General features: G+C 50.0%; 1 protein-coding gene and 1 pseudogene across 5 annotated transcripts in view; both read right to left on the reverse strand.

Moving 5' to 3' along the window:
* Positions 1-466: 466 nt before the first annotated feature.
* TPM4 (tropomyosin 4) lies at positions 467-35,998 on the reverse strand. Of its 4 annotated transcripts, none has more exons than XM_017952274.3 (9): positions 35,772-35,998; positions 27,059-27,184; positions 20,812-20,945; positions 16,973-17,090; positions 15,414-15,484; positions 14,385-14,460; positions 10,536-10,598; positions 10,381-10,450; positions 467-2,205 (listed from the first exon to the last, which is right to left on the reverse strand). In XM_017952274.3, the coding sequence occupies exons 1-9, from the start codon at positions 35,883-35,885 to the stop codon at positions 2,123-2,125; spliced, it is 855 nt and encodes a 284-aa protein (XP_017807763.1). In that variant the 5' UTR covers positions 35,886-35,998; the 3' UTR covers positions 467-2,122. The 4 variants fall into 4 exon arrangements, with proteins under 4 accessions (XP_017807763.1, XP_017807764.1, XP_003915143.1 ...); XM_003915094.5 differs by lacking the exon at positions 467-2,205 and adding an exon at positions 7,980-8,551; XM_017952275.3 differs by lacking the exons at positions 27,059-27,184; positions 35,772-35,998 and adding an exon at positions 26,534-26,924 and having other exon boundaries at positions 1,100-2,205.
* Positions 35,999-64,855: 28,857 nt separating this feature from the next.
* Positions 64,856-70,950, reverse strand: part of LOC101013195 — a 13,515-nt pseudogene continuing 7,420 nt past the window's right edge. The window contains exons 2-3 of the transcript XR_004180214.1: positions 70,348-70,685; positions 64,856-69,889 (exon numbers count right to left, since the gene is read on the reverse strand). The product of XR_004180214.1 is annotated as an uncharacterized LOC101013195 (transcript). The remainder of the gene's footprint in view (positions 69,890-70,347; positions 70,686-70,950) is intronic.

Consider the following 70,950-nt stretch of genomic DNA (forward strand, 5'->3'; position numbering starts at 1 on the left):
TCCGCCTGCCTCAGCCTCCCAAAGTGCTGGGATTACAGGTGTAATTTGGCCACCACACCCGGCCAAATTTTTGTTATTTTTTGTAAACGGGGTCTCACTATGGTGCCCACGCTGGTCTGCTTTTCTTTATATGTGCAACTCAGAAAGCCTTAGCCAGGCAGTCCTTCTTAACTCAGGCAACAGAGATTATCTTCCCTGCTCTTATCTCTTAAACTCCTACTCATTCTTCACAGCCTGGCTCAGGCAGGGTAGGGGATAAGGAAGGCCAGGAGTTTTTGAGTGACCGAGGCTGAGTGCTCTCACCTGCAATGAGATTGTAATATCCCTGTATCATGAAGTCACGGTATAAAGCAAACAGATAACCTTGTCTACATTCTTGGCTCAGTTATTTTCCCTTTCCATCCCTTTAACATCTGTTGAACCAAAATCCTCTGTGTACCCCCACACATTCTAAAATTCACACCAATTGTAGTTTATGTAAAAATTTATTTGACCAAAATGTAGAAAAGGTGATACTATTACATATGATACAGTTGCAAGAATCTAAAGAAAAGTGTGGATTTGATTCCATTGCACAATTTGCTAGTGTATTTCCTGGGTAGTGTGGTGCTGAATAAATAGGAGTGGGGTGGTGGGGTGGGTAAGGGATTCAGATAAGCCAGACACAGGGTGATTTTTAGTCGGAATTGTAAACTTTACTCGGCCCCCACACGCTGCTGGGGAATGTGGAATGTTCCAGCTCTGAGATGTTAACTGAGAAAAGAGAAGTCAAACAAAGCCGATACGTGCAGCCCTGTCTACAGAATCCTTCATTATCCAGTTTAATCAGGAGTTTCTTGGTGTTTTATTAACTTGGTCCCAAAGAAGGAATTCAAGTCCTAGATAAGTAAATCTTCAATTTGCTATTCCCTGAAGTATGGAAATGAAGTTGGGCCAATTTTTAACCTCTGCTGCCAGAGAGGCCCTTTCTGCTAATAGATAGAAACACTTTTGCTCAACTTATGAATGACTTGTAGTCTTTTGGATATGGCTGACCTGAATTGGACTGAACTCCACCATATTCCGGCTGAGTGGGTCATTACTGGAATGAGACATTTGCTCTTCAGAGAACAACTTTATTTTTATTTTATTTTTTTTCTTGAGATGGAGTCTCACTCTGTTGACCAGGCTGGAGTGCAGTGGTGCGATCTCGGCTCACTGCAACCTCCATTTCCTGGGTTCAAGTGATCCTCCTGCCTCAGCCTCCCGAGTAGATGAGACTACAGGCAGGTGTCACCATAATTTTTGTATTTTTAGTAGAGACAGGGTTTCGCCATGTTGGCTGGGCTGGTCTCGAACTCCTGACCTCAAGTGATCTGGCCTCCCAAAGTGTTGGGATTACAGGCAGAAGCCACCGCGCCCGGCCAGAGAACAACTTTAGAATGAAGGCAATACGCAAAAGAACATCACATCAAGGATCTATTAATTACCATCTATTAATTACTATATGTGGGTAATTATGACTATTACCCAAGCATTCTACGTTGATTGCTTGAGAGGATGTTTGTTCTGCATGGTGGAGTGTGGAGAAGGGCCAGGATTCTTAGGTTAATCTATCTGTGGTTTATGACTTCCCACAATAGCCACCCCCGGCCCCCACCAGCCCTTTTATTGGCTCTGGATGGAAAATCCCTACCCGTGTGATGGTCCCTATAGTTTGACCAACCGTTGACCCAAAAGGTTATGCTCTTCAGTGTTTTAAGTATATCCACGACTAGATATTGGGGTCTGTGGTCTTCAAAGTGTGGGGCTGCCTATTCTCCCAGGAACCAAGTGGCCTCTGTCTTAAGAAAGTATGCTTACTAGGAAATACCCTGCCTACCTTAGGAATAAATGCAACTCAAGGAAGAAATAAGAGAGCTGAAAAAGCTGGTGCCATTTGAAAAAAAGAAAAAGGGAAGGAATGAGATTTAACTGGTGCTCAAAGCTTCTCCGATACAAAATATTTGGTCATGTAATTCATAATCTGCTTGACATTTCCAGCAAAGCGAAGATGGCAATAACAAAAGGAACTTCATACAAGAGAAAAGAAAGACCCACGGAGCTCCGGAGTTTCTGATGGAACAAGACTCTTCTGTTTTGCTTATATACAGTTAAGTTCGTTTAGTGTCTGATCCAGTGTCTGATGTAGGCCCACGTTCTCTTCTTTGGCCTGGGCAAGTTTCTCTGGTGAGGGTTAAGAGCAGGGGGAAAGATAAATTAATAAGCATCTTTGTTAAATGAAAGAAAAAAAAATTCTTTTTTTTTTTTTCTTCTTGAGACAGGGTCTCACTCTGTCACCCAGGCTGGAGTGCAGTGGCATGTTCTTGGCTCACTGCAACCTCTGCCTCCCAGGCTCAAGCAATTCTCCTGCCTCAGCCTCCCGAGTAGCTGGGATTACACGCGCGCGCCACCACCACCTGGTTAATTTTTGTGTTTTTAGTAGAGATGGGGTTTCACCATGTTAGCCAGGCTGGTCTCGAACTCCTGACCTCAAAGTGATCCACCCACCTCAGCCTCCTAAAGGGCTGGGATTACAGGTATGAGCCACCATGCCCAGCACCCCCCCAAAAATTTCTAAACCTGAAACTGCCAGGGTGAAAGTCGCAACAGAGAAAGTACTTTTTTTTTTTTTTTTTTTTGAGACAGGGTCTCACTCTGTTGGCCAGGCTGAAGTGCAGTGGCGTAATCATGAATCACTGCAGCCTTGACCTCCCTGGGCTCAGGTGATCCTTCCACCTCAGTCTCCCGTGTAGCTGGGACTGCAGGTGCGTGCCACCACCTGGCCAATTTTTGCATTTTTTTCTAGAGACAGGGTCTCACCATGTTATCCAGGCTGGTCTCGAGGTCCTGGGCTCAAGGAATCCATCTGCTCAGCCTCCCAAAGTGCTGGGATTACAGGTGGGTTATAGCCACCATGCCTGTCCAGTACTTTGTATTTTTAATTACAGCAGAACATCACAGAATATGAAGGAACAAGCACTAAATTTGGAAGTCACAGTTGTAAGAGAAAATGCAGGGTGCCCAGTTAAATTGAATTTCAGATAAACCACAAATAATATTTTAGTGTAAGTATATCCCAAATGTTGCATGAGATATACTTATGCATGAGATATGATTAAAAAATTATTCATTGCTGGTCGGGCGCAGTGGCTCACGCCTGTAATCCTAGCACTTTGGGAGGCTGAGGCGGGTGGATCACGAGGTCAGGAGATCAAGACCATCCTGGCTAACATGGTGAAATCCCATCTGTACTAAAAATACAAAAAAAATTAGCCAGGCGTGGTGGTGGGCACCTGTAGTCCCAGCTACTCGGGAGGCTGAAGCAGGAGAATGGCGTGAACCCGGGAGGCAGAGCTTGCAGTGAGCCGAGATCATGCCACTGAACTCCAGCCTGGGAGACAGAGTGAGACTCCGTCCCAATTAAAAAAAAAAAAAAAAAAAAAAAAGATTATTCATTGCTTTTCTGAAATTCAGATTTAAGTTGGTGTCCCGTATTTTTCCTTGTGAACTCTGGTAACCCTAGAGTCAGAATACCTGGACTTAAGCCCCAGTTGTATCACTGAAGTAAGCATCTAACCCTCCTATATCTGTTTTCCCCATCTGTCAAATGGGGGTAACGATATCAATGTGTGGTGTGGGGGTAATGATGAGGAATAAACGAGGAATACTTCAGAACCTATGACGTGCTACATGAAGAAAAGATTTCAGTCCTAGATATGCATGACTTAATATAAATTTCCACCCAAGTGCTAATTAAGTAGCCCCTGAGCCTTTGGTAGTTACATCTAATCCTGTAACCCATCTTTCCTTGGGAGCTGCTGGGAATGGCTGTTTAAATTACACGTGTAATTGTGTAACTGTCTATGTATCCAGAGGAATGGAGACAAACCCCAGGTAAATGCGGTATGATTGAAATTTAAGCCATTCTACAGGCATGTTATTAAGTGTGTGAGCTGATTAAACAATTTAAAAAAGAAAGGGAGAGGGAAAAAAGATGGCATTTAGAGTTATGCGTGACAGAGCACGAGAGAGAACTTAGTTTGCAATAAGTGATGGCTGATAAGGGACAAGGTCAAGACTCATTAAAATGCTGGGGGAAAGCAAAATGCCTCACAAAATGTGATATGATCAGCCTGGAAATTTACAGAAAGAAAAAATGACTGCAGAAGATGGCAGCCTTTCTTATTTATTTATTTATAAACAGGGTCTTGCTCTGTTGCCCAGGCTGGAGTACAGTGGCATGATCATAGCTCACTGAAGCCTTGACCTCCTGGGCTCAAGTGATCCTACCTTAACCTCCCAAGTAGCTGGGACTACAAGGGCGTGCCACTACACCCAGTCAATTCTTGTATTTTTAGTAGAGATGGGCCCAAGTCGTTTTTGCATGTTGCCCAAGCTGGTCTCACGCAATCCACCCACCTCGGCCTCCCAAAGTGCTGGGATTACTGGCATAAGCCACCATGGATTACCTGATGCAAGGAGTTTGAGACCAGCCTGGCCAACATGGCAAAACTCCATCTCTACTAAAAACACAAAAAATTAGTTGGGTGTGGTGGTGCACACCTGTAATCCCAGCTACTTGGGAGGCTGAGGCAGGAGAATCACTTGAACCCGGGAGGTGGAGGTTGCAGTGAGCCAAGATTGCACCACTGCACTCCAGCCTGGGCGACAGAGTGGGACTCCATCTCTCACACACACACACACACACACACACACACACACACACACACACAGTCAAGTGACTATGACCTGGGATGATTCCATCAGACAGATCAGTGACTTGGGTCTATCCAGTCTGGGTGAGTAGAAGTTAATTGAATGCTGACTATGTTGTCATGAGCCAGTTTCTCTATTATCTCATTTAATCCTCGTAACAGAGATATCACCTTTATTTTGTGGAAAAGCTAAGCAGCTTGTTCACGTTGGCATGGTTAAAGCAGCAGAGCTGTGACAAACCTGGTCTCTTTATTTTCTTTTTTTAATTCAAAAAATTTTACCGGGCGCCGTGGCTCAAGCCTGTAATCCAGCACTTTGGGAGGCCGACGGGCGGATTCGGCGAGGTCAGGAGATCGTGACCATCCGGCACACGGTGAAACCCCCGCCTCCATCAAAAAGTACAAAACTAGCCGGGCTGGCGGGCTGGTGCCTGTAGTCCCAGCTACTGGGGAGGCTTGCGGAGACCGGCGCGGAACCCGGGAAAGAGGAGGAGCCGCAGTGAGCTGAGATCCGCCACTGCACTCCAGCCTGGGTGACAGGAGAAAGCACCCAAAAATTTTAAATAAAATATTATTATGAATAATTTCAGAGACAGGGTCTTGCCATGTTGCCCAGGTTGGTCTCAAACTCCCGAGCTCAAGTGATCCGTCTGCCTTGGCCTCCCAAAGTGCTGGGATTACAGGTGTGAGCCACTGCACCGGGCCTTAAACCCTGGTCTCTTGACTACAAATCCTGACTTTGCTTCATCTTGTCACTTGGATGCTCTAGCATCTATTTTGTTATTAGGTCTGAGATAAAATGACTTTCCCTGAAAGTGTTAACTGCCCTTGAGAATCATTGACAAGGCTCACAGACTATCAACAGATAGTGTAGACCTCCATAGCACTAATCTCTTTTTTTGTTTGTTTGTTTGAGGCGGAGTCTCACTCTGTCGCCCAGGCTGGAGTACAATAATACAATCTCGGCTCACTGAAACCTCCGCCTCCCAGGTTCAAGCGATTGATTCTCCTACCTCGGCCTCCCGAGTAGCTGGGATTTCAGGCCCCCACAACCACGCCCGGCTAATTTTTGCATTTTTAGTAGACACAGGGTTTTACCATGTTGACCAGGTTGGTCCCGAACTCCTGACCTCAAGTGACCTGCCCGCCTTGGCCTCCCAAAGCGTTGGGATTATAGGCGTGAGCCACCGCGCCTGGCCATAGCATTAATCTCTGAAATTCCACTTATGTGCTTAGTTAGGTAGACTAACTGGATAGACAGGCTGCATAGTTACTTTAAAGGGTGGAGTTCAGAAATGTCTGGAAAAATTCCAGGGACAAATACACAGACTCCAAACAAAAACCAGCCCCCTACACAGTCTGTAATCTTTCCAAGGGCATATATATGGCAGTGTGTGAGGGGAATGGTTTTTGCAGAAGTTCAGGATGGATGGCAGTCAGGAGCAGTGAGAGGCTGAGGGTGGAAAGGTGTAGGTAGTTTAGGGGAGGTGCATTTTGGAGGAATGAATGAATAGAGAGAGTAATGGGGTCAGAGCTTCCCGCCTGTACGAAAAAAAAAAAAAAAAAAAAGGATGAGGAATAACAATGGATACTGAGAATTCAGGGTCTAGTTGGAGATTTTCATGCTATTTCCAGGTTCAAGGGGTAGTCTGGAAGATGTGGCTTGGACATCTAAATGTCAATTATCTGTGATAATTTGAGGTGGTAGGATGCAGGGGAGAACTGGATGGACTCTTTGAAATTTGGATCATCTTTGATAAATTGCTGTGTTTTCGATCATTAGAAAAGCATAGCCTGGGCTGGGCGCAGTAGCTCAAGCCTGTAATCCCAGCACTTTGGGAGGCCGAGGTGGGTGGATCACCTGAGGTCAGGGATTCGAAACCAGCCTGGCCAACATGGTGAAACCCCATCTCTACTGAAAATACAAAATTAGCCAGGCGTGGTGGCGCATGCCTGTAATCCCAGCTACTTGGGAGGCTGAGGAAGGAGAGAATCACTTGAACCCAGGAGGCGGAGGTTGCAGTGAGCAGAGATGGTGCCACTACACTCTAGCCTGGGCAACAAGGGTGAAACCCCCGTCTCAAAAAAAAAAAAAAAAAAAAGAAAAAAAAAAAGCAAAGCATAGCCTGGGCCAGGCACAGTGGCTCACACCTGTAATCCTAGCACTTTGGGAAGCTGAGGTGGGTGGATCAGCTGAGGCCAGGAGTTTGAGACCAGCCTAGCCAACATGGTGAAACACCATCTCTACTGAAAGTACAAAACTTAGCTGAGTGTGGTGGTGTGCGACTGTAATCCCAGCTACTCGGGAGGCTGAGACATGAGAATCACTTGAACCCAGGAGGCGGAGGTTGCAGTGAGCCAAGATGGCACCACTGCACTCCAGCATGGGCAACAGAGTAAGACACTGTCTCAAAAAAAAAAAAAAAGCGTGACCTTGTTTTCTCCATAACCCTCACGTAGGAAAAAGTATGACCTTTTAATACCCACAGGTCAACCTTAAGAGCTATTCTAAACTAAAGCAAGGTTCCTGTTATAACTCACTCAAATATGAAGGAAGATTGATGTTAGTGTCTCAGGCAGTTTTGGAATTCGGGAAATAATTCTAAATTCACTTATTCTGATGTCACAACACTTTCCCTGTTCATGGGAGGCCCGTTCCCTCCTTGTACAGTCAGTTTTCTAAGGGCAGGGCGTGGGGGTGAACTTCCTCCCAGGACTGGGAGCTAGATGAACAGTGAAGAACAAAGCTACGGGAAGCTCCAGTAACTACCCTCACAGTGTAACACAGAGAAAAGACACAAGAAAAGGAGGAAATGGAGATCAAAATGTCATTGCCGCTATTTGAATCTGTAGCTCAAGCCCCATTCAAGGGAAGCCTCATTTTCAACACAGGATTGTTCGTTTTTCCAAATCCCTTTTGACTCTTAAGCTGCCTAAGCGGTTTATAAGGATGAGTCTCCATTCACAACAATTTCTATTTAAGGAAAAGTCACTGGGGCTGGGCGCGGTGGCTCATGCCTGTAATTGCAGCACACTGGGAGGGGGAGGTGGGCAGATTGCCTGAGCCCAGGAGTTCGAGACCAGCCTGGGCAACATAGCGAGACCTTCCCGCTTCTACAAAAAAGTACAAAAATTAGCCTTGTGTGGTGGTGCACACCTGTAGTCCCAGCTACTTGGGAGGTCGAGGTGGGAGGATAGCTTTAGCCCTATAGGTGGAGGTTGCAGTGAACTATGGTGGTGCCACTGCACTCCAGCCAGGGTGACAAAGCGAGACCCTGTCTCGAAACAAAAAAAAACAAAACCAAACAAAAAAACTACTGGCATGCAGATACTGTTAGCTAACAGCGATATCTGAGAACACATGCCTAGCTCGCTTTTGTTTTCACACGTCTTCAGAAAAGCATCCTGTAGGCATAATTTTCTTTTTGTAATAAGCTTTTCATTTGTGAGTGAGAGAGGCTGACCACCCACTTTTTGTTTCAGGCTATGGTTAAGGGCACACAGCTACAGCTCAAAGGCGGCAAGTGGAGAAAATGAGAATGAGGGGGTGTGAAGAGGAGGACTGCCCGTCTTTATTTCGGTCGTAGAGTCACAGACACATCAGAAGAAGGCTCTGACGTTTAAACCAGGAGGCAGGCCACCGGAGCTCCTAGCCACCGGAGCTCCTAGAAGCCCACAGGGCCATAGGAGGCACCACGTCAGAAGAACAGAGGGCAGCGACCTGGCTGCCTCTCAGAGAGAGGTCATGTCGTTGAGAGCGTGGTCCAGTTCCTCGCTGATAGCTTTGTACTTGAGCTTCTGAGCGTATAACTCATCTAGAGGGCGGAGGTCCCCGGGGAGACAGTTCAGAAGAAGAAGTACAGGGGACAGAAGGCAAGGGTCGGAATGGAGTGCCACAGATGAACCGCAGGAGGAAGAAAAAAAAAATGTGAGCGAACAAAGCACAGACTAGGAGAAAGTCGTGTTCCATGTGAAACAGATGAAGAAAACCAAAGATGTATGGAGTGAGTTCTAAGTGGTTTGAGGTTCTGCAGGGGGATCAGCCACAATGAAGCTTCAAAAAAGTGGTAACCAGAAGTGATGGAGTTTCCCCCCACCAGTCCCCACCCCCCAGTTTATTTCAGATTTCCAATGACGTCACCCTGTCCAAAGGTCGTATTTTGGAATGGGGCATTTTCCCTTATATGGGAACCTCACTTCCCCAAAAAAACATTGGAACACATGGTCTGAAGAATGTGTCCTTTCTGGGTGGGATGAGCAGTTTGGAAGATTCCATTTGAACCCTGAGAATCTGGAATTTCTGTGACTGAATGTTAAACATTGGAACTCTTTTTTTTTTTTTTTTTTTTTTGAGACGGAGTCTCGCTCTGTCGCCCAGGCTGGAGTGCAGTGGCCAGATCTCTGCTCACTGCAAGCTCCGCCTCCCGGGTTCCCGCAATTCTCCTGCCTCAGCCTCCCGAGCAGCTGGGACTACAGGCGCCCGCCACGTCGCCCGGCTTATTTTTTTGTATTTTTAGTAGAGACGGGGTTTCACCGTGTTAGCCAGGATGGTCTCGATCTCCTGACCTCGTGATCCGCCCGTCTCGGCCTCCCAAAGTGCTGGGATTACAGGCTTGAGCCACCGCGCCCGGCCTAACATTGGAACTGTTGAAGAAATTCTGGGAGATGTAGGCCCCAGACTTGCATTAGAGTCTTTATTGCAGTTCCTATATTTCCCATATTTCTGTTGTTTTTTTTTTTTCTTTTTAAATACTGTGACAAGCTTTGAGCTCCTTGGGACAGAGCTGCAAAAATGCAAGGCATGTAAAAAAAAAAAAAAAAATGCAAGGCATCTATCAGAAATGAGCAAACAGAAGGAAATTGTGAAGATTTTTCTTTTTTTTTTTGAGACGGAGTCTGGCTCTGTCGCCCAGGCTGGAGTGCAGTGGCGCGATCTTGACTCAGTGCAACCTCCGCCTCCCGGGTTCAAGTGATTCTCCCTGCCTCAGCCTCCCGAGTAGCTGGGATTACAGGCGCCTGCCACCACGCCCAGCTAATATTTTATATTTTTGATAGAATGTTGGCCAGGTTAGTCTCAAACTCCTGATCTCAAGTGATCCGTCCACCTCGGCCTCCCAAAGTGCTGGGATTACAGACTTGAGCCACTGCGCCCGGCCTGAGAGTTTTTATTGATTATTAATCTTTTTTTAATCAGAGAGAGCCATACTTGTTTCTCTGTACTTGCTCATGGGACTAAGCAGACATATTTTACCTCCTGAAAGTGGCAATTCAATGAGCCGGGCGTGGCGGCACGTGCCTGTAGTCCCAGCTACCCGGGAGGCTGAGGCAGGGGAATTGCTTGAACCCAGGAGGCAGAGGTTGCAGTGAGCCGAGATGGCGCCACTGCACTCCATCCAGCCTGGGCGACAGAGCCAGACTCCGTCTCAAGAAAAAAAAAAAAAAAGTGGCAATTCAAGCCTTGAATGATTTGCATTATCCTATTCCAGAGTTCCAAGACATCCAGATATGACATCACTACACGCTTTACTTTCCTAAGGCAAACAAGGCCCAACCCAACCCCTCCACAAACATTCCCCAACTGTCTGTGGATGTGTCCCAGAGTGGGAGGCAGGGCAGGGCAAACATTTAGATGGTAACCTCATACCTTCCAGGTCATCAATTGTCTTTTCCAGTTTTGCAACCGTTCTCTCTGCAAATTCAGCACGGGTCTCAGCCTAGGTAAGAAGAAAGGAGTTACTATCATGGCTTCATGACCAGCCGCAGGAGAAACCAGAGCTCGCGGGAAGCAACCACACTCACCTCTTTCAGTTTGTCAGACAGAAGTTTAATTTCTTCTTCATATTTGTCCTCCTTTTCAGAATACTGTGGGAAAAACCAAAACACCGCTTTAAGAAAAGGAGGGCCCGGCCGGGCATGGTGGCTTATGCCTGGATTCCCAGCACTTTGGGAGCCTGAGGCTGGTGGATCACAAGGTCAGGAGTTCAAGACCAGCCTGGCCAACATGGCGAAGCCCTGTCTTTACTAAAAATACAAAAATTAGCTGGGTGTGGTGGTGGACGCCTGTCATCCCAGCTACTCGGGAGGCTAAGGCATGAGAATTGCTTAAACCTAGGGGGTGGAGGCTGTAGTGAGCCCATATGGTGCCACTGCACTCCAGCCTGGACGACAGAGCGAGATTCCATCTCAAAAAGAAAAAAAAAAAAAGAGGTAGGCAGAGTAGAGGCAGGCACCTTTCCCCAGCAGAAGTATGTATGAAATGCGGAGAATGTGGGGGAGAGTCCTCTAGGATGGTATTGATCAGAGGGACTGAACTGATAACTCGAGATAAAAAGTATGGCGAAAAAAGGGAGATAACTGGAAATCTGTGTTACTCAAAGCCCCCTCTGTATTTCTAACCCCGTTCTCCACCACCTTCCCTAGGGTGACAGGCACTCTCTGATCATCATCTGTGGACTCCTGAGTCCCAGTCCCTGTCCATGAATGTGCCTCTTAGCACGGAATGTTCCCCTCCCCATGACGACCTATCAGAAATTATACTTTTCTTTTTTTCAGACAGTCTTGCTCTGTCACTCAGGCTGGAGTGCCGTGGTATGATCTCGGCTCACTGTGACTTGCAACTTCCACCTCCTGGGCTCAAGCAATTCCCCTGACTCAGCCTCCCAAGTAGCTGGGCCTACAGGCACCCACCACCATTCCCAGCTAATTTTTGTTATTTTTAGTAGAGACAGGGTTTCGCCATGACGGCCAGCCAGGCTGGTCTTGAACTCCTGACCTCAGGTGATTGGCCTGCCTCGGCCTCTGAATAACTAACATTATTAGCTGCTTACCAGGGTCCAGACACAGTCAATGGCATCACAGCCTGGTATCTGTAATCCCATTTTATAGGAGAGGAAAGGGTCGCAGAAAGGTGAAGTTACTATTTTGCCTAAGGTCATATGGCTATTAAGTGATCAAGTCATGACTGAAGCCTGACTCTGGAGTGCAGTGCGGCAATCCTGGCTCACTGCAACCTCTGCCCTCCAGGCTCCAGTGATCCTCTCACCTCAGCCTCCCGAGTAGCTGGGATCACAGGCATGCGCCACTATGCCCAGCTAATTTTTGTATTTTTAGTAGAGACGAGGTCTTGCCACGTTGCCCAGGCTGGTCTCGAACTTCTGAGCCCAAGCTATCCTCCCGCCTTGGCTTCCTAAAGTGCTGGGATTACAGGCATGAGCCACCATGCTGGACCTACAGCTGTTTTAAATGCTGCCTCCTTGGTGACACCGTTCACAATCTACCAAGGTCCCTCTATTGTATTCCCAAAGCACTGTGTGACTTTGCCAATCCCTTCCACTAGACTAAACTATGAGCTCTTCAAGAGCAGATGCCAGGCCGGGCGCAGTGGCTCACGCCTGTAATCCCAGCACTTTGGGAGGCCGAGGTGGGTGGATCACTTGAGGTCAGGAGTTTGAGACCAGCCTGGCCAACATGGCGAGACCCCGTCTCTACTAAAAATACAAAAATTAGTCAGGCGTGGTGGTGTGCACCTGTATTCCCAGTTACTCAGGAGGTGGAGGCGGTAGAAGTGCTTGAGCCTAGGAGGTAGAGGTTGCAGTGGGCCAAGATTGCGCCTCTGTACTCCAGCCTGGGTGACAGAGCAAGGCTCCGTGTCAAAAAAAAAAAAAAAAAAAAAGCAGATGCCACGTCAGTGGTGTCACGTCTATCCCCCTAGCCCAGGGCAGTGTTTGGCACACACACACCAACTGCATTCATTCTTTATACATCCCAGTATCAGATATATGTCAGGGCTGGCATATATGGGAGAGAGAGGCAGGTGGATCATTTGAGGCCAGGAGTTTGAGATCAGCCTGGGCAACATGGTAAAACACCGTCTCTACTAAAAAAAAAAAAAAAAATTACACACACACACACACACACACACACACACTCTACAGATATATGCCAGACACAATGCTAGTACTAGGGACACAACTCTGAACAAGACGACTTGGTTCCGGTCCTTACAACTTATAATCTAGCAAGGAAGGCATGCAATTAATGGAGTAATTATAGTAAATGTAAGAAATCATAATGCCAGGAAAAGTATAGACAGGGCTACACAGCAGAGAAATACCTAACCTAGATGAGAAATCAGAGAAGGCCTCTCAGAAGTGATGTTTAAGCAGAAGCGCAAAGGATGAACAGGAGGCCAGGCTCGGCGGCCCACGCCTGTAATCCCAGCACTTTGGGAGGCCGAGGTGGGAGGATCACTTGAGGCCAGGAGTTCAAGACCAGCCTGGCCAACATGATGAAACCTCGTCTCTACCAAAAAATTAGAAAAATTAGCCAGGCTCGGTGGCCCACGCCTGTAATCCCAGCACTTTGGGAGGTTGAGGTGGGAGGATCACTTGAGGTCAGGAGTTTAAGATCAGCCTGGGCAACACAGACTGCGCTCTACAAAAAAAAAAAGAAAAAAAATACAGTTTTGGAGTAGTGGCACATGCCTGCAAGTCCTAGCTACTCAGCTGAGGTGATAGGATTATTTAAGCCCAGGAGTTTAGGGCCTGCAGTGAGCTATGATCACGCCACTACACTCCAACCTGGGCAACAGACCAAGATCTCATCTCTAGGCCGGGTGCAATGGGTCACGCCTGTAATCCCAGCACTTTGGAAGGCCGAGGCAGGCAGATCACTTGAGATCAGGAGTTCGAGACCAGCCTGGCCAACATGGTGAAACCTTGTGTCTACCAAAAATTATAAAAATTAGCTGGGCGTGGTGATCCACGCCTGTAATCCCAGCTACTCGGGAGGCTGAGGTAGGAAAATTGCTTGAACTCGGGGGTCGAAGGCTGGAGTGAGCCGAGATCATACCACTTCACTCCAGCCTGGGTGACAAGAGTGAGAGCCTATCTAAAAAAAAAAAAAAAAAAAAAAAGGCTGAATAGGGGTTTGTCAGGCAAAAGGAAAGCCACACCCAGCTGAGTGAATAGCAGGTGGTGGTTGTGGTGGGAGGATGGCTTGAGCCCAGGAGTTCAAGGCTGCAATAAACTACTATCATGCCACTGAATTCCAGCCTGGGCAACAGAGCGAGACTCTGTCTCAAAAAAAAAAAAAAAAGCGGGGGAGTGGAGGTGATGGGAGAACAAAGAATGCCTGTGAAACTGCAAAAGCAGGAGCAACAATGAGGAAGAGAAGAGGCTGGGGAATTCAGTGGGGTTTGGCCATGGAAGTATGTCCTTTGTTCCCAATGTAGCTGCCACGTAGCGATGGCTTTGGGTGCTGTTTCAACCTAAAAAGCCCAATTCCACCTCTGATCATTGCTATACCTTTGAGATGGTATTTCTGGAGGAACCAGGGGAATCGGGTGAGAGGGAGACTCTGTATTTATACGACAATGCTCAGATCTCGCTAAGAGGAGCCTCATGTTCTATCTCTATCCTCCTGAGATGGAGATCAAAGATGGTGCTCAGACCCCATGGAAGAGGACCCAAGAGTGTGCAGGAGAAATCCAGCTCTTTCTGTAGGGGAGAATCCCTGGCTGCCAGGCACCTATGCTATTGTTAAAGAAAAGTCAGATTCCGAATACCCTGATAGGCTCCTGTATCCCTCCGGGGGAAAGAAAAGAACCGAGTCCAGCAAGCCACCCTCCGGCTCAAGCCAACCACCAACCTTTTCAGACGCAGCCTCCAGAGATTTCAGGTTGTTAGTAACATTCTTGAGTTCTTCTTCCAGGTCACCACATTTTCTGCACAGAGACAAAGGATTTTTATGTCTTATCTTCCCTTACAGCCGGCAATATAGCAATCGCCCCTACAATAAATGTTCAAAAGGAGAAACCTACACAGTCCCGGGGCAGGCCCCAGAAGGAATGTGGGGGGAAAATGGTAATGGATTTTTCTGTAGTACGATACTATGGGCTTATCAAAGCCTTATCATACCAGGCAGAGGCGAGGCGCGACCGAGGAGTATTTGGAGGGCTTGGAAAGCACTTCTGGTCTTCTGCCAAGGGTGAGGCTACAAGGACTTGTGAAATCTATGATTGATGAGGCCGACTCCGGAAGGTGTTAAGAATGGGACCGAGGGCAGGAGGCAGGCAGATAGCAATGAGAGTTTGCATGGGACACTCCGGGAAGGAAGCCCGGAGCGGATTTGTGAAACCAGATCTCTCTCAGCATTCCAGGATGCTCTGTGGGGCTGAATTCCTTACCCGGGGCCAAGAGGACAGGCGTTTTGTTTTTCGGTGCTTGTGGGATTCTGGTTAAGCTTCTCACCTTCCCCCCAGGAATGTGTCACAGCCAAACACTGACAGTAGGATCAAAGCATTTACATACTGACGGGGGAGTTGGGGGGGAAGCCTGCCTTCTGGAGCAGGTCAGTGTTCTGTTAAGATTGCACAGCCCCCTGATATATCCTCTCTGGGACTTCTGGGCTTCCCTGCTGCCTCCTGTCTCACTCCTATTTCCTCATATCTTTGCAGAAAGAGTCAACACGTGGGCAGCGCTTCCCATGGCAGTAAGAACAAGTCACCACCTCTCTTTGTCATGGAAGCCAAGAGAAAGAAAGGATGAGCCATGAGCCCCCGACGCCCATCCACTTCAGCAGAGGCCCCGGTCAGAGCCAATTCCCAACACAGCCAGCTCCCTCCCACTCCTTCCCAGGAACTGAGCCAGCCTCGCTCAGTCCTGTTCTGCCACTCACAGTTCAGACACCTCCGCACGCTCCTCTGCCCTCTCCAGCTCACCCTCCAGGATGACCAGTTTACGAGCTACCTGCAGAGACAGAAAGGCTCAGCTGAGCCTGATCCCCACCAGCCGTGTCTTCTCCCACCCACTGCAGATAGTCCTCAGTGATGCCCCACCCACATCCCTAGACCAGCTGCAACATGGGTTTTTCTGGTGTTTCTTTTCTTGTCTTTTTTTTTTTTTTTGGGACAGTCTCCCTCTGCTGCCCAGGCTGGAGTGCAGTGGCACAATCTCGGCTCACTGCAACCTCCACCTCCTGGGTTCCAGCGATTCTCCTGCCTCAGCCTTCCAAGTAGGTGGGACTACAGGCACGTGCCACCATGCCCAGCTAATTTTTGTATTTTCAGTAGAGACGGGGTTTTACCATATTGGCCAGGTTGGTCTTGAATTCCTGACCTCGTGATCCACCTGCCTCGGCCTCCCAGAGTGCTGGGATTACAGGCATGAGCCACCACCCCTGGCCTCTTTTTTATTTTTTTGAGACAGAGTCTCGCTCTATCACCCAGGCTGAAATGCAGTGGCGCAATCTTGACTCACAGCAACCTCCGCCTCCTGGGTTCAAGTGATTCTCCTGTCCCAGTCTCCCAAATAGCTGGGCTTACAGGCGTGCGCCACACGCCTGGCTAATTTTTGTATTTTTTGTAGAGACGGGATTTCACCATGTTGGCCAGACTGGTCATGAACTCCTGACCTCAGGTGATCTGCCTGCCTCAACCTCCCAAATTGCTGGGATTACTGGCGTGAGCTACATGCCCAGCTCTTTTTTATGTTTTTGACACAGGGTCATACTCTGTCTCCAAGGCTGGAGAGCAGTGGCATGGTCGGAGCTCACTGCAGCCTTGATTTCCCAGGCTCAAGCGATCCTCCTGCCTCAGCCTCCCAAGTAGCTGGGACCACAGGTGCATGCCACCACGCCCAGCTAATTATTATTATTATTATTTTTAGAAATGGGGTCTCGCTATGTTGCCCAGGCTGGTCTCAAACTCCTGGCCTCAGGTCATGCTCCCGCCTTGGTCGAAGTGCTGGGGTTACAGGTACAAGCCACCATGCCTGGCCTTTTGCTGGCGCTTCAACTGAAAGAGCTATCCTGGGGCCTGGAGGGAATCCTGATTCTCTTCCTCAGGCCTGAGGAGTGAGGCAGACAAGAGGCAGGAGGGAAGAGCCGAGCCATCGAGGAAGGCAAAGGAGGGCCTGAGCTTGCATGGTCTGAAACTCCACGGCTTGGGACCACAATCCTCCATTTTTGCCCAACTGTGCCAAAACTCCCAGCTAACGACACAAGTGAGCTGATCATTCGGTTTTCCCATTACATTAGACAAGCGTCCGCCGGACTTTCTGGCATCGTGAGAGATAGCTTCCTAGCCAAGTGGCTGTCTCTGGACAAACATATGTTCACGCAGGAGGACAGCTGACCTAACCAAGAGCTTCCTTTCGTTGGCCCCGGCATCCTCCCTATCTCAGCAGATGCATTTCCTCCCACTTCCTGCTGCTGCGCCATCTGTCAGCCTCACTCACCTCCTCGTATTTGCGGTCAGCCTCTTCCGCAATGTGCTTGGCCTCTTTGAGCTGCATCTCCTGAATTTCCATCTTCTCCTCATCCTTCATGGCCCGGTTTTCTATCACCTTCATTCCTCTGCAAGGAGCAATGTCATCAGGACCGCCGTTCACTCACACCCCTCCACCCTCATCTCATCTATCTTTTTTTTTTTTTTTGAGACAGAGTCTCGTTCTGTTGTCCAGGCTGGAGTGCAGTGGCACGATCTCAGCTCATTGCAACCTCCGACTCCCGGGTTCAAGCGATTCTCCTGCCTCAGCCTCCTGAGTAGCTGGAATTACAGGCACCCATCACCATGTCTGGCTAATTTTTGTATTTTTAGTAGAGATGGAGTTTCACCATGTTGGTCAGGCTGGTCTCAAACTCCTGACCTCAAATGACCCGCCTACCTCGGCCTCCCAAAATGCCAGGATTACAGGAGCAAGCCACCGTGCCCCGCCTATCTTTTTAAATTTTTTTTTGCCGAGATGGGGGTCTCACTATGTTGTCCAGGCTGGTTGCAAACGCCTGGGCTCAAGTGATCCTACTGCCTTGGCCTTCCAAAGCGTTGGGATTACAGGCGTGAGATACCACCCCTGGTGCCATCTCTCATCTAAATGAGTCTCTAAATCTACTAAGCACTGTAACATAGTGCGAAGATGAAAACTCTGTGCACACATTTCCTTCATCTTGTTTTTTTTTTGTTTTTGAGATGGAGTCTTGCTCTGTCACCCAGGCTGGAGTGCAGTAGCATGATCTCAGCTCACTGCAGCCTCCACCTCACAGGTTCAAGCGATTCTCCTGTCTCAGCCTCCAGAGTAGCTGGGACTATAGGCATGCATCACCATGCCCGGCTAACTTATATTTTTAGTAGAGAGGGGGTTTCGCCATGTTGGCCAGGCTGGTCTTAAATTCCTGACCTCAAGTGATCTGCCCGCCTCGGCCTCCCAGAGTGCTGGGATTACAGGTGTGAGCCACCGCGCCCAGCCTCCCTTCATCTTTACTGACTAGCAGGCACTTTTCTAAGTGCCTTCACTTTCACAACTGCCCTATGGAGCAGGTGCATTATCCACATTTTACAAATGAAACAACCAAGGCGTAGAGAGAGGTTAAGTAACTTAAGGTTACAGAGCTGGTAAGTGTTAGAGCTGGGGTGCAGCCCTTGGCAGTCTGACTCCAGAGTCAGTGCCCCCTTTCTTTGTCTTTTGAGAGACAGCATCTCACTCTGTTGCCCAGGCTGGAGTGCAGTGGTCCCCTGAGAGTTCACAGCAGCCTTGTCCTCCCAGGCTCAAGCGATCCTGTTGCCTCAGCCTCCTGAGTAGCTGGGACTACAGGTGTGCACCACCACACTCGGTTAAACTAAAAATAATTTTTTTGTGGAGTTGGGGGTTTTGCTATGTTGCTGAGGTAGGAGGATCGCTTGAGCCCAGGAGTTCAAGGTTCCGGTGAGTCGTGATTGCACCACAGCACTCCAGCCTGAGTGACGGAGCAAGATGCTGTGTATTTTATTTTTTTTTCCTTGAGACAGGTTCTCACTCTGTTGCCCAGGCTGGAGTGTAGTGGTGTAGTTATAGCTCAATGCAGCCTTAACTTCCTGGGATCAGGTGATTCTCCCACCTCAGCCCCTTGAGTGGCTGGGACTACCAGCATGCACTACCATGCCTGGCTAACTTTTAATATTTTTCTATAGAGATGGGGTATCACTATGTTGTCCAGGCTGGTCTCAAACTCCCGGGCTCAAGCGATCCACCCGCTTCCCAAAGTGCTGGGATTACAGGCGTGAGCCACCACACCCTGCCAAGACCTTGTGTATTTAAAAAAAGAAAAGAAAAGAAGAGGCCAGCCTGGGATAACGTGTCATTGCTATGTATCATTCCCACTCAGCACAGAGACCATATGCTTCTTGCTGTCCAATAAATATGTCTATATGGGGTATCACCCATTCTCAGCTAAGTCTCAAAATGCCCTCCCCTACCTGTATGAGGTCTCACCCTCAGCATGTGAGCAAGCTTGCTGGGATATTTACTGCCCCCAAACCCCTTGTAGCACCCAAGAGACCAAAGTGACTTGCCCAAGGCTCCATAGAAAGTGCCAGTGGAAGAAGCTGACTCTAGATCCCCCAGCTTCAAGTATAGAATTCTTTCTACTGAGACACAGCCGTCTCTAACAGGGGTGTCACCAAAGGCCTCTGGGGGCATGGTGCAAACAAGAGACTGGCCTTTGCAGCCCCTCTTGGTTTGCCAGTATGGGAGCCCTCAACGTCAGCATCCAGCGAGGCTGGTCTGACTGTGAACAGCAGCTAACTCAGGCCACAGGCACAGCCAGGAGCCCTCGTGACTGGATCCTTCCTCTGCCCCGTGGCTGCCCGAGCTGCCCCTCTCTCCCTCAATTCGGTGGCTGAAGCAGAGTCTGCAGTGGCGTCTGTTCCCTCTGCCCTGGCTGTTCCACTACTTGGGAAGAAATTTCCAGCCTGGGCAACATGCGATCTCCAAGATTTCCTAGCTGGTTTCTAATCTCTGGTTAGTGGTCACAACAGCAGAATCAGAAACGCATCTTAAATTAGCCAGGCGTAATGGCATGTGCCTGTAGTCCCAGCTTTACTCTGGAGCGCTGGAGGCTGTGGCAGGAGGATCACTTGAGCCCAGGACATCGAGGCTGCAGTGAGCTGCGATCGCACCACTGCATTCCAGCCTGGGTGACAGAGCGAGACCCTGTCTCAAAAAAAAAAAAAAGAAATGAACCTTTGGGAGGCGTTTATACTGCAAAAGCATGGTGGCTGGCTCAAGTGAGAACTCCGGCGTGAGTGAGGGGCAGACGCGATGGTCACTGGTTGGGCCCACACCATCGCCACACAAGGAACTCGTTTTCCATCACACAGAGACTGCTGCTTCTGTGAATTACACAATCTACCCTCAGTCTTCCAGAGAGCCTGTGCTAAGGCGTGCCAGAGAATGATCCGGCTCCCGAGGAGAAGGCACCCTACTGGTGGCTGGGATGCAGCACAGATGCCACGGAGGGGCGAGGAACAGTTTCTTTTTTTTCCTGAGACAAAGTCTCACTCTGTCACCCAGGCTGGAGTGCAGTGGTGCGATCTCGGCTCACTGCAACCTCTGCCTCCTGGGTTCAAGCTGGGGGATCTTGCCTTAGCCTCCCGAGTAGTTGGGATTACAGGTGCCCGCCACCATGACCCGCTAATTTGTGTATTTTTTTTTTTTTTTTTTGAGATGGAGTCTCGCTCTGTCGCCCAGGCTGGAGTGCAGTGGCCGGATCTCAGCTCACTGCAAGCTCCGCTTCCCGGGTTAACGCCATTCTCCTGCCTCAGCCTCCCGAGTAGCTGGGACTACAGGCACCCGCCACTGCGCCCGGCTAGTTTTTTTGTATTTTTTAGTAGAGATGGGGTTTCACTGTGTTAGCCAGGATGGTCTCGATCTCCTGATATCGTGATCCGCCCGTCTCGGCCTCCCAAAGTGCCGGGATTACAGGCTTGAGCCACCGCGCCTGGCCTAATTTGTGTATTCTTAGTAGAGATGGGTTTCACCACGTTGGCCAGGCTGGTCTCGAACTCCCAACCTCAGGTGATCCACCCGCCTCGGCCTCCCAAAGTGGTGGGATTACAGGCGTGAGCCACCGCGCCTGGCCAAGGATAAACATCTCTACCCCTCAGAGTGACGGTTTACAAAGTGCTGTCATGCATCTGTTTGTGAACACGTGCATGTCCCCGTGACCTTGTTGACTTTCACACCAGCTCTGCGAGGTCAGCAGCACGATCCCCATTTTCCAAAAGAAAACATGGATGCCACTGGATTCAAAGTGTCCTTACCTCTCACTCTCATCTGCAGCCTTTTCCGCCTCCTCCAGCTTCTGCAGGGCCGTGGCCAGTCGTTCCTGAGCCCTGTCCAACTCCTCCTCAACGAGCTGGATGCGTCGGTTGAGGGCGGCCACATCACCTTCAGCCTGGGGAGGTCGGAGGTGCAGCCATGTGAAGAAGTATCAGGCCAGCCACCCGTGGGAGCCTCCCCCATGTCCTGCCCTCTGTTAACCCGATTTTCCCCATCAAAGCCCACCCAGGAGACCAGGCCATAGGGAATTTACACTCATAACCAAAATTTCAGTGTGATCTTCCTGGAAAATGTCCGGGAAAAACATCCACCACTCAATAGCAAAAGGTGAGCATCGCCAGGCGCGGTGGCTCACGCCTGTATTCCCAGTACTTTGGGAGGCCAAGGCGGGTGTATCACAAGGTCAAGAGATCGAGACCATCCTGGCCAACATGGTGAAATCCTGTCTCTACTTAAAACAGAAAAATTAGCTGAGCGTGGTGGCATGTGCCTGTAGTCCCAGATGCTTGAGAGGCTGAGGCAGAAGAATCGCTTGAATCTGGGTGGCAGAGGTTGCCAGGAACCGAGATCGCGCCACTGCACTCCAGCCTGGTGACAGAGCAAGACTCCATCTCCAAAAAAAAAAAAAAAAAAAAAAAGGCAAGTGTCCCAGTACAAGATGGGTAGTTGAGTCAACACAGGAGGCAAACATACCACACGTGCTTTGAGATGAATGTCAGTGTTGGCCTCTCCAGCAACACAATAGACCCAACGTTAGGCTAAGATCTAAGATAGGCTCTTCTCTGAAAAAGGCACACAGTGTTACCACATAGAGAGTTCTAGGGCTCACTGTGAGATTCCTAGAAAGCAAGGCCATCAGTGACCTGGCTCACTGTGCCCTGTGAGTTCCACTCACATTCACCTGAAAGGCAAGATAAATGCAAGACTATGGAGCCCTCAGTTAAATGCTGGCCATGCAATACCAAGGTGGGACGAGATCAGGCAGCCTCGTTGGAATTCCATCCTTCAATCAGCCTGGCTGAGAGATGGCAGGACAAAAAGATACGAAAAGGGAAAGAAAACTTGGTTGCAGGCAAGGAAGACATACCCCGATAGTGTTATTGGCTTTTCAAGGGGTTTTTACCTACAAGGAAGGAAGTATAATGGGAAGCATTAAAGCAGGAACTCCAGGGCCAGAAAGTGCTGGGTTGGAATCCCTGCTTTGTCATTTTCTTTTTAACTTTTTTTTTTTTTAAACTGAGACAGTGTCACTCTGTCACCCAGGCTGGAGTGCAGTGGTGCAATCTCGGCTGACTACAACCTCCTCACCTCCAGGTTTAAGCAATTCTCTGCCTCAGCCTCCGGAGTAGCTGGGATTACAGGCGCCTGCCACCACGCCCGGCTAATTTTTTTGTATATTTAGTAGAGACGGGGTTTCACCATCTTGGCCAGGCTGGTCTTGAACTCCTGACCTCGTGATCCACCTGCCTCAGCCTCCCAAAGTGCTGGGATTACAGGCGAGAGCCACCATGCCTAGCCTTCTTTTTAATTTTTTTTTCGAGACGGAGTCTCATGTTGTCACCCAGGCTGGAGTGCAATGGCATGATCTCGGCTCACTGCAACCTCTGCCTCCCAGGTTCAAGCAATTCTCCTGCCTCAGCCTCCTGAGTAGCTGGGATTACAGACAGGCACCACCACGCCTGGCTAACTTTTTGTATTTTTAGTAGAGACAGGGTTTCGTCTTGTTGGCCAGGCTGGTCTCAAACTCCTGGCCTCATGTGATCCACCCTCCTTGGTCTCCCAAAGTGCTGGGATTACAGGTAATGAGCCACTGCACCCGGCCACGTTTTGTCATTTTCATAGCCACGTGGTGTTGGGAAAGTTGCTTCATCATCCTGGCCGTCTCCATCCCAAAGCCTGATTAGTTACAGGACTGCCTTGAGGCTGTAACTCCAGGACGTGGTGCTACTTAGCCTCAGCAGGTGGGATGTGCCAGAAAAAGGCATCTCTTATTGCCATGGTTTTATTTTACCGCAATTTCATCCTCACACATTGCACCCATTTTACAGGCGAGGAAACCGAGGGGCCCCACTGGGTGAAGTGGTTTTGTTCAGTGACTCAGAATTGGTAAGAAATGAATGGCCTCTTAAGACCCACCCAGGGCTCTTCCTTGTCAGAACCTGTCCCCTAGGTCCTGCCAGGGTGTCATGGCCTGGCGAGTTTTCCAGCAATGCCCGCTCTTTGGAAGGAATATTGAGAACGGGTCAAACGGGCCTCCACCGAGAGGAAAAGGGAAGCCACACTAGCTTTTTCCTATCAGGACAAATGAAGAATCCCTGAACTGGGGAAGGCTATCAAAATTATTAGGAAGGCCGGGCATGGTGGCTCACATCCGTAATCCTAGCACTCTGGGAGGCCAAGGCGGGTGGATCACATGAGGTCAGGAGTTGGAGACCAGCCTGGCCAACATGGTGAAACCACGTCTCTACTAAAAATACAAAAAAAAAAAAAAAAATAGTCGGTGTGGTGGCGGGAGCCTGTAATCCCAGCTACTTGGGAGGCTGAGGCAGGAGAACCGCTTGAACCCGGGAGGTGGAGGCTGCAGTGAGCCGAGATCGTGCCACTGCACTCCAGCCTGGGCAACAGAGCGAGACTCTGTCTCAAAAAAACAAAAATTATTAGGAAAGCCGCCACTCCCTCTCCTGCCCTGAGTTCATACGGGTGGCAGGGGTCGGGGGGTGGCGGGGGGAGGGCGCGAATAGAATGAGGCTAATGTGGCTGAAAAACACAAGTAGAGTCAGGAAGGTCTCTTAGCCTCAGATTTCTAGAGGCAGACAGGGGTGTTTCATATTGCAGCGTCCTCTGAAACACCAAAAGCAGAGAATTGTGAAAACCACCGATGAAACTGTCTTGAGAAACGTCACTCAGGCCTTCCCATGAATGGGTGCCTTTCATTCCTTTTAATTGCATAGATCTTAACTCCTCCTACCACCTTCAGTCACTGGGCCAGGAACTGATGTTGCAAAAAAGCTCTGCAACCAACACCATTGTTGAATTCTAGGACATTTTCATCACCCGCCAAAAACAAACAAACAAACAAACAAACAAACAACTGCGTAGCTATTAGTAGTCGAGGAATTGATTTTAAAGATCAAACAGAGGTGCTTGATTCATGAGTTGTCTTTTAAGAGTGAGTAGCCCTTATGTGGGAAATTCTGAATCCTGGCAAACAATGCTTTTGGCAGATTTTCAACTGTCTGGAGTTGGGAGATACACGCATATCTGTACATGCATTCATATATATGTATTTTTGAAAAACTGCTAGTCACTGCCGAGTCATTTTGGGTTCCACCCCTTCCTGCAATCAAAGCCTTCCACACGCTACAAAGGATTTCCCTTATAAGGTAAAAGAGGCTTGCTAGATACATGTGGCAAAGGAACAGGAAGATGTCAGTTAATCACACAAAAATCTAAACGAAACCAGCTGTCGGGAAACAGGCCCAGAAGTCTACCACACGCCGGCTCCTGGCTTATCCTACAAGAGTGAAAGGGTTTTACTTTTTTTTAAACCCACCCCTGGTCTTAGCTCCTTTTGCCCTGGGAAAAGGAACTTAGTTCCCAGACCGAGAGAAGCATCCTTTGCTTTTTCAAGAACTTCTTGAACTTTTTCAAGAAGTCTTCAGCTCTCCAAAAACAGCTTCCCTCCCAACTAGACGGTCCTGCTCCTAAGTCTTGGCTCGAGGCTGAGGGCCATTTTGAAGCCGAGTTAATTGTCCTCCAGCGAGATGACTTGGGATGAGATCAGAGCGAGAGCTGTGTCGGTTAAGTGTGAGAAAGAGGCCAGACCGGCTACCGATTGAGGCTTACACCGGGTTTGGGTTTCTAAGGCCTCTTTGGGCCAAAGCAGCCCTTACAGGAATAGAGGCTTCAACCAGGCCCATGCTGCAGCCCCCATCTGGGCTCTTTCCAGACCTGGCAATTCACACCACCAATTCCATCTGGCCGGGCATCTTTTGCCCCTCTAGGGTCCCCACCCTGAGTCTCAACACTTAGCTTTCAGGGCTCTTGGGCTTCAATCTCTACCTGCATCTCCACCCCCCACCATACAACTTTCTTGCTTCTGAGTCTGTGCACACCCCTGTCTCTGGTCCCAGCAAACTTAGTCTATAAGACCCTGCTCAACCTCCATTTTGGAGCCTCCCATGATGCCCCCATAACTGCACAGAAAATCCATGCAATGCAAACCTCACTTGATCAGTGAGTCAGCTCCCCTGCCTCCATTTGTCTATGAGCTCTTCCCAGGGCAGAGAAAACACAATTGAGGCTGGGTGCGGTGGTTCACACTCTTAATCCCAGCACTTTGAGAGGCCAAGGTGGGCAGATCATGAGGTCAGGAGTTCGAGACCAGCCTGGCCAGCATCGTGAAACATCGCCTCTACTAAAAATACAAAAAATAAAATAAAATAAAATAAAAATAGCTGGGCGTGGTGGCAGGCGCCTGTAATCCCAGCTACTCGGGAGGTTGAGGCAGGAGAATCGCTTTAACTCGGGAGGTAGAGGTTGCAGTGAGCCGAGATCGCGGCACTGCACTCCAGCCTGGGCGACAGAGTGAGACTGTCTCAAAAACAAACAAAAAACAAGAAACAAAACACAATTGGGCATTTACAAAGCGCCAGGCTCCACGCCTGAGATTTCACTCCTGGGACCCTCCCTGCTACTCTGGGGGGTCGGGATTCTTATCAGTCCTACTCACAGATGGGGAAATAGCTCCTACAGAGTAAATACCAAGTCATGCAGCTGGTGGGTGGCATGAGATGGGACCAGAATCCATATCTGTCCCCAGCCCCTGGCGGTGCCACCATCTGTCCCAAGGGACAGCCAGGGGGATGATGCAGAGGGGATGATGAAAATCCCTCCTTCTTCAGACCCATTGTCTATCTCGGGCCCTGCCCGAGACTCGCGGCGGAGGCGCACAGCAGGCGCTCAAACGACAGTGGGTCCAGGGCCCCGCGCTTGCGTTCCCGGGGCCTTCTGGAGGAAGACAGGGTCCCGCCGCCCCGGTTCCCGCAGGAATCAGCTGGAGAGAGAAAGGCGGGCGGCTCGGGGCTGAACTTCCGCCACCCTCCATCCCCACCCGCCCCCGCCGCCTGGAGAAGACACGTCGCCGCCGCGCCCCTGGGAACGGTCAGGGAAGTCCAAGCAGGAGCCGCAAAGCCGCGAAAGAGGCGAGAAAGTGCGACCCCCTCCCCAGATCCCCGGACCCCCGTTGAAATCCCTGTCGGCCGGTCAAACCCCAGACAATGGAAGCTCCACGTTTCCATCCTCACTTCCCGCCCACAAGTCCGGTAGCGGGTTCCCCTCGGCCTGGGACCCCAGAGCCAGCCCTGAGTCGGAACCTGCACGATGCGCCCACTCCCGCCGCTTCACTTCTCCACTCGGAGATCGCGCACCCCCTCCACCCCATCCCCCATTTCCCGCTCAGCCGGCTCCGCCCGACCCGGAGGCGGCGCCCCCTCCCCTGTCCCAGGCCCAGGAAGGAGGACGGCGGAGGAAGAAAGGGGTTCTGGTTGCGAGCGCAGGGATGTGGGTCTGCGATCGGCGTCCGAGGGCGTAAAAAGGAGGCCCGAGGACTGCGCGCGGGCGGGCAGCGCGGGAAGCCGGGAAGAAAAGAGGGCGCGCGGGGGAGGAGGCTGCGGGCGCGGGGCCCGGGGCCGGGGCGCTCACTTTCTCGCGCCGCTCGCGCTCGCCGTCCAGCTCCCGCTGCAGGCCCTGCGCGCGGTCTTCCGCCTCGTCCGCCTGCTGTTGCAGGGCCTGGATCTTGCGTTTCACCGCCTCCAGGGAGTTGAGGCCGGCCATGGCGCGGAGGCGCAGAGGCGCACGGGCAGCGGCGGGCGCTCGGCTGGACTCGGCTCCGGCGAGAGCTGCACGGCCGCGCCCCGGCCCCCCAAGCCTTTGCCTGCGCGGGGGCCGCCCCCGCCTCTCCCCGCCCCCCGGGCCGGCTGCCGTCGGGGCGATGAGGTCACCTGGCCGGGCCGCCGACGTCAGCACCGCTGGGGGAGGGCCTGACGTCGGCACCGCTGGCCACAGCTGCTGGAAAGTGCCCCTTTTCGGGACTTATTTGGAGAAAGCGCTGGGAGGCGCCGCCTTCTCCTCCTCCTCTTCCTCCTCCCCCTCCGGCTATCCCCGCCCTCCCGGCCCCAGGGCTCCGGCCTGGCCCCGCCGCAGGCTCCCGCATCGCTGCACACATACGTCGGAGGCTTTCTTCTCCGTGAGCTCCAACTTCTCTTGCGCGTCCTTCAAGTTCTCCGAATATTTATCCAGCTCGTCCTCTGTCCCTTTTAGTTTCTTCTGGAGGTGCGTCAGCTCCTCCTCCACCTGGGGACGACAGAGCGGGGAACGGGTCAGCCTGGGGGCGGGCACGTCCCCGAGGTGCAGGGGTGGTCCCGCCCCCAATATTGACAAGAGTCCTTCGTCTCTCTCTGGGCCTCAGTTTCCTTATCTGTAAAACAGGGGTTACAATAGGCACCAGGCCATCCAAGCTACCTGATAGTAGGATTTTCACATTCGTCCTGAGGACCAGCTGTTTTAGCCTTATCGGGATCCCCAGTACTCTAGGGAGATCGATAGCAGCTTTTGGGAAACTGAAGACCCCTAATGTTTTCCAGAAATACACATTCCAGTTTCAGGGGTGCAGCCTCACCATAATCTGGAGTGAAGCAGAATCTCATTCTCCGTGCCTGGATCCCCCTGCCCATCCCTGTCCCCAGCCTTTCTCCCTCTGGTTCTGACCCCAACACGGGGTCAGAGAAACTTTCTAACAAATACGCCTGCCCTGCTTCTGCCTAGAACCTGCTATGGCTCCCTATGGCCCAAGGCAGTGGTTCTTAGACTGTCTTACCAAAATACTCTGCAGGGCTGAAGGGCTCAGACCTAGTGCCTCATTTCTGGGCTTCGGGGGCTTGGCTAGAAGAGACTCGCCCCTACAGGATCACTTTGTTTGAAGACTCGGGTTAAATCTTTAAAATTTTTGCATATAGGCCATGTTCATTTTAATAAAAATGTCCCTTACTTTCCCTAAATTTTCAGTCCTCTGTTTATCCCAAGAGTCTGCCCCCATTCTCCCACCAGTCCTAGTCTGAGAAGCTCCGGTCTATGGGATACAAACCACAGACCCCATCACCTCTCTATCTTTGTCAACCCCTGCCACACCGGTCTAGAGTTGGCTCAGGAAGTCTTTCCTGTCACCTCCAGGCTGCAGCTCCCTCCCTGGGCCCCCAACTCTCTGGATTAGGGTGATTATATCCAGCTCATGCCTGGATTTGACTTTCTTTTTTTCTTTTTTTGGAGAGTCTCGCTCTGTTGCCCAGGCTGGAGTGCAGTGGCATGATCTCAGCTCACTGCAACCTCCGCCTCCTGGGTTCAAGTGATTCTCCTGCCTCAGCCTCCCTGGTAGCTGGTATTACAGGTGCATACCAGCACGCCTGGCTGATTTTTGTATTTTCAGTAGAGACGGGGTTTCACAATATTGGCCAGGCTGGTCTCAAACTCCTGACCTCAAGTGATCTGCCCGCCTTGGCCTCCCAAATTGCTGGGATTGCAGGTGTGAGTCACCACACCTGGCTTGGATCTGACTTTTGCCTCAGATGGTTTGACACTGATCTTGTTCCTGCTCCCAGGGTGGGCAGGCAGCCCCCACTGAGCCCAGCTTCGTTCTCCTGCTTCCTCCCCACAGCAGGAGGCTCAGAGAGGTGGAATGACTTTCCCTAGGTCACACAGCACAGGGTTTGAGCCCAGGTCTTCTGAATATAAGCCTGTTATGAACTGAATGTTTGCTTCTGCCCCCTCTCCAATTCGTATGTTGAAGCCCTCATCTCCATGTGATGGCAATTGGTGATGGGGCCTTTGGAAGATGATGAGGTTTGGGTGAGGTCATGAGGGTTGACCTGCCATGATGGGATTAGGGCCCTTATGAGAAAAGACCAGAACTTGGTTATCCTCTTCCAATGTGAGGACACAGCAAGAAGGTGGCTGTCTGTAAGCTAGCTAGAGAGCCCTCACCAGACATTTAATCTGCCAGCATCTTGATCTTGGACATCTAGCCTCCAGACTGTAAACAACAAATGTCTGTTATTGAAGCCACCTAGTCTATGGTGTTTTGTTGTAACTGCCTGAGCTGACAAAGACAAAGCCCTTGGCCCTGTTCCTCACACCAGGCCAGCTTCCATTCCTCCCTCTCTGACTTGCTTCTTTTCTCTTTTTTCCTGAAGAGGGTATGTTAAAAAAAGCTGCTGTACCCGTGGCTTCTAGACCGAGCTCTGAATCCTATCTCGGTTACATGCTCACTCCTGAGTGGATGTGCAAAATGTAGCAGGTGCTCCGTGTGTGTGTGTGTGTGTGTGTGTGCGTGCTTTTTTTTCTTCTTTTTTTTTTTTTTTTTTAACACAGTCTTGCTGCGTCTCCCAGGTTGGAGTGCAGTGGCGTGATCATAGCTTACTACAGCCTTGACCTCCTGGGCTCAAGTGATCCTCCCGCCTCAGCCTCCTGAGCAGCTGGGAAGTGTGAACTCCAGGCTTCCCATCTTGCGGCCTGCTGGGTGTCAGCTGGAGGATGGGGGTGGAGGCTGGCAGCTGGGGGTTCAGCTGAAGTCACTGAGGTGACCTGCAAGGGTCTCTAACTGAGATGCCACAGAGAGCAAGTAGGGCTATCCTGTCTGAAGTCCTCAGGAGCATCCCAAGCTATGGGGAGGTGACAGGGCCCAACCCAGGGTGGCCAGCTGATCAGGGCAAGGTCAGAATCTATAGGGCGTGACCTTGACCTCCAGGTGGGGAGCCTGGAAGCCTGACTCCAAATTCAAGCTCTGCAACCCCCGTCCCCTTTTCTGGCCTTGGTTTCTCCATCTGCAGAAGAGAAACCTTGACATGCTGGTCTCTGAGCATTCCGGCAGCTGCTTTTGAACTTCTGCCTTGACTGAGAAAATGAGCCAGTTTCCTTAAAGACGTTTCAAAGGTCAATCTTGACCTATACTGTCCACCTGACTTCCTTCCAGATCTGTGGATCACAGCCTTTATTAGGTGCCAACTGTGTGCCCAGCACAGGACTCTCCTAACATGTAGGAAGAGTGAGAGCAAATCTGACAGCATTGAGCTCATCAGGGTATGAAGGTGGTTTGGGTGTTTCGTTTTGTTTTGTTTTTGTTTTTTTGAGATAGGATCTCGCTGTGTTGTCCAGGCTGGTCTCGAACTCCTGGGCTCAAGGGATCCTCCCACTTCAGCCTCCTGAGTAGCTGGGACAACAGGCATATGCCACCCCACCTGGCTGGTTTGGGATTTTTTGTTTGTTTGGTTTGGGGTTTTGACTGCTTTTTTGGGGGCAGTGTTTGGGCATGAACAGGTGAGGATGGAGATAAGGCCGGCAGGGGGCTATCTGGCATTTAGAATGTATTGGGCATGTTACGAAGTTTTTTTGATATATTTTTTTGAGACGGAGTCTTGCTCTGTTGCCCAGGCTGGAGTGTAATGGCGTGATCTCGGCTCACTGCAACTTCCACCTCCCAGACTCAAGTGATTCTCCTGCCTCAACCTCCCTAGTAGCTGGGATTACAGGCTTATGCCACCAAGCGCAGCTAATTTTTGTATTTTTTGTAGAGACAGGGTTTTGCCAGGCTGGTCTCAAACCCCTGACCTCAGGTGATCCGCCCACCTTAGCCTCCCAAAGTGCTGGGATTACAGGTGTGAGCCACTGTGCCCGGCCAGGGCGTGTTACAAATATTGTCCCAGGGAAGCCCCATACTACAGAAGGGCAAACTGAGTCTCTGAAAGGGGAAGGGACTTGCCTGATGCCACACAGATGGGGGATTTGAATCTTTGTGAGTCTGATTCCAAAGCTGGTTTGCTCGACTTCTAGACCATGCTGGACCCACTGCTAAGAATGACTTTCTGCTTTTTACTGGGAGGGCTTCTACTGTCCCTCCGTGCTCAGTCCCAAGGCTCCCCAACCCTGGTGGCCTGCTCTGCTGCCCTGAGCAGAGCTTTCATCACCCCTACGGCCCTCCCAGCCTCTGTCCCTTCCTCTGGTCTGGCCCTGACCTCTGAGTTGGAGGTATTCACGGTCTGTCTCCCTCAGCTTGGAGTTCCTTGGGGGTCAGGTCTGGGGCCACGATGGGCCCCAGCATCAGGACACTGTAGGAAGTGTTTGGGATGAATCGATGACACAGCCCCAAACCCTTCAGTGGTAGGCAGTGAGTATAAAAAATAAATGAGAGCTGGGCGTGGTGGCTCATGCCTGTAATCCCAGCACTTTGGGAGGTCGAGGTGGGTGGATCACGAGGTCAGGAGTTCGAGACCAGCCTGACCAACATGGTGAAACCCCGTCTTTACTAAAAATACAAAAATTAACCGGGCGTAGTGGCGCGTGCCCGTCATTGTCCCTCTGTGAGCCTCAGTTTCCCAGCCTGTCATAGGATTACCTTAGTCCCTGCAAATGTGGCCTTGGGGCGGGGCTGAGGCAGGATGTGGGGTCAAAGGCCAGTGGTGGAGGATGTTGCTGCCCTGGGAGGGGAGTGGGCAGGAAGCGGCCAGGCTGGGCCTCTTTGTCCTGTTCCCACACTGGGGAGGCAGGGCCAGAAATCAGTGCTTGGCTGCTGGGATCAGGCTGGCTCGAGAGCCCGAGAGCTGCTCTCTCTGGCCTCCTGCAGCATCAGGCACACTAAGTGCCTCTATTCCCCAGCAGGACTGGCCATCAGCTCCCATGGGGCTCTGGCTTCTGCTTGGGAATTCTGGGATCTTGGGTTCCACACCTGAACTTCAGAAGGCCTCATGTGTTCCCATTTCACAGATGAGGACACTGAGGGCCCAGAGATGTGCAGGAACGTGTCCTCAGTCATGAAGCTAGGAGAGTCACAAAGACCAGGCTCTGTGGCTCAAGTCTGTGATCCCAGCACTTTGGGAGGTTGAGGTGGAAGGATCACTTGAGCCCAGGAGTTCAAGACTAGCCCGGGCAACATAGTGAGACCCTGTTTCTACAAAAAAATAAAATAACTAGCTGGGCGTGGAGGCGTGCACCTATAGTCCCAGCTACTGGGGAGGCTGAGGTGGGAGGATCACTTGAGCCTGGGAGTTTGAGACTGCAGTGAACTGTGATTGCACCACTGCACTACAGCCTGGGCAACAGAGTGAGACCCCTATCTCTAAAAAATGAGGCTGAGGTGGGAGGATCACTTGAGCCTGGGAGTTTGAGATTGCAGTAAGCTGTGATTGCACCACTGCACTACAGCCTGGACAACACAGTGAGATCCTCATCTCTAAAAAATAAAAATACATTTAAAGACTGACATACACAAAGTGTGTGCTAGTCTATGGAGTGTTGCCTCAAAGCCAGTCTATGGAGACTGGCTTTGAGCCCAAGTCTACTCCAGTGGGCATTTTTGTGGGACAAAAAAGACATAATGAAAAGAACCTGTCCTCACCTCCTTGGCCATGCAGCTGGCTGGAGGTTTTGAGGATCCTTTCCTTTTGAGCTTGTGACTGCCTTGCGAGACAGCCACTCACACCTTAGTAAGAATTAGAACCATAAACTTGTTTCTCTCTGAATCTCTGGCTAAGTCCCTCATGGTGAGGGCTAAATGATGGCTAGAAGCTGGCCCAGCACAGGATGAATGTCTGTGTTTGCCAGGGAGGGGCACAGAGAAGGCGAAGAGAGCTTGTGGCAGGGAACATTGGGGTGGGGCTTGGCCTGAGCGAATGTGCCACAGACTCTTAGGGCAGCCCCAGGGCACTGGGGGCTGGGGAGGCCCAAAGGGGAAGTAGGGTGGGGCAGGAAATCAACCCACATTTATTGAATGCTTACTCTGAGCTAGGCACCGGGCCAATGGTTCCACCTGTACAGTCACCTTTAATCCTGTCACGGGGCGGCGAGGGAGGCCCTACTGTCACTTCCATATCTCACTCAGGCAGCCGTCCGGGACACCCAGCGACTAAGCCATGACTCAAACATGGCCAGTCTGAGCCCCGAGCTTTCGCCTTTAGCTGCTGGGCTGGCCTGGCTCCTAGCCTGGGTGGGGCTGGGCACTCGGTGCCATGGTCTTAGGCATCTCCCAGGGCTTATCGGAGACCTGGACGCTCCCCAGGGCTTGGCAGTTGACTTCGGTGTGTGGATAAGCTTTGTGGGGAACATGGCTCTGTGGGAGGGGACTCCCTTCCTTCCTCCCACCCACTGCTCATGTCCGCTGTGCTCCAAACCATGGCCACGGCCTTGGGACTCCAATGCACTCTCGTTCCCAGGGTTCCCAGGACTCTTGCCTTCAATGCTCTGGATCTGTGTGGGCTCTTGGCTGCCAGGAGATGAGAAATGGCCTCCCTGTCCGTCTGCCATGGGCGGCCCATCTCCCCCGGCCTCCAGGCTTATAGCAGGGACACCCCCACATACATATTGAGATTCTCAGACTCACTGTCAACTCTGCTGCCATCCTAGTCCCCAGAGCCCACCCAGTCACCCCTGCAGCAGGTCACCGCCCTGGGATCCCACCACACACACAAGCGCCCTGCCACTCTCCTGGGCAGCTGCCCAAGAGACTGTGGGCTCCTGTCACAGTGGAGGCTTCCTGATCTAGGGGCATAGCGTCACCTACACGCACACCCAGGTCTGCACAGCCCCCCTCACATCCACACGCATATGCCAGCAGAAACAGTCACTGACACACACGCTCCGACAGAAACACACACTCATCCACACACACACACAGCCCAATAGGAAACACACACACCCACACACACACCAATAGAAACACACACACCATACACACACACAGCCCAATAGAAACACACACACCCACACACACACCAATAGAAACACACACTCATCCACACACACACAGCCCAATAGAAACACACACACACCCACACACACACCAATAGAAACACACACACTCATACACACACACACAGCCCAATAGAAACACACACACCCCCACACACATACTCATTAGGAAATACACGCTTATACATTAATTTCACAGAAATACATACTCATCCACACACATACACCAATAGAAAACATTACACTTCATCCACATACCAATAGGAAACACACACTCATCCACACACACAGCCCAATAGAAACACATACTACCTACACACACAATTCAATAGGAAATACACTTCATCCACACACATACAGCCCATTAGAAACACACATACCCCACACACATACAATTAATAGAAATACACACTTCATCTACACACACAGCCCAATTAGAAACACACACACCCACACACACACCAAAGAAACACACTCTCATCCACACACACCTTGACAGAAACACACACTCATCCACACACACACCAATAGAAACACACACTCATCCACACACACACCAATAGAAACACACACTCATCCACACACAATAGAAACACACTCATCCACACACACAATAGAAACACACACTCATCCACACACACAATAGAAACACACACTCATCCACACACACACCAATAGAAACGAACCCTCATCCACACACAATAGAAACGCACACTCATCCACACACCCCAACAGAAACACACACTCATCTAAACATGCACACACACCCCAACAGAAATACAGTCACCAACACACAAACAGAAACACACATCCAAACGTGCACGTGCACACACAGACACGCCAGCAGAAACCCATTGCCCTGACACACATATGCCAACACAAACATAGCCACATCAACATGTACTTTCAATCACTGTCATGCCAGCATTTGCACAAGCACACACACAGTCAGCCTCTCCCACTACCCTCACAGACCCCCACCATCTACACGCAGACTCACAAACACACCCACACTCTTTCACACCTACTTTCCAACAGCCGCTTGCAGCGTCCCACACACTCACAGCTCTCCTAGTACACACTTGTTCTCACAGTCACCTTTACCCCTCCGCACTCTCTTCAGCTGAAACATATGCACATGTACAGACAGACACATAAAACAGACACATACAACACATGTGCACACACAGAAATGCTCAAACACACACAGACACACAGAGAACTCACACACACACAAATGTGTGTAGACACACAGACGCGCAGAAATGCTTAAACACAGAGACACGCAGACGCACAGACACACGCTCAGACATACACAAATACATGTACACACAGACACATACAAATGCCCAAACATGCGGATACACACACAGACACAGAAATGCTCACACACACACAGAGAATTGCTCAAACACACACAAATGGCCGGGTGCGGTGGCTCATGCCTGTAGTCCCAGCACTTTGGGAGGCAGACGCCGGCGGATCACCTGAGGTCAGGAGTCGGAGACCAGTCGGGCCAACACGGTGATATCCGTCTCTACTAAAAATACAAAATTAGCCGGGTGTGGTGGTGGGTGCCTGTAATCCCAGCTACTCATGAAGCTGAGGCAGGAGAATCGTTTGAACCCAGGAGGTGGAGGTTGCAGTGAGCCGAGATTGGGCCACTGCACTCCAGCCTGGGCGACAGAGCGAGACTCCGTTTCACACACACACACGTACATACACGTGTACACACACGCAAACACACGTACACACACGCAAGTACACACACACGCTCAAACACACGCAAATACACACACACAGCATGTCCCCAACCACCCTCTCTATTACACAACCTCCCAGCTCAAACAACACCTCTACCTCTCTCATGAACGTTTTCACTCTCTTCCTCCCCACGCCACCTCTCTGTCAAACTCACTTTGTTCGCACTGGCCCTGCTGGGGAAGGGTTCGATCGTCACCCCCCTTTCAGCACAGGACCCCATCCAAGGAAGGCAATGGTCTCCTCTCGCTCTTCCTCGGCCAAAGCATCAGCTCACTGTCCTCCCCACCGGCAGGTGTCTGCGACCCCCACCTGGGCTCCAGACCCCGGCCTTCCGCACAGAGAGGACGCCCAGCAGCCCAGCGCGGCCCAGCGGAGGGCACCTCACCTGCTTGCACTTGTCCTCGGCGGCTTTCTTATCCGCCTCGGCCTGCTCCGCGCGGTCGATGGCATTCTCCTTGTCCAACTTCAGCATCTGCATTTTCTTCTTGATGGCCTCCATGGCTGGGCTCTGGCGCAGGGGGCGTGGGGAGCGCGGCTAGCTCTGTGGGGGCTGTGGCACGCGGGAGCTGCGGCTGCGGGGCCGAGTGAGCCTGGCAGGGTGGAGGAGAGGGCCTTATAGCCTCCCAGGGTGCCCCCGCCTTCTTGCCGGGCGAGTCTTGGAGGAGGCCCAAGCCCAGGCCGGCCGGGCCAGCCGCCACTCGCTTGCTCAGGAGGACTTGGCCAGCTCACCGTGCTCCCGGCAGCCCTCGCCTTATTTGGACCTAGGATTTTCTTAAAGGAAGAAAAAAAAAGATCCTAGCCGTTTCCATTTTTAACCTGGTGACACAGGTCCCGCGTGGGTGTGTGGGCACGGCACAGGCCCAGGAGAAGCTGCCCGGGCAGGACCTAGGGTGGGGGCTGCTCTGGGCTGCCTCAGTTTCCCCATCCGTCGTTGGGAGGAATGAAGAGGGCTGTGGGTGGGTGCGGAGTCCTGGCGCTGCGATGTGGGGAGGCTCCTGTCTTTTCTGCCTTGGTCTTGTCTGTGGCCCCCAGAGTACCTGGTCCCTAAAAAATGGGAAAATACTTGTTAAGTAAAATGAGCAATTCTCCCTACACACACACGCTTTTCTCTGCTTAGGAAATGTTAGGAAATGTCTATTTATCTTTCAAGGCCCAGATCCAATGGTCTCTCCTTCAGGAAGCCGTCCTGGATTCCTAGACAGACTTTTGGACTTCCAGCCCAGCATCAAGCCTCCTCCTCCCCTTTGGGTCCTGCCTCTCCAGTATCAGGGATTAGACCTGCACCCCATTTCCTGCCACCACCCCCAGGGAGCCTTCCTGGATTTCTCCCACCTCTTTCTGCTGTGCCTCTGTCTCTCTTTTGGTGACTGTCCCTGTGTCTCTCTCAGCTCCCCACTTAAGACTCTGCCCCCAACTCTCTCCATACAGGACCCCTGTACCCTAGTTTTCTCACCCCCAGGCCTTTGCGCCGTCCGTCTCCTTGGCCCTACTGTGCCTCCTCTCTCTCCTCCAGCAATCTGGGGCAGGATTCGCTGACCCCAGAAAGCTTTTTCCTTCCTTAGAGAGTAGAGCTAAAAGAATAAAACAAAAAGAAAGTTTTTTTTTTTTTTTAAGAGAAAGTTTAATTTATTGGCTCATTCATTCAGGCACTGCATTCCTCTCATGTGCTGTGCCCTAGCAGTGCACACTCAGCATGTGGGAGCTGTTACTGTTATTATTTGAGCATCATTTATGAGATGTGACCTGCTTTGGGGCAGGCCTGGGGCTGGGTCTCGTCTGTGGTTTTCTGAGCACCTGGCCCCTAGAAGATGGGAAAGTGTTTGTTAAAATGAACACACACACACACAGGCACACACACACACACGCACATACACACACTTCTCTGCCCAGGAACTTCTGTTTATCCTTCAAGGCCCAGATCCAATGACTCCTCCTCAAGGAAGCCTTCCTGGATTCCTAGACAGACTCCTGGACTCCCAGCCAGCATCAAGACTCCTGTGTGGGATGAAATGGAGGTAGGGAGGCCTCCTCGTTTTCTGCCCAAGGCTATAGAGGAAACAGGATCGTGGGAGAGATGGGTAGTGGTCAGTGCCACTGGGGACTGTAGGTTCAGGCCAAGAGTGTCCAGCTCCCGTCTGCCCCCTCCCAGCTGCCTCACTGTCCATTAAGCCAGCTTCCTTCTCTTTGTCATGGTGAGAACTTCAACCCTATTGGTGCAGGGGCTGAAAAGGTAGCACATAGAACATTCTAGAACTTCTTTCATGCACTGAAGACATTGACTTCTCCCTGTGTTCTGGAATTAAGGGAGTCCTTAATTAAGGGAGCCCAGACCCCTCCCCAACTCCATTTTTCATCCTTCTCCCTTACACAACCCCTCCCCCATGCTACACAGGCAGTTTCCTCCTGTGACAAAAGCAGACCAGAATAATTGCATCTCAAGGGACGTCAGTCACGATGAAAGGATCCTGGGTGGATAATGAAGAAATGCCATTCATGGACTAAGCTCAGCAGATGACTCACAGATCCCACTTCACTCTCCCTGAGCCCTAAACAGGGGACTGTTTTTATTCCCCCTGTTTTTTTTTTGGAGACAGAGTCTTGCTCTGTCGCCCGAGCTGGAGTGCACTGGCATGATCTTGACTCACTGCAACCTCTGCCTCCCGAGTTCAAGTGATTCTCCTGTCTCAGCCTCCCGAGTAGCTGGGACTACAGGTGCCTGCCACCACGTCTGGCTAAATTTTTGTATTTTTAGCAGAGACGGGGTTTTGCTATGTTGGCCAGGCTGGACTCCAACTCCCGACGTCAAATGATCCACCCACCTCTGCCTCCCAAAGTGCTGGGATTACAGGCATGAGCCACCATGCATAGCCTTTTATTCCTATTTTTTTTTTTTTTTTTTGAGACTGAGTCTGGCTCTGTCGCCCTGGCTGGAGTGCAGTGGCTGGATCTCAGCTCACTGCAAGCTCCGCCTCCCGGGTTTACGCCATTCTCCTGCCTCAGCCTCCCGAGTAGCTGGGACCACAGGCGCCCGCCACCTCGCCCGGCTAGTTTTTTGTATTTTTTAGTAGAGATGGGGTTTCACCGTGTCAGCCAGGATGGCCTCGATCTCCTGACCTCGTGATCCGCCCGTCTCGGCCTCCCAAAGTGCTGGGATTACAGGCTTGAGCCACCGCGCCCGGCCTATTCCTATTTTTACAGAGGAGGAAGTTGAGGCTGGCCCTCCATGTCAGAGGCCATCCAGCCAGGAGAGGCGGCTGCAACGGAGGCCCCTTTGCCTTTACAACAAACTCCAGGAATGAGCTGTGGTTATGAGCCCCTCCTTGTGCTACAAATGGGGAAACTGAGGCCCAGAGTGGCTCACCCACAGTCACCCAGCTTGTGAGTGGCCCAGTTGACTCTAGGACTGAGACTCCACCTGCCCCGCTCCGCCACAACCAGGCCTCCATGCCCACCATTTCTCATTCTCTTGACTGTCTCAGGCTGAGTCATCAGAGGTCAGTCCTGATGTCCTCTGCACCCCTGCTGTCCCCCGCTGTCCCCAGAGACCCTGGGACCAGCCTCGCCGCAGGTGGTGTGGCTAATTCCAGGCCTGACACCACCGGCCTCGGAAAGAGATCCCTCCCGCAGGAGATGTCTGCATGCTCCATGGCCTTGTAGGGAAGACCCTTGTCCCTGGTTCGGTTTCTTGCAAAGGGAGCTCCCGGAGGTGGAGTCAGATGCGGAGGAGGGGAGAAGCAGGCTAGGAATGGCGTTAGGACTAGCTGCATGACCCCATCAGCATCTTTTCTGTGCCCTCCTCTGCAGGCTTGGTAACGGACATACGTCTGGGTATGTGCTCCAGGGAACACCCCAGGAGGCCTGGTCGGGGCTGGGAGGGTCATTTGGGGTTCCTGGCTGCTGGGGGCCCTGCCTCAGCTGCTCAGGCTGTGTATTCTAGAGCATGAGGCAGGTGGAGGTTGCCATTTATAGCTCAGGCGTGAGCTTCCCTCCGGCACTTCAACCTCTCCAACTGGGGGCTTCTAAGGACGGGGTGGGGGAAAGAGAATGGCCCATCAGCATCCCAGCCACCTCCCAGTCATGAGACCCAGAGTCATTTATCAAGCATCTACTACCATGTGCTGGTTTTTGGAACACTGTGGTGGACATGACTCATCCCAGTGCGGCGAGACAACCGATAACTACAATTATGGAATTAATTACAATAGGGCAAATGACTGTCTTTTGATACAAAAGTTCAAGGAGGTCAGGCAAAATGGCTCACACCTGTAATCCCAGCACTTTGGGAGGCTGAGGTGGAAGAATCACTTGAGGTCAGGAGTTTGAGGCCAGCCTGGGCAGCATAGCAAGATCCTATCTCTACAAAAGATACAAAAACTAGCTGGGCGTGGTGGTCTGTGCCTGTTATCCCAGCTACTCAGGAGACTGAGGTAGGAGAATCACTTCGGCCCTGGAGTTTGAGGCTGCAGTGAGCTTCTCTCTCTCTCTTTCTCCTTCCTTCCTTCTTGGGCCCTGGAGTTTGAGGCTACAGTGAGCTTCTCTCTCTCTCTCCTTCCCTCCTTCCTTCCTTCCTTCCTTCCTTCCTTCTTTTTTCTTTCTTTTTTTTCTTTTTTTCTTTCTTTCTCTCTCTCTTTCTTTCTTTCTTCTTTCTTTCTGGAGACAAGGTCTCACTCTGTTGCCCAGGCTGGAGTGCAGTGGCACAATAGTGACTCACTACAGCCTAGATCTCCCAGCTTCAATTGATCCTCCCACCTCAGCCTCCTGACTAGGTAGGACTACAGGCATGTGCAACTATGCCTGGATACTTTTTGTTTTTGTAGAGGTGGCGTCTTGCTATGTTGCCCAGGCTGGTCTTGAACTCCTGGGTTCAAGAGATCTTCCTGCCTTGGCCTCCCAAAGTGTTGGGATTACAGGCATGAGCCGCTGTGCCTGGCCTGCCATGAGCTATTATCACACCACTGCACTTCAGCCTGCGCATCAGAGACCTCATCTCTTTAAAAATGCAAGGACAAATAGTTTATTTGGGAGGTGACCCAAGGAGATACAAGTAGAGGATGGGAAGTGAAATAGGGAAAAGAAAGCAGCCAGCCATTAAGCATGCATTGTGAAACCAGTTACTGCCATGGACAAACAGGGTGCAGTCCCACTGAGGGCCTCTGGAGGCAGCAGAGAGGACACTCTTTGGAGTTATTCCAGCTGAGGGGCGAGGGAGCTGGGGTATTTATCCACCAATTCCATGCTGTTGTTGATTGAAGGCTGCTCTTTGGGGCTGTTGATTCTGCTGACCTGCCGTTGTATGGGCCACACCCACTTCAGCAGCTGGAGGAAGACCTTCTTTCTCGCTACCAGAGAGATGAAGCTGCTAGAAGTAGTCCTTGGTGTGGAGAGAAACAAGTAGGAACCTAGTGGATCTGGGTGGGCACCCAGAGTTTGAGCTAAAAATTTTTTTTTTTTTTGAGGTAGTCTTGCTCTGTTGCCCAGGCTGGAGTGCAGTGGTGTGATCTTGGCTCACTGCAACTTCCACCTCCCAGGTTCAAGCAATTCTCGTGCCTCAGCCTGCCAAGTGTCTGGGATTACAGGCACGCACCACCACGCCTGGCTAATTTTTGTATTTTTGCAAAGACAAGGTTTCACCATGTTGGCCTGGCTGGTCTCGAATTCCTGACTTCAGGTGGTCTGCCCGCCTCGGCCTCCCAGAGTGCTGAGATTACAGGCATGAGCCACCACGCTCAGCCTAAAAATGTTAATGAATGCAAAATGCAGGCACCTAATTAGTCTTGGGTGGAAGTTAGGGAAAAGCCTCCCTCAGGAAGTGGCAATTGAGGGAGGTCTGAACAGTGGTGGTGGGGTCTATGCGAAGGTCATAAGAGGAAGGGACTGAGGGCGGGTAAGAGTGTCTGCCGTTGAATGCAGAGGTGAGGAGGTGGTGTGGTGTGGTGGGTAGTGAGGTTGCAGGGATCAAACAACAGAAGAGAGGATGGGGACTGCCCCCAAGCGTGTCTTCTGCAGTTTGAGACATGCGGAGAGACCAAGGCAACAGGTGAGTTTACTGAGTTCTGATAGAAAAGAGCAAAAATATTCTCAGCTTACACTCTATGGAGTTTCGTTTCATGGGGTACAATAGAGTAATAAGATGACAAGGATGACAATAAAAATGACCCCGAAGCTGGGTGCAGTGACTCACACCTGCAATCCCAGCACTTTGGGAGGCAAAGGTGGGAGAATTGCTTGAGCCCAGGAGTTCAAGATCATCCTGAGCAACAGAGCGAGATCCCATCTCTACAAAAAATTTAAAAATTAACTGGGTGTGCTGGCATGCATCTGTAGTCCAAGCTACTCCAGAGGCTGAGGCAGGAGGATCACTTGAGCCCAGGAGTTTGAGGCTGCAGTGAGCCATGATGGTACCACTGCGCTCCAGCCTGGGCAACAGAGTGAGACCCTATCTCTTAATAAAAAAAGAGTTTCTAGGCCAGGTGCAGTGGCTCACACCTGTAATCTTGGTACTTTGAGAGGCCAAGGGGTTGGGTCCCTTGAGGCTAGAAGTTCGAGACCAGCCTGGCCAACATGGTGACATCCTGTCCCTACTAAAAATACAAAAAAATTAGCCAGGCATGGTGGTGCACACCTGTAATCTCAGGTACTCGGGAAGCTAACGAGTATTGCTTGAACCTGGTAGGTGGAGGTTGCAATGAGCTGAGATTGCACCATTGCATTCCTGCCTGGGTGACAGAGCAAGATCCTGTTTTAAAAAAAAATTATCTGGGAAGGGGCAAACCAGTGGGGGAGGGGGCAGGGAGAAAAGGGCCCTAAGTCCTCCCCAAAGTCTCTGAGCCGCATTTCGAGGGAACTGTGTGGGTTAAAGAGCTTGGCCATTAATGCCGTAAAACAGGCATGACCACAAGCTTGGCTGCATCGTCACAATAATTAATAATAATTATAGTTAACACTGACATGTCTTTAATGTGTCCATGCTGTTCTCTGTGACTTGCACACATAAACTCACTTAATTTTCACAATAACCTCGTGAGATAAGTGCTATGTCATTTCCATTTTATAAAAGGAGAAATTGAGGCACAGAGAGGTGAAGTAACTTGCTCAAGCTCACACAGCTAAGAAGTGGTGGTGTTGGGAGTTGAACCAAGAGTGTCTGACTCCAGATTCTACACATCGACCCACAAACTATAACCTGAGTGGCCTCCCCTATTCAGTCTCCTACCTGAGTTACCTTCAAGGACAGCCACTGCCCACTGGGTGTCAATGGTGCCATTGGAGAACGATTCTCCACGGGTCTCTTGCATTTCCGCACACCCCAGAATCAGGTGCCCAGACGGCTTTTATTCCAGCTATCTTTTCAAGGATGTCTGTATAGCAAACAGCCTTGGAAGACAGAGTTTCTTCTTGTGGAGCAGAGGGCAGTTTCATTTGCTGTTCATATAATGAAGATAATGTCTCCTGGTATTAAAATAGACCAGGTTTGTTTGCAGTCGACTATAAAAATAGGGATCTTTAAGCTCAGAGTTCCTTGGCTGTGGAACTAACCCAATGTGGGCTAGTGCAAACACAAAGTTCATGCTGCCTGCTGTGCCACAAGTAATAAAGTCCTTTGTCTCTGACACGGAAGTCTCGTGTCTTCTGCCTGCATCCATAAAACTGTAGCAGGTTCAGTTGTCCATTTGCAAGTAGAGTAAGATCCCAGACTCATCACAGTTCTTGACAACTACTTGTGTCTCTGGGATGACAACTGTCACCACGGTGTTTCTCTTGGGATCCTAGACTTGGCCTGGTTAGGTCTCACTTTCACTGCTACCTTTCTTTCTTTTTTTCTTAAAGAGACAGGGTTCTCACTCGGTTGCCCAGGCTGGAGTTCAGTGATGCAATCATAGCGCATTGCAGCTTCCAACTCCTGGCTCAAGCGATCCTCCTGCCTCAGCCTTCCAAGTAGCTAGGACTACAGGTGTGTGCCACCACACCTGGCTAATTTTTATTTCTTTGTCTTTTTTTTTTTTATATTAGTTTTTACATTTTTGGTAGAGATGGGATCTTGCTATGTTGCCCAGGCTAGTCTTGAACTCCTGGCCCCTCAAACTGTTCTCCCACCTTGGCCTCCCAAGTGCTGGGATTCCAGGTGAGATCCTCCATGCCCAGCTAAATGCAGCTACCATTTATTTGTTTGTTTGTTTATTTATTTATTTTGAGACGGAGTTTTGCTCTTGTCACCCAGGCTGGTGTGCAATGGCATGATCTTGGCTCATTGCAACCTCCGTCTCCTGGGTTCACATGATTCTCCTGCCTTCACATGATTCTCCTGCCTCAGCCTCCTGAGTAGTTGGGATTACAGGGGACCACCACCACGTTCGGCTAATTTTTGTATTTTTAGTAAAGATGGAGTTTCACCATGTTGGCCAGGCTGGTCTCAAACTCCTGACCTCAGATGATCCACCCACCTTGGCCTCCCAAAGTGCTAGGATTACAGGCGTGAGCCACTGCACCTGGTTTGCAGCTACCTTTCAAAGTAGGTGCAGAGTGGGACGGCATACCTTAACTCTTTGCTGCCTGAATTTTTTTTTTTTTTTTTTGAGACAGGGTCTTGCTCTGTCACCCAGGCTGGAGTGCAGTACTGCAATCATGGCTCACTGCAGCCTTGACCTCCTGGGCTCAAACAGTCCTCCTGCCTCAGCCTCCTGAGTAGCTACAGGCATGGACTACAGGCATATACCACCATACCTAGCTAAGTTTTTTGATTTTCAGTAGAGTCGGGGTCTTGCCATGTTGCCCAGGCTTGTCTTGAATTCCTGGGCTCAAGCAATCCTCCCACCTCAACCTCCCAAAGTGTTGGGATTACAGGCATGAGCCACCGGGCCCAGCCTCCTGGATTATTCTTTTTTTTTTTTGAGATGGAGTCTTGCTCTGTCGCCCAGGCTGGAGTGCAGTGGCGCGATCTCGGCTCACTGCAAGCTCTGCCTCCCGGGTTCAAGCGATTCTCCTGCCTCAGCCTCCCGAGCAGCTGGGACCACAGGTGCCCGCCACCACGCCCAGCTAATTTTTTATATTTTTAGTAGAGACGGGGTTTCACCGTGTTAGCCAGGATGGTCTCGATCTCCTGACCTCGTGATCCGCCCGCCTCGGCCTCCCAAAGTGCTGGGATTACAGGTGTGAGCCACCGCGCCCGGCACCTGGATTATTCTTTACAGCACAAGAGTTTTTCCTGTGCATTAGAGAATGTTGAGCCACATTCCTGGCCTCTACCCATTACATGCCAGTAGTATCCCATCCCCAGTCACCGCAGTCAAAACTTTCTGGACATGGCCAAATGTCCCTGGGGCTGGGAGCGAGTGAAATCATCCCCGTTGTTGATAATCACTCCTTTAAGGAAAGACCAGGATCTTAAGACACCCTTCAAAGCTGCCTCCTTCAGCTTAGGGGGTCTTTTTTAAAATAAGAAATCCCTCTACACTCCCAAATCACAGTCAACCCTCGGTATCCACGGGGGATTGAGTCCATGACCCCCTGAAAATACAAAAATCCCAGGATGGTCAAGTTTCTTTTTCTTTTCTTTTGTTTTTTGAGATGGAGTCTCGCTCTGTTACCCAGGCTGGAGTGCAGTGGCACCATCTCGGCTCACTGCAACTTCCGCCTCCCGGGTTCAGGCGATAGTGACGGTTGCACAGGAAAGTAAGTGTACTTAATGCCACTGACTGAATTGTAAACTTAAAAATAGTTAAATGGTAAATTTTATGTTATGTGTGGTTTCCCAAAATTAAAAAAAGTAACAACAACAATGGTAACAATGAACGACGTTTGTTGAGCACTTACTATGTGCCGGGCACTGAGCAAGTGTTTTAGATGCATTGTCTCAGGGTTGACAAACTTCCATCATTCCCACATCACCTCCAATTTTTGTCCATGTCTCAGTTTGGGTTCCCCCAAAAAGTAGACCTCAAAACAAGGATTTGTGGGAGGTGGTCCCAGGAAGCATGAGGAGTGGGGAAAGGTGATGGCGAGGGAGATGCATTCATGAGTGGGTAACGTGTTCTTGGTTCCACTCAGGATCGTCTGAGTAGCTGAGTAAGAGACTGCAGAGTCATCCTATGGAAGGGTTAGGACGCTGCGAGTAAGTTGCCCACCAATTCATTTATTTTATTTTATTTTTTGAGAAGGAGTCTCACTCTGTCACCCAGGCTGGAGTGCAGTGGTGCGATCTCGGCTCACTGCAATCTCGGCCTCCGGGGTTCAAGCAATTCTCCTGCCTCAGCTTCCCGAGTAGCTGAGATTACAGGTGCTCACCACCACGCCCAGCTAATTTTTCTTATTATTAGTAGAAATGGGGTTTCATCATGTTGGCCAGGATGACCTCGAACTCCTGACCTCAGGTGATCCACCTACCTTTGCCTCTCAAAGTGCTGGGATTACAGGTGTGAACCTCTAGACCCGGTACCCACCAATTCTTGACCCTCATTGGTTGATGGTTACTGATATGGTTTGGATTTGTGTCTCCACTCAAATCTCATGTTGAATTGTAATCCCCAGTGTTGGAGAAGGGCCTTGGTGAGGGGTGATTGGATCATGGGGGTGAATTTCCCTGACCCTTGCTGTTCTCATCAAGTGAAACCCTGTCTCTACTAAAAATACAAAAATTAGCTGGGTATGCCACGGGCAGGGTGAGTGAGTGAGTTCTCATGAGATCTGGTTGTTTAAAAGTGTCTAGCAGCTCCCTTCCCCTCTGTTCCTCCTGCTCTAGCCATATAAGACGTGCCTGCTTCCCCTTCTACCATGATTGAAAGTTTCCTGAGGCCTCCCCAGCCGTGCTTCCTCTACAGCCTGTGGAACCATGAGCCAATCGAACCTGTTTTCTTTATAAATTACTAAATTATCCAGTCACCCAGTCTCAGGTAGTTCTTTTTTAAATTTATTATTATATTTTTGAGACACGGTCTTGCTCTGTTGCCCAGGCTAGAATGCTGCAGCGGTGTGATCTCAGCTCACTGCAACCTCTGCCTCCCAGGTTCAAGCGATTCTTGTGCCTCAGCCTCCTGAGTAGCTGGGATCACAGGTGTTTGCCACCATGGCCTGGCTATTTATTTATTTGTTTTTTGAGACCGAGTATTGCACTGTCACCCAGGCTGGAGTGCAGTGACGTGATCTTGGCTCATCACAACCTCCACCTCCTGGGTTCAAGTGATTCTCCTGCCTTAGCCTCCTGAGTAACTGGGATTACAGGCGCATGCCACCATGCCCGTGGCATACCCAGCTAATTTTTGTATTTTTGGCAGAGACGGGGTTTCACCATATTGGTTAGGCTGATCTCGAACTACTGACCTCATAATCCACCTGCCATGGCCTCCCAAAGTGCTGAGATTACAGGTGTGAGCCACTACACCTGGCCAGCTTGTCTAATTTTTGTAGTTTTAGTAGAGACGGGATTTCATCATATTGCCCAGGCTGGTCTTGAACTCCTGACTACAGGTGATCCACCTGCCTTAGCCTCTCAAAGTGCTGGGATTACAGGTGTGAGCCATCGTACGCTGCTCAGGTAGTTCTTTATAGCAGTGTGAGAACAGACTAATACAGTTACCTTTTGAGAATTCCACTGGCAGTTTCGGTCTTCCTTGTGCAGGGTCAAGAACATTCTGTGTTGGAAGTCTTTGGTGTGTATGAGAACTGTCTGCAGGTGAGCTATGGGGTGAGCTGAAAGAATATTGAAGGGGTCAGCAACAGCATCTGCTAAGGCTACCTCTGTGTACCAATAGTACTATTATTTCCTTGATGGATAATTTTTGAATTGTTAAGCAAATCTCAAGTAGCTTCTTTAGCCTCATCCTAAGTGTAGGCTTAAGATACTAGTTGTGTTTTTCTTCATACACGTTTAAATAAAACATGATTATCCATTTAACATCTCCAATCATCTTTCTTGCCAGTATACAGGCACCACATTATCTCATTCAATCCTCTCAACATCCCTAACCTGTAGGTAATAGTATCTTTGTTTTACATATGAGAACACTGAGATTCAAAGGGGTGAAATGACTGGCTCACGGGTACATGGGAAGGAAATAGCAGAATCATGCTTTGGAGAATACTAACTGTGTACCCATTCTATTCTCCCATCTTTTGTAGCAGACAGAATTGTGACCTTGCAGGGACATTATATTCTCCAGCCTCCCTTGCAGCGAGGCCATGTGGGTGGCTAAGTTCTCACTGATGGAATATGAATGTAAGTTATGTGTGCACCATCTGAGTGAAGCTTCGAAGACAGTAGACTTACCTCCTCCATGCTCTCTTTTTTCCTTGTTTGCGAGCTGGTATATGGACTTACCTAAGACCCAATCTACAGATGGGGCAAATGCCTTAGGGATTAATGGAGAAATAAAATGAAAGAAATTTGGGTCTGTAGATGGTTGCATGAAGCAGAGTTGCATGTTGAACCAAAACTAGAGAGAGAAATAAACTTCTGTCTATTTAAAATATTGCATTTTGGACTTCTCACTTCTTTTTACTAAAGCTTAGACTTTTGTGATAATAAACACAGTAATTGGTTCCAGAAGTGGGGTGTAGCCATTAGACTAGATGGCATTTGATTAATGGCTGGGTTGTGAGGACACGGATATTTCAGGCTGGAAAGCTGGGTATCCTCCTTAGGCCAAGGCAAAACGTATAATCTTACAGAACTAGGAAGATAGTTAAAATGGTAATTGAACCTGAATTTCTAGATGAAGTGATTAAAAAGTGGCAGAACATGGTTGTGAGTTGGTTGCTTCCTGCTGCCTTTAGCAAAGTGTTATAAGAAAGATGTGGACTTAGTGGTCAAGAACTTGGCCAGTATGCAAACAGAGATGGAAGAATCCACAGATAAAAGTCCACAAAGAGCTGGAGAAGTCATCTGACCCTGATCTCTCCAACAGTGAGTGGTAAATAAGGTTTTTCACTTAAGGTACTTGTTTCAAATGTCCTCAGGCAGCCACCATTATCATGGCAGAGAGACTTGGGTAAACTAAGGAATATAAAAATCCGATGTCTTCAGAAGAACTTTTGGTGTGGTGACTGACTGGGAGCAAATACCTCACTAAGTGTTTCAGAGAATTGTCTTGAAACCATGAGCCCAGCCTGTGTGTCAGCCTTAAGGAAATCCCTAATTTGCACCACAGGAATCAGGAACTGCAGAGTTCCCAAGCAGGGCACCCCCCTCAAAACTCACTCTAGATGTGGTCATGGAAGATAAGTGGACAAGGAAGAAAAACCCAGATAGAAAAACCAGTGAACAACAGACAATGGTGTTTCCTGGAGAGATCCACCAGAGTCTCACCAAATGATTTATTCTACTTTGCAAGCAGAGAGTTAAAAAAAATCCTGCCCAGCAAGATTTGATCATTACTCTGTGCTAGCAACTGGTATAATATTGTGTATTCAATGAGGAGAGGGCCAGATAAATTGACTTTTAGTTTACAAATTATTGGATCATGAGAGAAACAATAAGACCTGCCTGATGAAGAAGACTGTGCTATGTTTTAGCCAGAGATTTTGGACTCTGAGCTGGATGCATCAATGACATGGGATATTAGATTGCCTTCTTCCAGGAAGGGTATAAAGGTATTCTATGGTGGGAAGAAGCATGTTTTTATATATTTGGTGGCTAGAGGATGGAATGTGGACTGCTAGCACTCCACAAAAATCCATTCTCCCCTACTATAATAACAAAATCACAGCCTAGCAACTTAGTTGACCATGTTTTACCAAATATTTTGCCTTGGCCTAAGGAGGATACTCAGCTTTCCAGCCTGAAATATCTGCGTCCTCACAACCCTATCATTAAGCAAATGCCGTCTATTTTTATGGTGTACCTCACTTCTGGAACCAATTACTGCGTTTGTTAGGACAAAAGTCTAAGCTCCAGTAAAAAGAAGTGAGAGGTCCAAAATTCAATATTTTAAAGTTTACTTTTCTCTCCAGTTTCAGTTCAGCATGCGATTCTGCTTCATGCAATTATTTAGGGGCCAAAGTTCCAATATCATATTTCTCGGCCTCTCTTGCAGCTAGGTGTAATCCAGTGTGGAATGTGAAAAGTAGGTGGCATTTCCAGACAATAGGTTTGCCTTCTCCATGCACTCTGATTATTATTATTTTTTGTAATTCGGAGTTTGAAGCTTTGCTCTTATAGACAAGAACCATGTTGGCCAGGCACGGTGGCTCAAGCCTGTAATCCCAGCACTTTGGGAGGCCAAGACGGGCGGATCACGAGGTCAGGAGATCGAGACCATCCTGGCTAACACGGTGAAACCCCGTCTCTACTAAAAAAATACAGAAAACTAGCCGGGCGTGGTGGCGGGCGCCTGTAGTCCCAGCTACTCGGGAGGCTGAGGCAGGAGAATGGTGTAAACCCGGTAGGCGGAGCTTGCAGTGAGCTGAGATCCGGCCACTGCACTCCAGCCTGGGCGACAGAGCGAGACTCCGTCTCAAAAAAAAAAAAAAAAGAACCATGTTTAGGAAATGGGTGAGAAACAAGACACAGGAATCTTGGGTCTCTGAGTGACTGAGAGGAGTAGAGCCATGCACTGACCTAGGATTCTGTTATGTGAGAAATAAGCTACTATGTTGCTTCAGCCATGAATCCACTCACTAGAGTATTTTTTTTTTGTTGTTGTTTAAACGGAGTTTTGCTCCTGTTGCTCAGGCTGGAGTACAATGGCACAATCTCGGCTTGCTGCATCCTCCACCTCCTGGGTTCAAGCGATTCTCCTGCCTCAGCCTCCCAAGTAGCTGGGATTACAGGCATGTGCCACCAAGCTTGGCTAATTTTGTATTTTTTTTTTAAATAGAGATGGGGTTTCACCATGTTGGTCAGGCTGGTCTTGAACTCCTGAGCTCAAGAGATCCACCTGCCTTGGCCTCCCAAAGTGCTGGGATTACAGGTGTGAGCCACTGCTCCTGGCTTTTTCTTCTTTTTATTTTTAGCAAATCTTATGAGTTGGATTATGTCTCTTCTCCCAATTCATGTGTTGAAGTCCTAATCCCCAGTATTTCAGAATGTGACCCTATTTAGAAATAGGATTAAGTATAATAACTAAGATGAAGTCATACTGGAGAATGGTGGGCTCCTAATACAGTATAACTGGTGTCCTTATAAAAAGGTGACATTTAAAGACAGATATGCACACAGGGAGAATGCCATGTGAAGATGAATGCAGAGGTCTTCAAGCCAAGGGACATCGAAGATTGGCAGCAAACCACAAGAAGCTAGGGAAGAACATCATACTGAATATGAAAAAACTTGAAGCATTCCCCTTGAGAACAAGGGAACAAGCATTCCCCTTGAAACAAGACAAGGATGCCCACTCTCACCACAACTGTTCAACATAATACTGGAAGTGCTAGTCAAAGCAATTAGGCAAGAGAAACAAATAAAAGTAATCTAAATAGGAAAAGAAGAAGTCAAACGATCTTTTTTTACTGACAATATGATTCCATACTTAGAAAACCCTAAGGACGCCACCAAAAAAGCTATTGGAACGAATAAACAATTTTAGCAAGCTTCAGGGTACAAAATCAGTGTACAAAATTCCATAGCATGTCCTTACACCAACACATCCAAGCTGACAGCCAAACCAAAAACACAATCCCATTTACAGTAACCACACAAAAAAGTACCTAGAAATACATCTAACGAAGGAGGTGAAAGATCTTTACAAGGAGAACTGCAAAACACTGCAAAGAAATCATAAATGACACAAACAAATGGAAAAACATCCCATGCTTATGGATTAGAAGAATCAATAGCATTCAAATGGCCATACTGCCCAAAGCAACCTACAGATTCAATGCTATTCTTATTAAACTACCAAAACCATTTTTCACAAAATTGAAAAAACTGTATTAAAATTCATATGGAACCCAAAACAGCTTGAATAGTCAAAGCAATCCTAAGAAAGAAGAAAAAAACCGGAGGCATCACATTATCTGACTTCCAACTATACTATAGGGCTACAGTAACCAAAACAGCATGGTACGGATACAAAAACAGATACACAGACCAATGGAATAGAATAGAGAGCCCAGAAATAAAGTCACACACCTACAACCATCTGATCTTCAACAAAGTTGACAATAACAAGCAATGCAGAAAAGACTTCCTATTCAATAAATGGTGCTGGGATAGCTGGCAAATCATATGCAGAAGAATGAAACTGGACCCCTCCCTTTCACCATATACAAACAGTAACTAAAGACAGATTAAAAATTTAAATTTAAGACCTCACATCATAAGAATCCTAGAAGAAAACCTAGGAAACATGAATTTATGACTAAGTCCTCAAAAGCAATTGCAATGAAAACAAAAACTGACAAATGAGATCTAATCAAATTAAAGAGTTTCTGCACAACAAAAGAAACTACCAACAGAGTACACAGACAACTTACAGAATGGGAGAAAATATTTGCAAACTGTGCATCTGACAAAGGTCTAATATCCAGAATCTACAAGGAACTTAAACAATTGAACAAGCAAAAAACAAATAACCCCATTAAAAAGTGGGTAAAGGACATTAACAGACACTTCTCAAAAGAAGACATACAAGTGACTAGCAAACATATGAAAGAATGATCACCATCACTGGTCATCAGAGAAATGCAAATCAAAACCACAATGAGACACCATCTCACACCAGTCAGAATGGCTATTCTGAAAAAGTAAAAAAAAATAAAAAATAAAAAAATAAATTAAAGAGACTGCAGAGAAAATGGAATGTTTATCCTGTACTGATGAAAATGTAAATTAGTTCAGCCACTGTGGAAAGCAGTTTGGAGACTACTCAAAGAACTTAAAACAGAGCTACCTGGCTGAGCGCGGGGGCTCACACTTGTAATCCCAGTACTTTGGGAGGCCGAGGTGGGTGGATTGCCTGAGGTCAGGAGTTTGAGACCAGCTGGGCCAGCATGGTGAAACCCTGTCTCTACTAAAAATACAAAAATCAGCCAGGCATGGTGGTGGATGCCTATAATCCCAGCTACTTGGGAGGCCGAGGCAGGAGAATCATTTGAACGCAGGAGGCGGAGGTTGCAATGAGCCAAGATCACGCCTGCACTCCAGCCTGGGTGACAAGAGTGAAATTCCATCTCAAAAACAAACAACAACAACAACAACAACAACAAAAAAAAAAACAACGTAAAAAAGCAGAGCTACCATTTGACCCAGCAGTCCTGTTACTGGGTATATACTCCAAAGAAAACAAAAATCAGTCTATCAAAAAGGCACATGCATGCATGTGTTCATTGCAGCACTATTCACAACAGCAAAGACATTGTGACACAGAGGTGTAAAGTCAGGGGTCAGGGTGCAATGCAACAGGTTCCTTCCATTGAACTGGACACTATAGTGTCCGATGGTGCACAGCTCTAATGTACGTCATATACAGAAACTTGTTTTCCAAACCTTACAGCTCAAAATTATATAAACTTGATAGAATTTTCCCCCAATTTGACAGTCATCCTGAACATTTATTTTTATATTACCAGTAATAAATTGTGAAGTTCAAGTAATTTTTCCAACAGGCTGGGCATGGTGGCTCATGCCTGTAATCCCAGCACTTTGGGAGGCCAAAGTGGGCTGATCACTTGAGGTCAGGAGTCCAAGACCAGCCTGGCCAACATGGTGAAACCCCATCTCTACTAAAAATACAAAAAAATTTAGCTGGGCATAGTGGTGTGTGCCTGTAGTCCCGCTACTTGGGAGACTGAGGCAGGAGAATCGCTTGAACACAGGAGGTGAAGCTTGTAGTGAGCCGAGATCACCCCACTGCACTCCAGCCTGGGTGAAAGAGCGAGACTTTGCCTTCCCCCACCCTCACCCCCCTCAAAAAGCCCTGGAGGAGCTTGTTTGCCCCTTCCACCATTCAAAGGCATCATCTATGGGCTCTCACCAGACACTGAATCTGCTGGCACCTTGATCTTGGACTTCCCAGCCTCCAGAACTGTGAGTAATAAACCTCTGCTGTTTATAAATTATTCAGTCTAAAGTATGTTGTTCTAGCAGCTAAAACAAACTAAGACATTGGTACCCAGAAGTGGAGTGTTAAATTGTAAGAAATACCCGGAAATGTGGAAGCAACTTTGGAACTGGGTAATGGCTGGAAGAGGGTGCAGGTGTATGCTAGAGAAAGACTACGTTATTGTGAACAAAGACTTAAAAGTGATTCTGGTGAAGGCTCAAAAGAAAAGGAGAGAAAGGCTCAATCTTTTTAAAGTTTACCTAAGTGGCAGTGATGAGAATATTGTAGCAATACGAATGGCAAAGGTCATTCTGAGGAGGTCCCGGATGGAAATGAGGACCATGTTGTTGAAAACTGGAGGAGGCCAGATGTGATGGCTCACACCTGTAATCCCAGCATTTTGGAAGTCTTAGGCAGGCACACTTGAGCCCCAGAGTTTGAGACCAGCCTGGGCAATATGGAGAAACCTCATCTCTACAAAAAATACCAAAAAATTAGCTGGGCATGGTGGCACATACCTGTGGTCCCAGCTATGCGGGAGGCTGAGGTGGGAGAATCGTTTGAGCCTGGGGGGTTGAGGCTGCAGTGAACTATGATCATGCCACTGCAGTCCAGCCAGGGTGACAGAGTGAGACCTTGCCTGAACAATAACAACCACCACCACAAAAAAATGGGAGGAAAAGTGATTGTTATTACAAAGTGCTATGCTGGGCCAGGCAACCAGCATAAGGAATCCCTTTGCATCCTGGCATGACATAAGGGATCTCTCTGCATGCCCAGCATCGTGGCGATGGTGGTGGAAGTGAAGCAAGTGACCACGAAGGCCAGGTTGGCAAGGAAAAAGTGCATGAGCATGGAGAGCTGGGTGTCAGTGGCAATGGCCGGGATGATGAGCAGTTTCTTTCTATTTTTGAGCCAGAGTCTCGCTCTGTCACCCAGGCTGGAGTGCAGTGGTGTGATCTTGGCTCACCGCAACCTCCGCCACCTGGGCTCAAGCAATTCGTTGATGAGCAGGTTCTTCAGCCCCGTGACAAGGAACATGCTCAGGAAGAGGATGAGTGTGAGTTCCTCCAAGAGGCCAAAGAGCAGAAACTCAAAGACCCAGGCAAGGTGTTACCAGGTGGAGGGTCTTGACTGTGAGTTGTCCAAGTTCTTGGCATGTTGAACAAAGCAAAGCAACAAAAGAAAGAAGCAACGAAAGACAGACAAGCAACAGAAGAACAGTCATGAAAGCACAGATTTATCAAGTAAAAGTACATTCCATAGAGTGGAAGTGGGCTCGAGCAAGTGGCTCAAGAGCACCCCCAACTGAGGTTTTTATTAAGCTAGAAGAATTTGGCAACACCCCAGGTGCCCTTTAGAGGCCTCTAATTGGTTACATCCTATGAAGGGTGGCCCTGTGACCAATCAGAGGCTGAAGTGGAGACAGCCCACGACCAATCAGAGGCTGAAGTGGAAACTTCTGTCTTGTTATTATAGGAGGGAGGATGTGGCCTGGGTGCTGCCTAATGTTTTGTAGAAGTGGCTGTACCTGCTCCTTTTTTTTTTTTGGAGACAGAGTCTTGCTCTGTCGCCCAGGCTGGAGTGCAGTGGAGCGATCTCGGCTCCCTGCAAGCTCTGCCTCCCGGGTTTACGCCATTCTCCTGCCTCAGCCTCCTGAGTAGCTGGGACTACAGGCTCCCGCCACCACGCCCGGCTAATTTTTTTTTTTTTTTTTTGGTGTGTGTGTGTTTTTAGTAGAGACGGGGTTTCATCTTGTTAAGGATGGTCTCGATCTCCTGACCTCGTGATCCGCCCGCCTCGGCCTCCCAAAGTGCTGGGATTATAGGCATGAGCCACCGCGCCCGGCCGCACCTGCTGTTCTTATGCTTGTGCCTTAACTCTTGGTTATCCTAATTCCCTATTCTGCCTCAGACGTTCATCCCTTCCGCAGCTAACCTGGGTCAATTAGAAAGGAAACGGAGGAGCTGTCCACGGTTCTGGCTGAGGCCAGCCCCTGACCCCACTGCATCCCCATCTCATCCCCTCTTTTGGGTTCAGACATTCAGCAATTCTCCCAACTCTTTCCTGCAATAGGATTACCTCCTTCCTATTGGCTCACTTATTCCTTTTAAAATTTTTTTTTGTTTTTGTTTTTGTTTTTTTTTCAGACGGAGTCTCACTCTGTCGCCCAGGCTGGAGTGCAGTGGCAGGATCTCGGCTCACTACAACCTCTGCCTTCCGAGTTCAAGCCTTTCTCCTGCCTCAGCCTCCCGAGTAGCTGGGACTACAGGCGCCGCCACCACGCCTGGCTAATTTTTTTTGTATTTTTAGTAGAGACGGGGTTTCACTGTGTTAGCCAGGATGGTCTCGATCTCCTGACCTTGTGATCCGCCCGCCTCGGCCTCCCAAAGTGCTGGGATTACAGGCGTGAGCCACTGCGCTCGGCCTTAAAGTTTTTATTTGTAGAGACAGGATCTTGCTGTGTCCCCCAGGCTGGAGTGCAGTGGTGAGATCATAGCTCACTGCAGCAGCCTTGACCTCCTGGGCTCGGGTGATCCTCCTGCCTCAGGAGGAGCTGGGACAACAGATGCAGGTCAGCACACCCAGCTAATTTTGAAAATTTTTTAGAGATGGGGTCTTGCTGTGTTGCCCAAGCTGGTCTCGAACTCCTGGGCTTGAGCAATCCTCTCGCCTTGGCCTCCCAAAATGCTGGGATTACAGGTGTGAATCACCACACCTGGCTTGCTCCTTCATTTTTATCAGCAAACATGCTGAAGCAACACTGTTCCCCCAGCCCATGTGCAGGGTGTCATCTGGGTGGATGGCACCCAGACACACTGACCCTTCACCTCTACCACCAGGTGTCTCTATGCCCGAGGGCTTCATCTGACCACAGGAGCAGGCTCAGCCTGCACATGGGGGTAACGTGGATGTACTGGGAGTTCCCACTCCTAGGGGTGACTCTCGGCTGTTGAGTGACAGGGCTTGTTGGGTGAGTCCCTGGCTTCCTCACTCTTGAGTGGGGCAGTTCAACTACCTCCCACTGAGTCCCTCGCAGCATCAGTTTTATCAGTTTTATCTGTGATTTTTTTTTTCTTTTCTTTTTTTTTTTTTGAGACAGAGTCTCGCTCTGTCGCCCAGGCTGGAGTGCAGTGGCCAGATCTCAGCTCACTGCAAGCTCCGCCTCCCGAGTTCCCACCATTCTCCTGCCTCAGCCTCCCTAGAAGCTGGGACTACAGGCGCCTGCCACCTCTCCTGGCTAGTTTTTTGTATTTTTTTAGTAGAGATGGGGTTTCGCCGTGTTAGCTAGGATGGTCTCCATCTCCTGACCTTGTGATCCGCCCGTCTCGGCCTCCCAAAGTGCTGGGATTACAGGCTTGAGCCACCGCGCCCGGCCATGTGATTTTTTTTTTTCTTCTTAAATTTGGTAATGAATACAAGCTGTGTTCTAGCTTGATTTATTATCTATGCTTTTTAATTTTTTATTTTATTTTTATTTATTTATTTATTTTTGTAGAGACGAGGTCTCTCTATGCTGCCCAGACTGGTCTCCAACTCCTGGGCTCAAGTGATCCTCCTGCCTTGGCCTCCCAAAGTGCTGGGGTTACAGGCATGAGCCACAATACCTGGTCCCTATCTATGCTATTTATTTATTTATTTATGATACAGTGTCTTGCTCTGTTGCCCAGGCTGATGTGCAATGGCGCAATTGGCTCACTGCAACCTCCATCTCCTGGGTTCAAGCAATTCTCCTGCCTCAGCCTCCCAAGTAGCTGGGATTACAGGTATGCACACCACACCTGGCTAATTTTTGTAGTTTTAGTAGAGATGGGGTTTCACCACGTTGGCCAGGCTGGTCTGGAACTCCTGGCCTCAGGCGATCCGTCCTCCTCAGCCTCCCAAAGCGCTGGGATTACAGACATGGGCCACTGAGCCTGGCCTACTTTTATTTTTTAATATATAGAGACAAGGTCTCACCATCTTGTCCAGGCAGTTCTCAAACTCCTAGGCTCAAGTGATCCTCCCACCTTGGCCTCCCAAAGTGCTGGGATTACAGGTGTGTGCTACCATGCCCAGTCTCTCTATGCTTTTTTTTTTTGCCTGAAATATTACATGCATGTGCACACATGTACAAAGGCACACACACACACACACACACAAAATGTGGCTCCCACCCTCAAGGAACTACTAGGAGAGGACTGTGTGGGTGGGTAAGTAAACTGCAGATTCCATCACCATTCTCATGTCAAGCTCACTGTGTCCTTCGAGCTCCCGTCCTGAGAGTTCGGACACCTCCTGGGTGCCCTTGTTTCCTGGCTGGTCTTGCTTTTGAGCCCACAGACTCTATGTCAAATCAAAACCAGTTCAGCATCTATCCCCATCCCCAGTTCTTTTTTTTTTTTGTGAGATGGAGTCTTGCTCTATCTTCCAGGCTGGAGCACAGAGGCATGATCTCTGCTTGCAACTTCTGCTTCCCGGGTTTGAGCGATTCTTCTGCCTCAGCCTCGAGTAGCTGAGACTGACAGGCACCATACATGCCCAGCTAATTTTTTTTTTTTTTTTTTTTTTTGAGATGGAGTCTCACTCTGTAGCCAGGCTGCAATGCAGTGGCCAGATCTCAGCTCACTGCAAGCTCAGCTCCCGGGTTTCTGCATCATTCTCTTGCCTCAGCCTCCCCAGTAGCTGGGACTACAGGTGCCCACCACCTCGCCCAGCTAGTTTTTTGTATTTTTTAGTAGAGACGGAGTTTCACTGTGTTAGCCAGGATGGTCTCGATCTCCTGACCTCGTGATCCGCCTGCCACGGCCCCCCCAAAGTGCTGGGATTACAGGCTTGAGCCACCACGCCCGGCCCGCTCAGCTAATTTTTTGTATTTTTAGCAGAGATGGGGATTCACCATATTGGCCAGGCTGGTCTCGAACTCCTGATCTCAGGTGATCCACCAGCCTTGACCTCCCAAAGAGCTGGGATTACAGGCGTGAGCCACCATGCCCGGCCGACATTTATTTTCTAAGTGAGGTAATATTCACATAACGTAAAGTTAACCATTTTGTTTTATTTTTTATTTTTATTTATTTTTTGGAGATGGGAGCCTTGCTCTGTTGCCCAGGCTGGAGTGCAGTGACGTGATCTCGGCTCACTAGTAGCTGGGATTATAGGCATGCGACACCACACCCGGCTAATTTTTGTATTTTCAGTAGAGACAGGGTTTTGCCATGTTGACCAGGCCGGTCTCGAACTCCTGACCTCAAGTGATTCGCCCTCCTCGGCCTCCCAAAGTACTGGGATTACAGGTGTGAGCCACCGTGCCAGGGCAATTTGTCCATTTTTAAGTCAACAGTTCAGTGGTGTTTAGTACATTTCTATTGTTGCGCAGCTGTCGCCTCTCTCCAATTCCAGAACATCCCATCATGCCTAAAGGAAACCCCGTCCTCGTCAGCAACCACTGTCATCACTTTTGGTTCCCCTTCCCTAGCTCCTGACAGCCACCAATCTACTTCCGGTCTCTCTGGATTTGCCTGTGCTGGAGCTTTTGTAGCAATGAAAGAAAGAAAATGAAGATCATACACTATGTGACCTTTTGTGTCTGGCTTCTTTCACTTACCTTTTTTTTTTTCTTTTTTCTTTTTTCTTTTTTTTGAGATGGAGTCTCGCTCTGTCGCCCAGGCTGGAGTGCAGTGGCGCGATCTCTGCTCACTGCAAGCTCCGCTTCCCAGGTTCACGCCATTCTCCTGCCTCAGCCTCCCGAGTAGCTGGGACTACAGGCGTCCGCCAACACACCCAGCTAATTTTTTTTTTTTTTTTTTTTTGTATTTTTAGTAGAGGCGGGGTTTCACCGTGTTAGCTAGGATGGTCTGGATCTCCTGACCTCGAGATCCACCCACCTTGGCCTCCCAAAGCACTCAGCTTGTTTTTGAGGTTCTTTCACGTTGCAGCATGGATTAGAACTTACTTTGTTTTTGAAAGAACACGATACGTTTGTCTTCACCTAGAACACCGTAAGTGCTGCGAGGTCGCTGAAACCATTGACTCCTGCAGTGAACTATGATCAGGCCACTGAACTCCAGCCTGGGTGACAGAATAAGACCCCGTCTCCAAAAAAAAAAAAAAGGAAAAAGAAAATTTCCTTTTTTTTTTGAGGCTGCAAGAGACCTGGTAATGATCTCAGTAAATAGCAGCTTCATTCTTCTGGTCATTCTCATCCAAAAACTTGAACTCACCCTTGACTGCCTTTCTCTCACACTCACACCTGAGCCTTCATCAAATCCTGTTGAGACTTATATTTTTCTTTCTTTCTTTCTTTTTTTTTTTTTGAAAAGGAGTCTTGCTCTGTCACCCAGGCTGGAGTGCAGTGGCGCAATCTCAGCTCACTGCAAGCTCCGCCTCCCGGGTTCACACCCACCACCACGCCCGGCTAATTTTTTGTATTTTTAGTAGAGATGGGGTTTCACCGTGATAGCCAGGATGGCCTTGATCTCCTGACCTCATAATCTGCCCACCTTGGCCTCCCAAAGAGTTGGGATTACATGCATGAACCACCACGTCTGGCCGAGACTTATATTTTTCTATTTAAGTATTTCTATAAGTGTTGAGTCTTCTCTCAACTTCTATTGAACTAAGAGAATTATAATTAAAAGCAAAGTCCTGGTTCTCATAATACTGTCTGAGGTTTTATTTGTTTGTTTGCTTTAGACAGATTCTCTCGCTCTGTCCCTCAGGCTGGAGTGCAGTGGCTTGATCTTGGCTCACTGCAACCTCTGCCTTTTGGGCTCAAGCAATCCTCCCACCTCACCCTCCTGAGTAGCTGAGATTACAGGCGTGCACCTCCACGCCTGGCTAATTTTTGTATTTTTTGTAGAGATAAGGTTTTGCTGTGATGCCCAGGCTGGTCTCGAACTCCTGGGCTCAAGCGATCTGCCCACCTTGGCCTCTCAAAGTGCTGGGATGACAGGCATGAGCTACTGTGTCTGGCCAGAACTTTATTTCTGTATATTGCTGAGTAATATTCCATTGTCCCAGATGGACATTTGGTTGTTACTACCTTTTTACTATTGTGAATAGAGCTGCTGTGATGCTGGTGTACAAATATCTATTTGCAGTCCTTCAGTTCTTTTGGGTATATCTCTAGGAGCGGAATTGAGGAGGTATGAGGGATTTCTATATTTAGCTTTTTGAGAAACTGCAAGATTGTTTTCCATAGTGGCTGCACCATTTTGCATTCCCACCAGCAATGTACAAGGATTCCAGTTTCTCCACATACTTGCTGACATCTGTAGTTATATTGTTGCTTATAGCCACCTCAGTGAGTGTGAAGTGTGAAGTCTCTCTTTCTTCTCTCTCTCTCTCTCTTTTTTTTTTTTTGAGATAGAGTCTCGCTTTGTTGTTCAGGCTGGAGTGCAGTGGCGCGATCTCAGTTCACTGCAACCTCTGCCTCCTGGGTTCGAGGGACTCTCCTGCCTCAGCCTTCTAGGTAGCTGGGATTACGGCATGAGCCACCACTCCCCACTAATTTTTGTATTTTTAGTAGAGACGGGGTTTTTGCCATGTTGGTCAGGCTGGTCTCAAACTCCTGGCCTCAAGTGATCCTCCTGCCTTGGCCTCCCAAAGTGCTGGGATTACAGGTGTGAGCCACCATGCCTGGCCTCATTTTGGTTTTGATTTGCATTTATCTGATGGCTAATCATGTTGAACATCTTTTCATGTTCCAACATTTAAAACAATGTTTTCTTCTTTTTTTTGTAGAGATGGGGTCTCACTGTGTATGTTGCTCAGGCTGGTCTCAAACTCCTGGTCTCAATGGATCCTCCTGCCTTGGCCTCCTAAAGCACTGGGGTTACAGGTGTGGGCCATTGCGTAACAGTTTTGAACAGGCATCTTGATTTAAAAACTAAATATTGCACCACTGTAGTAGTGTTGTGAACACTATAAAACATGTTTTCCAAACTGAAATTAAAAGGGGAAGCTATTAGCATGCAATAAACTCTTGAGTGTGTCAAACTACCCTAATACTGCTACTAAGAATAGCCAATACTTCGAGGTATCTCTTGGAGCAAAGTTCGTGGTTAAGGGTTGTAGATGGGTCCCTCACAACCTGGCTCCAGTTGTCCTTGCCAGTCTCCTCTGTAGCCATTTCCCGCTCCCTACTTTATCCTGAAATCAGGTTTTCTCAAGCTGCAGGGCCTTTGCCTCTGCAGTTTACTCTGCTTGGAATGTCCCTGTTCCTACAGACGATTTCTCATACCCTGCTCTCCACACCAAGTCCAAGCGCCTTCTATGGGACATATTCCTGTCACTACTCCCCATATCCGGGCCCTTGCTCTGGCCCATTCCTAAACATCTATTCACCCATTCATCCCTCCATCCCTCCTTTCATCCCTTCATCCATCTACCCATTCATCCAGCCATCCCTCCACCCTTCCCTCATTTATCCCTCTTTCCCTCCTTCTTCCATCCATTCATCCACCTACCCATTCATCCATCCATCCCTCCATCCATTCATTTATTCATCCATCCTCCACCCATCCATCCCTCCCTCCATCCATTCATCCATCTACTCATTCCATCCATCCATCCATCTCTCCATCTCTCCATTCCTCCATCCATCCGTCCACCATCCTCCATTCCTTCCATTCATCCATTCCACCCTTCCATCCACTCCATTCCATTCATCCATCCATCCATCCATCCGCCCATCCACCCCTCCATTCCTCCCTCCCTCCATTCATCCATCTACCCATCCTTCATCCCTCCATTCATTTGTTTATTCATCCATCCTCCATCCATTCATCCCTCCATCCCTTCATATATCCACTCATCCATCCCTCCATACATCCACCCATCCATCCCTTCATATATCCACTCATCCATCCCTCCATACATCCACCCATCCATCCCTCCATTTCTCCCTCCATCCATTCATCCATCTACCCATTCATCCATCCATCCCTCCATCCCTTCATCCATCCACCCACCCACCCATTTATCCTGGCCACCCTCCTTCCCTTCCTCCCTTCATTGAACACACAGGAGAGGGACGTCTGTGTCTGGCTCTGTGCTCCAACCCCCAGAGAGGAGCTTCTCAAGAGCAGGGTTTGGGGTTGAGCTTTCTCTGCTGCCCCGACATGGCTCAGCACAGCGCTGGCACAGAGGGCCCGCAGGAAGAGAGGAGCTCTTGTTGAATGTGCCTGATTTTGCAGGATGACTTTGTGAGCCAGTATTCATATTTTTGCAGTGAGGTCATATGTATTTTGAGTTGCATGGGAAGGCCTTACAAGGACAAACCTTTCATGCTTACGCACCTGTGTTCATTCATTCATTCATTCATTCATTCATTCATTCGTTATTGAGCACTTAGGATATTCCAGGTGAAGAAAAACTATCTTGTCCCTTGGGACTAGGGAAGGTTTCCCTGAGGTGGTAACACTGAGCTAAAATATGAAGGATGAATGGGAGGTAAATTGGCTGATGTGGGAAGGGAAGGGTGATGGAGGCCAAAGGGAACAGCGTAGGTGAGGGCAGAGGGCTGTGTGGCGCATCCCTGGGTACCTGCACTAGTGGGGGACTTGTTTAATATCAAACATTAAAAGGCACTCACATTGAATGTATTTCTTTGTGTTTAAAACAAGAAGAACCTGGGTGCGGTGGCTAACACCTATAATCCCAGCACTTTGGAAGGTTGAGGCAGGAGGATCACTTGAGCCCAGGAGTTCGAGACCAGCCCTAGCAACATAGTGAGACTCCGACTCTAAAAAAAATAAAAAAATTAGCCAGGCCTGGTGGTGTGCACCCTCCTAGCTACTTGGGAGGCTGAAGTGGGAGGATTGCTTGAGTCCAGGAGTTTGAGGCTGCAGTGAGCTGTGATTGTGCCACTGCGCTCCAGCCTGGGCAACAGAGCAAGACGCTGTTACACACATAAAAAAAGTTAAAAAAGTAGAAAGGATCGTTATCTTTTTGCTTTTGAAATTATTGGGGTCCAATTAAACTCATATGCTTCTTGTGCATGTACAGGCAGTCTTGCCAACAGAGAACAGCTAACCCAGAAGTAACTTTCCAACGTGATGACACCGTGGGGGAAATTCTGGAACCAACCGTGAATCCACGTGACACCATGTCTAGCTAAGTAGACATTTCCTTCAAGCGTTTGATTTTGATTTCGTAGCCTTGCTTCTACGTTGTCAAATATCAAAGTGTGTGGTTTTACAGTTTTTTTTTTTTTCCTTCCAGGTCTTGAATGTTTTCAGCGGCCTCTGGAAAACCTACAGGCACAGCCCTGGGAGGCTCTGGGTCCCTAGGAGCTCCCCTCCTAGGGTCATTCCGCGGTGTCCGGGGAAATGACCCGTCGCGGGGCTCGCGAGGTACTCGCGCCCCCCAGCGTCTGGATTGAGAAACGCACCCTGTGAAGATGGAGCCCCAAAGTGAGGTGGCAGAAAAACGAACCCGTGGCCAAGGACTGGCTTAGTTAGCAGTAATTGTTTAAGTGTGTTTTGTCTTGCTGGGCTGCCCCCTCTCCTGGTCGTTTGGCTAGGGAGAACAGGATTTTGTTTGGGCTTTTTCTTTTGCTTTTTTTGACTGTGCCCGTTGGCGTTTGCAGGTTGCCAGCTTCTTCAGGTCCAAGTCTGGGCTGTACAGCTAAAAACAAAACAAAACAAACCACCAAAGAATTCACTTTTGTGTCATTCCTTGGGTCCTGAAATCCCCAGCTTGTCTGCCTTCTCTCCACCATTCAGAGTCTTGTATTTTTCTGTTATGATGCAATTTCCCAATCACTTTTTATTAATTTTAATTGACAAAATTGTAAATATGATGCATAGAACATGTTTTGACATAGGTATACAGTGTAAAATATCTAAATCAAGCCAATTTAACATATCCTTGACATACCCGTGACCATACATCCATGCTTATCTCTTTTTCTGTGATAAGAACACTTAAAATCTGCTCAGCAATTAAGTTTTTTATATTAAAAAAAAAAGAGATGAACTGTCATGTCGCCCAGGCTGGTCTCAAACTCCTGGCCTCAGGTGATCCCCCTCAGTCTCCCAGCATGCTAGGATTACAGGTGTGAGCCACTGTGCCCAGCCTACTCAGCATTTTTCAAGAATAAAATACATTGACCATGTTGAGTCACCATGTTGAACAATTCCTCTTGCGCCCTTTGACCAACATCTGTTCAGTTCCTCCTCCCTCCCTCAGCCCCTAGAGCCACCATTCTACATGGGAGTTCAGCTTTTTAGATTCCACAAGTGAGATAGGAAGTATTTGTCTTTCTGTGCCTGACTTATTTCACTGAACATGTCTTCCAAGTTCATCCACGTTGTAAACACAAGCTTTCTTGTTTTTAAAGGCTGAATCATATTCAGAGTCTCATGTTTTTATGTATGATGTCTAGTCCAGGGTTTTAGTTGTGCTTCATGGGAGGAATGGGGAAAATTACGTGTTCTTTGTCCATTTGAATTTAAGAAATGTACATGATTACACGATCACGTTTTGATCATGTGCATAGAATCACTACGTGTTTTGGTCATCAACTGCTTATTTCCTTTGTTCTCCCTTCCTCCCTCTCCTCCTCCATGTCCAATTCTCTCCATCTTTCAAATTCAGGCTCACTCTTTCTCCCACAGATTACTCCCAATTTTCCCCCCTTTTTCTCTCTGTTGGTCATGTCTGGACTTGAAATAAACCCTTTCTGTCCACATGGGCCCTGTCTGCCTCCTCTCACTCCTGGCCTCAGTGTCATTCATTCATTGAACACTAAGCATCTCATTTTGGGGACACCCCTGAACCTGTGATCACTCGGAGTTGACCGGGCAAGAATATCTCCTTACGAAGCAGAGAGAGCAAGTGGTGGGGGGGGTGTGAGTTGGGGGGGACCCAAGTGGCACAGAATTAAAATACAAGGGCACCCAACGTCACCAGTCATGAGGAACAAGAAGCCACAGGGAGGGATTTCAAACCCAACACCCAAGGTAAGTGAAAAAAGTCTGACAACACCAACAGTTTTGGAGGTAGGTAGAAACCCTCAGTGGTGGGAGACACATTGGTAAAATCACTGTGAAGAATGTGGAAATACCTGGAAATGTTGAAAACGTCCAGATTCTGAAGCTTAGCCTATCCCCACTTGGCTTTATACCCTAGTGAGCTCCATGGAACTTAAGAAAATGGGTTTGGTCTGGGGCCAAACCCATTTTCTTAGATGGGTTAACTTAAGATGAGCCCTGGTCTGTGGGTAGATGGTCACGGGGGACCAGGTCAGTGGTGGCTTGGTCACTGCGGGGCCTGATCAGTGGGACCCAGTCTACAGGGCTTGGTCAGCAGAACACGATCTGGCTTAGTCAACAGGACCTGGTGAGTGAGGACCTGGTGAGTGGGGGCCTGGCAGTGGGAGCCTGGTTAGTGGGGACCTAGTCAGTAAGGACCAGGTCAGTTGGCTGCTGGGTGACATCAGGCAGGGGGTTTGTCCTAGAAGCCTCCTTTCTTCCATTTGTAGGGAAGATGAAATTAACTGCACCCCAGAGAGCTACTGGGAGGAGGAGAAGTGCATTGAATATGGCCCTGCTATGCAGATTTAGCACTGTACATACTGAGTTCCCCGCAAGGGAGGAGGTTTCACCCACTGCCCTGCCCTGCCTACATCCCCAGGACCACCCTGCCTGAAGGCAGAGGCAGGGGTGCACCCGCGGATGCTCTGATGCTGACCATAGGCCCTGGGGTGACAGTGATGAGGACATGGGGGCACACGTGATTGGGGAAGCCAGGGCCGGAAGGAGGAGAGACACACGCACACACGTGCCCGCCCATATCCACCTGCACTCAAGTGCACAGACGCATTGCACGCACACATGTCGACAGTTCAGGGGGCAGAGGATGCCGTCTCTGGGCCCTGCTGACCCGTGCAGGGCCCCATGGTGATGGGTGCCATGAGCCCACAATGCACCATTACCCAGTGCCCAGGTACCCTCCCGACTCTGTGTCGTGGAGCAGTTGGAGACACAGTGTGAGTGGTTGTGCCCACAGGACGCTTTCTAGGTGAGAGGCTCATCTCTGCACAGCTGCTTGATCAGACTTAGGAGAGCGTGACATGCTCTCTTCCCTCCCTGCTGACTCGGGGACAGTTGCTACTGGGTGGGTGGCAGCTGCCTGAGGAGGGTCATCCTCGAGTGCTCACTGGGTGCCCGTTCTGTGCTGACCGGGCAGACGGTCATCCTGTTCATCCTCACGGTGACTCCGTTCCAGGAACATGCCAGGAAGATCTCCAGTCCCGCTCCCCAGGACAGACCCGGACTGGCCCAAGGACAGCACCCTCACACTGTTCCCACGACCCTCTGCTTCAGTCTGGAGGGCCAGGCTGGGCCTGTTGCGCTGAGCAGGACACTGAGTCCTCCCAGACATGGAGCCCACCTTGACAAGACCCAGATCAAAGGCAGGAGTGTGGTGGGCACCTCCCCACCCAGGCCTCCCCCTGGCCATGGCCTCCTGTGGACAGCTGGAAGCCAGGGGTGGCTGCAAAAGGACTCAGCACCTCCCCGTGGGAGGTAGCCGTGGGGGAAACTGGGTGTGGGCACTGACCCCTTCCATGCTGCCCCCCTGTCCCTAGAGTGCCTCATGAACCTGTCCCAGTCTGGCCTATAAGGATTGGTTCAGGAGCCGTTCTCCCAGGCCTGGGCCCTGGAGGACGATGCAGTTCTCACGCACTTTCGGGTCTGCATGAGGGAACTATGAGGAGACACCGGGACCTGCCACCCCTAGGGAGGCTCCAGCATCAGGTCTCCGTCTGAGTCACCCTCTGGGGCAGTCGATAGTGGAGGGGGCCTGGGTCCCTGCAACCTCACTACCTGGATCTTCCTCCCAGACCTCTTCCTCCTCTACAGAGAAACTCCCACAGACAGACCTGCCGGTTTTAAGGGGATGTGCTGAGTGCGCATGTACTGGACATGCTGCTCAAGACAGGCGGGGGTGCCTCCTGCACCTTTTACACTGTCTCCGGTCTGTGCCAGCTCCCTGCCCTGCCTGTGAGCATCAACAGACGCCAGGAGGATCAGGGTCCCCTCACTCCAGAGTGCCCCTTCAGGGATGCCAGGTGAACAGGAGAATCAGTGTTTCTGGCCCAGAGGATCTGGGGAGAGGACACGGGCAGGAGCCCTGGCCCAGGGCCAGAACCGAGAGTTCAGCCAGGCGTGGGAATGGTCCAGTCCTGGCATGGAGTGGACGACTCCAGAGAGCGGCTGTCTGGGGCCGTCTCACCCACTGTGGAGACAGGCCCCCGTGTGAGGTGGCAAGACGGCCAGGTGACAGTGAGAGCTTCTTCCCACCCGAGCTCCGAATCAGGGCTGCATCCCAGGCCGCCTAGCCCTGGGATGAGGACGTGAGGCAGGAAGCCCCAAGCCAGCCAGAACCCTGTGTTACCTGTCCCATGGGGGATACCCAGGCGGCTGCACACACCCCCTGCTCTGGGATCTGCGACCTGCAGGGGTGTCCTCAGTGTCAGGCTAGGGTGGAGGACAGAGGGACCCCAAGGACTCCAGAGACCCAAATGTGCAGAACCCGGCCCTGCGAGGACATCTGATGGGGTTGGTGGAGAAGCTGGGTTCGTCTGCATTCTCTTCAGCCAAACCTGAGGGAGGGACCCCAGCACCCCGGACTCTTCGGGTATTTCCTGGCATTGAACCTCTCTACAATGGGGATGGGCTGACCCTCCCTGGTCCACCAGCCCAGCTCCAGCAGCCCATGTAGGCGACTCCTCTGGAATGGGAGCCTGATCCTCCCCTACCCTGGCCTGGCCAGGCTGTCCCCGAGGCCGAGGCTCAGTGACATGTAAAGGGGGCTTCTGCAGCGCCCAAGGCAGAAGGTTGCTCTCTGGGAATCTCCAGGGCTCAGGGTGTGGCCATGCCGTCCCCAGCTCAGGGCAGACCTTGGGTTAACTGGCGGTACCTCTGGTGGAATTCCCTGCCAAAGCTTCCAATGGAGCCGGATGGCGTTGGGGGCTTGTGGTTCCTGTGGTATGACCTTGAACAGGGATGCTGAGCTCCTGTCACTTCCACATCTGCCCCGGATAGGCTCAACAGCTTCATCAGGGCCCTGACACCAGAAACTACTGTGCCCCGTGATAACCAAGAGGCAGGTCCAGAGACATTTCTCTACACAATGGCACCTGCATCTGACTCCTCTGGGCGGGCAGTGACCAGCCCGGTGTGGAAGGAGTTAAGGCAGCACCCGGCTAGCTGCTCCACAGCCCTAGATGGCTCTTGGGCCTTGGGAAGTCATCTTCAATAAGAACGCTGTTCACTCTAAGACTTCCCCAGAGGGGTGAGTGTGGCACCCCTGCAGCCCCAGCCGTCAGTAGCGTGCCTTGCGGCCTCTGACTCAACCTACAAGACAGAGCCCCGTCCTCAAGGCACAGTTCCCAGGACCAGAGGGGCCTGGCCTCAACCTGAGCCCTGAGAGGGGAGGGAAGTTAGAGGTGTCACGTGCCTCCACAGTGGCCAGGATGACCACGCAGGGGACCCATGGCACTGTGGATTCAGTTGCTGTACCACTTGATGGCGGAGAATTTGAGAGTGATCTATGAGAACATGAAGTACTGAGCCCGTATAGCGAGTAGGACATCAAGGGCTGACTCGCAGGGGCTCATGGCCGCAGCAACCCTGGCCTTATATCTGCGGTGCAAGTGGTCTGCACCCCTGGACTGGCCCAGCGCACCATGGCTGCCCCTGTGCCTTGACCCACTGTGCCATGGCCATCGTACCACTCAGAGGCTTTGAGGCCCTGCCAGGTACACTGCCTGCCTCCTTGAAGTTGCCTCTTAGCACTTTCCAGCTGCTACTGCAGCTGCAGCAGATGCCACCACAGAGTGCCTTCCAGCAGCCGATGCAGGCTTTCCAGGCGGTAGGGGTGCCCTGCAGCCGTAGCCTCAGCAGCTCCTCGGTGGCAACTAGGCCAGCCAGGGCAGTGATGATGACGGGAACGACAAGTGGGATGGCAGCTCCATGATGGTGGACGAGCCAGGTGCATTGGGCAGGTGCATTCCTGGAACTCGACAGCTGCCTGTGTCCCCACGTGGGCAGGAGCTCGGTCACTGTGAGCCACAACCTCAACCACTACTCTGCCTTTTCAAGTCGGGAAGGGAGGCCTTTGTGCTTGGTGAGGCATTGGGCTCTGTGAAGGACAGGGACATGCTGTGTGCATGGTGCTGTGGGTGCTGTGGCTCCATGGCCCCAAGTGGCAGGAGAAGCCCTACCCCTGCCCGTGCACCACCGGCGACACCACTCAGTAGAACAAGTTCAAGGGCATAAAGAGCTACCTCTCCTCCAAGCTGGTGCATGGCTCGACAAGTCCTTGGACTGGCTGGATGCATGTCTAGTGAAATTCCCAGTCATCTCCATGCTCCACCTGCCTGAGAATCGGGCCATGGGCTGCCTGCAGGAGGACTCCATCTCCATGCACAGGAAGAGCCTGATCTGCGGGATGAGCCACACGGCCGGCCGCCTGGTGCTGGCGCAGTGCCATGTCCTCCAGCACTTCCTGACGTGCCCCAGCAGCACTGCGAGGAGGCCTGGAAACAGGACAAGAGGAAGGCTGAGAAGGGTGGCGTGGTGGGTGTCAGCTCCTTCCTGACCCTGAGCACTACTCCCACCACTGCCCTCGACCTGCAGGAGGTGGAGCGCAAGATGGATGGCTGGAGATGCTTCCCCAGGAAGGTAGACCACTGCGCTGCTGCTCAGCCACAGGGCATGGAGCCCATGGCCAGGAGGTGAGGGGCTTCAAGAAGGAGCATCAGCAGGTGGCCAGCCCTTCTGTGACCTCAGCCAGGCCTTGGAGTGGGCCCAGTGGGCCTCTGGGTGGTCCTGAACCAAGCCATCCCCTTCCCCGAGGTGCCTGTGATGCCACCGGCAAGCTCTTCCGGATTGGCCCTGGCAGGACCTGGACCCCATCTTGCACCTGTTAGTGCCAGTCCCAGGGGCACGGGGCCAACTTCCCAGACATCCTCCACGTTCACAGAGGAGCTCTTACCAGTGTCACGGGGAGCAGGCGACTCATGGGAGGAGGGAAGATGGAGGTGCGGGGCTGATGGCTTTCAGGAGAGCGCTCTGACTGAAATTCACCATCTCTATCCAATTCCAGTAGAGACTTGAGACCACAGATGCAGCACGTTTTACCACAACAGATATTTTTTCCAAAGAGCGACCCAGAATTCGGAACCAGCTCTTCACAAAGATGAGAGTGTTGAGTGACTGGACGCTGGGTTGGGGATTCTTTTTCCGATTCAAGGATAATTTCTACGGCAGAATAAAAATGCCTATCAAAGAGCCATGGCCAGCTATTCGTGGTGGTACAAGGATGGTTTTGTGCTCAACTGAGGCCAGTCGAATAGAGAATTACGTAGGAAACAAAGAGCGAACACGGCGATGGAGTAGAAACAGCACCACGTGTTGTAATTTCGTAGGCGTCAGTGCTGTGGAAGTTCCTTCCTTCCTTCTCTCCTTCCTGCTGTCTGAGCCACCTCCCAGCTTCGGGCATCCCCACGTCCTGGGCCTGTGCTGGGAGAGACACAAAGGACACAGTTGGCTGCGGTCCAGGGACTGGCACGGTCAGGGGAGCCTGGTGAAGTCAGAG

Source organism: Papio anubis, chromosome 20, assembly GCF_008728515.1.
Source record: "Papio anubis isolate 15944 chromosome 20, Panubis1.0, whole genome shotgun sequence".
Classification (NCBI taxonomy): domain Eukaryota; kingdom Metazoa; phylum Chordata; class Mammalia; order Primates; family Cercopithecidae; genus Papio; species Papio anubis.

Coding starts and splice junctions, on each gene's coding strand:
- TPM4 (XM_017952274.3), bottom strand. CDS start 35,885: ATGGAGGCCATCAAGAAGAAAATGCAGATGCTGAAGTTGGACAAGGAG. Junction 27,185..35,771: donor CCGAGGACAAGTGCAAGCAG/GTGAGGTGCCCT, acceptor TGTCGTCCCCAG/GTGGAGGAGGAGCTGACGCA. Junction 10,599..14,384: donor TGGAGGCTGCGTCTGAAAAG/GTTGGTGGTTGG, acceptor TTTTTCCCACAG/TATTCTGAAAAGGAGGACAA.